Source organism: Hippocampus bargibanti, linkage group LG14 (assembly GCF_051943395.1).
Source record: "Hippocampus bargibanti isolate YZ-2025 linkage group LG14, ASM5194339v1, whole genome shotgun sequence".
Classification (NCBI taxonomy): Eukaryota; Metazoa; Chordata; class Actinopteri; order Syngnathiformes; family Syngnathidae; genus Hippocampus; species Hippocampus bargibanti.
In genome coordinates, this window is record NC_142747.1 from 5,427,887 (window position 1) to 5,499,975 (window position 72,089).

The following is a 72,089-nucleotide window of genomic DNA, read 5'->3' on the forward strand; positions in this document are numbered from 1 at the left end:
GTTTTGTAATCAAATGCCGGACATGGACCTGGGTTCAATTGAGGCTGGAAGTAATACAGATGTGACGAAAGGCTTTTGAAGAGTTTTCGACCGCAAATGTTGCCTTTGAAATATGTAAACATGACAGGAATTCATTGTTGGGAACAACCTTTGGATGCCCTTTCATGTTTACGAGGCCAAAGAATGAAAACAGGTCCTCTTTTCCTTTTTTTGTGTTTGGTCCCTCCCCGTGAAAAGCCCCTGGATGTCATTGATTGGTTCCTCGAGGCCGTCAATCAATCGAATGGGCGTGACCATGAGCTAAACGCCACTTCCAGTAAAAGTGCTCACATGCTGCACAGCGCGCAGTCAACTTTCTGCTACGTACATTGACGCGTCAAAACGCTGCGAAGTTTCACACTGGTCCCTTTTTTAATGCCTCCACGCTCTTTGGACGCTCTTTTTTACCGCCTTTGAATTTGTTCAACTGTCATGGGATGTAACTTCTAGAGTTGAGTGACTTTCCGTGGAGCTCCCGCGTCTCCCGGACGTTTATCTCGCATTTATATTTTTGTTTAACTTTCTTCAATTTTGCCACTGACATCGCCATCGAGGGGGTTACACCCCATCCCACCACCCTTTCGACCACCATGGCGGAAGCGGCCCATCAGCAACAACAGCCACACCTGGTGGACATAGACCCGGACTTCGAGCCCCTGGCCAGACCCCGCTCATGTACTTGGCCCTTGCCCCGGCCGGAGTTCGACACCCCGGGCGACTCCAACACCTCGTCGCCGGTGCCGTCCATCAAGCAGGAGCCCGCCGGCAACGAGTACATCAGCAACCTCAGCCTACTGGAAGAGAACGAGGACCTGTGCTCCGACTTCCAGTGTCAGGAGACGTGCGTCCACCAACATCCCACCCCCAGGCCGCAACATCAGCATCACCCCAGCCCCGCGCTCCAGCAGCATCCCCATCAGCAGCAGCCGCAGCAGCAGGTGCCCCTCCTTTCTTCCCCGGTGACCAACTCGCCGGCATCGGCCGCCGCAGCCGCCGCTGCCCAGAGGAAGAGTAGCTCGTCCCGGCGCAACGCCTGGGGGAATATGTCGTATGCGGACCTCATCACCAAAGCCATCGAGAGCTCCCCGGAGAACAGACTCACCCTGTCTCAGATTTACGACTGGATGGTGAAGAGTGTGCCTTATTTCAAAGATAAGGGAGACAGCAACAGCTCTGCCGGGTGGAAGGTACGTTGTCACTGCCGTTGTTGTTTGAGTGTGATGAACATGTGGAAAAGTGGTTTCACTCTGGTTCTCCAAGTTTAATCAACGGTGTGAACACGCAGCAGTAAAAAGTAGATCTATAGTGACTCATTAGAATGTATCTTATTTTCCTTTCGGCTTTTCCCCTCAAGGGTCGCCACAGCGAATCAATGTCCTCCATCTATCCCGGTTTTGTGCATCCTCTTCTCTCACACCAGCTACCTTCATATCCTCTTTGACCACATCCATAAACCTCCTCTTCGGTCTTCCTCTCGGTCTCCTGCCTGGCAGTTCAAGGCTCAGCATCCTTCTCCCGATATAGTCACTGTCTCTCCTGTGGACATGTCCAAACCATCTCAGTCTGGCCTCTCTGACTTTCTCTCCAAAGCCTCTAATATGAGTTGTCCCTCTAATGTACTCATTCCTGATCCTATCCAACCTGGTCACTCCCAAAGAAAACCTCAACATCTTGAGCTCTGCTACCTACAGCTCTGCTTCCTGTCTTTTCTTCAGTGGCACTGTCTCCAGTCCAAACATCATGGCTGGTCTGACCACGGTTTTATACACTTTTCCTTTCATCCTAGCTGAAACCCTTCTATCACACATCACACCTGACATTTTTCTCCAGCCGCTCCAGCCTGCCTGGACACGCTTCTTCACCTCTTTTCCACACTCTCACTTTCACACTCTCCATTGCTCTGGACAGTTGACCCCAAGTACTTAAAATCCTCCACTTTCTTTATCTCTTCTCCCTGTAGCATCACTCTTGCACTTGGATCCCTCTCATTCACACACATATATTCCGTCTTGCTGCGACTGATCTTCATTCCTCTCCTTTCCAGGGCATATCTCCACATCTCTAGTTTCTTCGCCACCTGTTCCCAGTTCTCGTTAACTCATTATAATTTGAACAATTCACAGCGGAAACCGAAACATTAAATCCATTAAAATTAATCAATCTTGTACCTAAATAATGATTTTTTAAAAGTTTGGAAAGGTTACTTGTGAATGGATTTCCCCCAAAAGTGAAATACAACTAAACTGTGTTCAACAAATACCCTCAATTAAAAGAAAAAGGTTAGTCCACTATAACATGATGTGCAATTTCCACATTTCATTTCAAGATTCTTTCTAAGTATTGCTAGTTTGTTGAGCTTCATATTGTCCAAATTCTCGCAGTCAGCCCTCTCAGATTTTTTTGTCTTCCATAAAAGCAGACTGTTTATTTTTGTTTTTTTTTTAAATCATCAATTTGTAACCATTTCCAACCTCGCTTTCACTTTGAAAAACTCGAATCCACTGTTTGTGTGTTTTGTGTTTCTGCACTGCCAATTCAAAACAATATCCTGTTTTTAAAAAATGGTGTCAATGTTTTTAGAGCTTTTCATGGATTAATCTGTGTAGTAATCGACATCAATTAATTCAACAAAGAATCGTTAGTCGCAGCTCTTGTACCCGCAACTCTACTGAACCATTTTTACATAGCCATTCTTAGGTGTCCTTCTCATTTTGGGTCATTTTTACTCTTTGTATCAAATATTTAAACGTGCTGGGTCACAATCCAGAAGTCACTGCTGGGTCTCGATAACCCATTATTAGCCTGATCCCGTTTGGACCCAATGCTGGGTTAGCTATTCCATCCAATTTGCGTGATTTTTAAGCCATCAGTTTTAGGAGTGGCCAAAAAAATAAGTCAAATAAAGGCAAAGAAAAGCAAAATATACGTCCTTGGGTTGCGTTTAACTTTTTAATCTGTTTTGTCATTGCCCTCCTTCATCCATGACAGTCATGTGACTTGTCACGGCTCCCTTTAATTTATAAAGTCCGCTGACTCCACTGGGGCCCTGCGTCGCAGTGTCGCGCAACAGTAACACGTGATTCTCGTCTCGACTAATTCACGCAAAGTGAAAGAAGGCGGATGAAAATGAACCCGTGAGTTCAGACTTCATGGGATGCTGAGGACGTCCCAGGGGGTAGGTGGCGAGGTCTTGGCCGGGGCTCTTTTCCATGTGGCGTGACCGGCATCTGCCTTTGGAGCGGCTTGAATGGTGTCTGGCAATAAATTGATGGCAAGAGATTTGTTTGCGATTCATCCCGCCCCAACCCCCCACTCCCCTGACCCTGGCAGATTTTGAAACGCGCCGAGGTGACCCCGGCGCGTCATTAATGAGGCGGAATTCAGCAGCGTGCACACACACATGCTGTTCGCCATTCATCCGTTTGACCCGGCTGTTTACTAAAGCTCCCGACTAATGAAGGGCTGTCGGATTGCGTCCCGTCAATCAGACTACACACCAAAAAAAAGCTCTATGTGGCCCAAACATAAAAAGGAGATTTTCCACGTACACTCGAAAGCAACAATCACCATTTTATTAAAATTGGTGATTGTCCAAATAGCATAATGTCTTGGCCACGAAGATGCATTTCAAAATATATTATAATCATAATAAGAAAACTAAAACGTTCACCTGCACCGCAACTTATCCCTACTTTCAGGGTGTGGACTAGCAAAAAGCCACCATCCGCAAAAACTCCCTGCGTGGTGTATCGTGCGATATCTACGTAAATAGAGCCCCATGAGCAGGGTATAAAGAAAATGTCGGTTTTGGTCTATCTGGTTTGTGTGAGAATTCAGTCTGTGAACCCACCTCTGCAATCATCCAATGGGCAAGCAGAAAAAGTTGCAATATTTTGTTTTTGTTATGTTACCCCATGATAGGGTTGTTGTTGGAAGTCCAGTCTTCATTTACTCCTCCGTTCCCACCGCATTGCCTCACACCTGCCGAGTGTGCAGAGTGAGTCATCGAGCCGCGCACATCGACATGAACTTTGACATCCCAGCAGCAGCTCCAACATCTTGAATTGAATTTGTCATAGGAGGGTAATCAATCGTGTGATGTAATCTGATCACATCATAAGTGACTAAAAGGAAGAAAGCTAAGCGTTAAGAATTGTATCGACAATGCTCTTTAAAGATCAACCAGAATTTTTACTTTGTGACACCAAGACTGGCCAACCTTTCCCATGGCCACTTTCTTTTGTGAATGAGGTTTCGTGTATGTGTGTCAGCTGATTGTGTGAGGCCATGACCCACTGAAAAAGGGACGCGACTTCGTCTGGACAGCACATCCCTTCATTTGACCCACAAAAATATACTTAAAGACCCTGGTCGCTGGAATATAGACCACTGTTAACACAGGGCATTTTTGCAACAAGCAACTAGTTAGATTGCGAGCTAACTGTTTTTCAGCGTTTCACTCAACCAAAAGACGAACCGCGGGTTTGTCTGTGGTATCATTTCCTCACTGTTGAGGATTAAAATAATGGACTCTGTTAAAATGAAGAAAGGATTGTTGAATATGCTCTTGTGACGGGTAGAGAGTTGAAAAGAAATGTCGTGGTCATTTGGTGTTAGCTACCTCGGCCATTTTGTGTCATAGATTCTATAAATCGGTCATTTGAGGGTTTGTGCTGTTGTTAATGTTAATATTTTATTAGCACACCATATGACCACTTTGACATGTGAGAAGAGTGGCTGTGAAATTGCGGGAATTCAGAAAATGTGAGGTCGGCTTTTAATAGGGAACTTAGATATAGGTGAAAAAAACATCATCATTTACCTGAAACATTTATTACAAAATGTTTCAGGTAAGTTATGATGATTAGTCTTCTTACAAATGACAGTGTCTGAAACTCGTGAGAAAAAGTTAGCGGACACAAGGGCAGACAACTCTGAAAAGTTGCCTGCCCGGCCATAAAGTTGCCTGTCTCATTTTTCACAACTTCAAACATAATAAGACTAATCGCAAAAAAAAAAAAAAAAACGTTGTTGCTAAGTATTAAGGATGGTTTTTATTAAGGATGTACCTACCACAAATGCTCGCCTAATTGATGGTAAATATTCCTTGCTGATGATTTTGCTCCAGTTGGTCGTTTGTCCATACATTCTTCGTCCTTTTCCACAATGCAATGTTTGCGTTGCGTCGTCTGCTACAAGCCACCTGAATTCTTCTTTCTACGATGCTTTTAATATGCGTTCAATTTCTAAGCTCCTTTCAAAACTCACAAGTACACTTTAATAATGATAATCCATTTCATTTGTAAGCACCTTTCAAAACTCTCAAGGTCACTTTACAGTCACGGGATAATGTACGTTTATGTTTTGTAGCGTCATAAATTTTGTTAGCTTCCTTTGAATCTTTCTTCTGGGGCTGAGGTTCTGTACATCTACTTTGGAAAATGATACGCAAATGTACGCCATTATAACGCTTGGGAAAGTCCGGAAGCCCGAAGCAGGCTTTTGACTGGCTGCCGTGCCGAGTATGCAAATTGCAAAACGAACCCGAAATTCAGACATTTCCAAACCAAATGTTCATACGTTTGCTTTATTGAAAAGCATTTGCTTTATTGAAAAAAGCAAACGTTTGATTTGTTTTTTTTTTTTTTTTTTTTCCCAAAAAGTTGTCAGCCACCCGGGCCGAGACGTTTTGTAAGTTGTACGCCCGACATAAAAGTTGCACGCCCCGGGCATCCGTGCAGACGTTATTTCAGACACTGCAAATGATCCAACATACAAACTTTATGAGCTCCTGAGTTTTTTCCAAATACCCAATGATTACCACCCAATGGAAATTTCCCACTGGCAGATGCACCTGATTTTTCTCAAAATAGAACTCCTTTCAGACTGACACCACGCAAAAAAGTCTAGTCTCTATGTATGGCCCGTTACGAAAAGGCCCAGGTACTGACGCTGGTCCGGTGGTTTGGAAAGGTTGATTCACAGTTGGTCTCAGCATCGCGACGACAGCCACCTCCTTTGCGCCTCTTTATTTTCATGGGCATTCCTCCATTCAGGGAAGCGTCATTGTGGCGGCTCGACGAGGGGGCGCTCGACCTCCGCCAAGGGGCTCTCCGTAGACGGTATGATAGTGTGGGAAAAGCAGCGTGCCATTCACAGCGGCGGCGAGGTTGACGGCGGGGCCTCCCGCGCCTCCACACAGGGGGGCTATTCCACATTGTTTACTTGCGGAGTGAACGGCGCGATTGCTTCTGGCGTAAAATGACACCGCACTTTTGATTCAGGTTGCTGCTTTTTGTCATGTGAAGTATGTGACAGGGTGGTGGAACAATGATTGGCACCTCCACCTAACGTTTCTTCATTGAAGGCTGAGATCTATGTCATTCAAAGTGTGAGCGTGGATGGTTGTTTGTCTATGTGTGGGTTGCGATTGACTGGCAACCAGTTCAGGGTGTCCCCAAGACAGCTGGGATAGGCTCCAGCACCCCTGAGGATAAGCGTTTCCTAAAACGGATGGATAGGAAGATTAATGGATGTTTTTTAACTACAGTAAAGTCTCGTTATATTGCTATCGGTTATATAGATAATACTGCTTATTACGATACTATTTTCATTTACCGTGCACTTTTCTAGTCTTTTTATGTATAATTAGTTCCGTTTAGTACGATTCATGGTTTTTGAAAGGCGCTTATAAATTAAATGTATTATTATTATTATTATTATTATTATTATGATAATCCGGTTACTCCGGTGCTCTTTTTCATCTCCCGTCGGCCATTTTGCTATGTTTATATTGATACAAAAGATACCTAAGGTGAATCGATTTTTGCTTAGGGGATTCTATACAGTACCACCATTATCGAAATCTGTATCGGTTGCGCCGTTGGTCACGTGGCTTGGTCACGTGACACCGGTGATCTAAAGACTTGAATATTGTTGACGTGAATGTGAGTTGTTTAATGTCATGGGTTTTTGATTTTCCATTCGCTCAATTGTTTCAACCAGAGACAAATTCTTTTTGTCTTTTGCCAAATCAGAATCAGAATCGGAATCATCTTTATTGCCAAGTATGTAGAACACACAAGGAATTTGTTTCCGGTAGAACACGCTGCACTAGTATCGCTGTCAAAAAAAACTGCTAAGTTGCACTATACAGTTCCATTTTGGCTACTGTTGAAAGAGTTCAAAGAGTTAATGGCTTGGGGGAAGAAGCTGTTTAAATGTCTGCTGGATTTGGTGTGTATGGATCGGTAGCGCCTGCCTGAGGGGAGTAGCTGGAAAAGGTGGTGGGCAGGGTGCGGAGGGTCCAGTAGGATTTTCAGCGCCCTAGTTTGGATTCTTGCAGTGTACAAGTCCTCGAGAGTGGGTAGGGCGGTGCCAATGATTTTTTCCGCCGTCCTAACTGTCCGTTGAAGTCGGATTTTGTCCATGTTTGTGGCGGCCCCGAACCAAACGGTGATGGAAGAACACAGGATGGATTCGATGACAGCCGTGTAGAAATGTTGCAGCACCTCCTGTGGCAGGCCATGCTTCTTTAGCAGCCTCAGGAAGTACATTCTCTGTTGGGCCTTTTTCAGGATAGAGTTGGTGTTGACCTCCCACTTCATGTCCTGGGAGACTGTGATTCCCAGGAACTTGAAGGTCTCAACGGTTGACACCATGCAGTTGGATAGTGTGAGGGGTAGCTGTGGTGATGGATGTTTCCTGAAGTCCACCATCATCTCAACTGTCTTGAGCGTGTTCAGCTCCAGGTTGTGACGGCTGCACCAGAGCTCCAGCTGCTCCACTTGTTGTCGGTACGCAGACTCGTCGCCGTCTTTGATGAGACCGATGACCGTGGTGTCGTCTGCGAACTTTATGAATTTGACAGCTGGGTGCGTTGAGGTGCAGTCGTTTGTGTAGAGAGAGAAGAGCAATGGAGAGAGGACGCATCCCTGCGGGGCTCCAGTGCTCGTGGTTCGTGTTGTGGATGATATATTTCCCAGTCTGACCTGTTGTGTCCGTCCTGTCAGGAAGCTGAGGGTCCACTGGCAGATCGTGGGGGACACACCAAGCTGGAGAAGTTTGGGGATGAGGAGTTCTGGGATGATGGTATTGAACGCAGAGCTGTAGTCCACAAACAGGATCCTTGCGTAGGTTCCTGTGTTGTCAAGGTGGTCGAGGGTGTGGTGCAGTCCGATGTTGACTGCATCCTCCACAGACCTGTTTGCCCGGTAGGCAAACTGAAGAGGATCTAGCAGAGGTCCGGTGATGTTCTTTAGGTGGTTCAGCACGAGGCGTTCAAAGGACTTCATGACCACAGACGTCAGAGCAACAGGTCTATAGTCGTTCAATCCCGAGGGTGCTGGTTTCTTTGGAACTGGGACGATAGTAGACTGTTTGAAGCAGGATGGGACTTCACACTGCTCCAGGGATCTGTTGAAGATTTGTGTGAAGAAATAAAGATGATTTGGATTGAATGGACTCTCAGCTGGGATCACCTGTTGCGTCACACGCGTGTATGATTTTGAAGTGCGCCTTTTAACCCTTTCATGTCTTTCAATTCCTTGATCTCCTTGATGTGCGTCTCACCCTGATGCATAGCACACGCTTGAAAATTGTATAAAAGGAGCTGTCACGGGACAGAGAGATTGGGCGAACCACGGGGCAGAATCATCTCAGACTCATCTCGGACTCACGCCCGGCTCACGCCGGGCGTCGGACGGACATCACGGCACGACTTGCTCGACTCCACGCCGCGATCAAGCTCTGCGCGTCACCTGCCTGGGAGATCTGACAACGAACCTACTTACAAATAAAGAGAACCATCAAACTCTTTATTGGCGAGCCAGCCAGGAGAATTTTTTTCCGTCCTCCTCAGCCCAATCAACTCTCCAAATGGAAAGAACCAGATTTCCCAGCCGCCCGTGAACAACGGCATCTTCACAGCAAGACCCTCGAGCCGAGCTCCCGATGGGCCGCCACCACCCGTGGGCGCCCCGACCCCACCGTGAAACCTGCCGCACCGTGATGGCCAACATCGTTCAATTCGCCTGGCGACTCTGCAACTAGCTGCATCGTATATGTCCACGATCGCACATCGTCGGACATCGCTTATGTCCACGATCGGACATCGTATATGTCCACGATCGGACATCACTTATGTCCACGATCGGACTTCGGGAAGACGCTTCATGGCCAACACGGCCGCCGACGTCAGCGTGCTTCCTCAGCGTCCTGCAGAGCGCCATGGCAGCGCGATCATCGCCACCGTCGCCGATGACCGGCCTGTCCATGCCCGGCAGCATGGCCAACCCCACGCACCTTCGTCCTCACAATCCCTCATCGATTCTCCGACTTGACCGATCCCAGCCGAACAACTCACAGTAAGAAGACCTTCCGGCATCGACTCGACGGCCGCGAGGAAAGTTTCCATCGATCGACTCAAACTGGCAGTCGTAGAGCACTCTTTGCCGTGCTCCCGTACAACGACTTCAGGCACCACGAAACTTCCTCGGCAACCACCCCACCGACGCCTGCCATGCCCGGTGACCGTCATCTTGCCTGGCTTCACCATGTCGCAGAATGACTTTTGTTTTTATTTCTTTTTCCTTCATCGCTTTCACCGACTTTGGATTCAGGAGGGGAGCCCTGTTGCGTCACACGCGTGTATGATTTTGAAGTACGCCTTTCAACCCTTTCATGTCTTTCAATTCCTTGATCTCCTTGATGTGCGTCTCACCCTGACGCATAGCACACGCTTGAAAATTGTATAAAAGGAGATGTTGCGGGACAGAGAGATTGGGCGAACCACGGGGCAGAATCATCTCAGACTCATCTCGGACTCCCGCCGGGCGTCGGACGGACATCACGGGACGACTTGCTCGACTCCACGCCGCGATCAAGCTCTGCACGTCACCTGCCTGGGAGATCTGACAACCTACTTACAAATAAAGAGAACCATCAAACTCTTTACACCCAAAATTCTTGTGAGCAAAGTACTTTATTTTAAATCATCCGTGGTGGTTGTTGAGCATTTTGGAGTCCCTTTTGTTTGAGGTTTTAGACCAGAAGGAGCACTGGATGCAGAGCGTGACTGCCTTAAGCGAGTGTTTGAAATAACGTCTGCTCGGAGGCCCGGGGCGTAAAACTTTTACATCGGGCGTATAACTTTCAAAATGTCTCGACCCAGGTGGCCGAGAACTTCTTCAAGGAATATTTTTTTTTCAAATCAAACATTTCTTTTGTAAATAAAGTAATAAAGTAAAAGCTTCAAGCAAACCGCTACAAGCCACGTGGACTCCTCTTTCTAAGCGCCTTTCAAAAGTTTCAAGTACACTTTACAGTCACGGTATAGTCCAAAGCACGAAACAGGCTTCTGATTGGCTGCCGTGCAGAGTATGCAAATTGCCAAACGAACGTTCGAACAGTAAAACTTGAGAGTTTTGAAAGGCGCTTCGAAAGAGCAGTCCACGCGGGTTTTAACAGACAACGCAACAACATTGCATTGTGCACCAACAACATTGCATTGTGCACCATGACGACAAACGACAACTGGAGCAAAATCTTCAGCCAGGGATATTTACCAAAATTAAGCAAGGGAGCATTTGTGGTAGGTACTTCCTTAATTAAAAAAATAATTTATACTACGCAACAATGTTTTTTTTTGTGATTAGTCGTCTTATTGTGTTTCAAGTTGTGAAAAATGGTGCAGGCAACTTTATGGCCGGCCCGGCAACTTTTCAGAGTTGGCTGCCCGGGTGTCCGCTAAGTTTTTGTCATGAGTTTCAGACACTACTTATGCTCAGTGTTTATTAGCGATCACAAGGAAGAGCGTCAACTTTTTGTGAGCAACGCAACTTCATGTGGATCTTCTGTGACTGTTGTTGAGTTCCTCGGTTTGTGTTGTTCGACACAAATGATCACTGAGTGAAGACTTTGGTGATGTTTGGTGCTAGAGTTAGCTTACGACTGGCTTAGCATCATTATGCTTGTTACTCGTTATAAAAAGGTAGCATGTGTTTATGTCTGTTACGTAGTGACAGCCCCTGATGCTTTGTAGTCAGTAAAGGTGCTTTATTAATATCATCACGTGTTGATGAGTTCTTACTTTGTATTTTGAAATCCAAGTTGTCAACAAATCAGAATCACTGCTTCCTCTCTCCCACCCGCCCCCCAACGCCAGCACGCCAAATGCTTCCTCGCCGGCGCCGCTTTTGGCGGCCGAGCTTGAGTGAGACAAAATCGCCCGCCAACTGAGTCACAACGACGGACAGTTGTGCCAGGTGGGACCCGCTCACAGGAGCTCTTTTGGCTGGACGTTGGCCCGGACAGGAACTGGAATGAACGCATGTAGCGGGAAAAAAAGCACAACCCTGTGCAGGTCTGTTTTCTTTCTCGTGTCCTATGTTGGTTTCAGAGGTGACGAATGTAATCACACTTTGTATTTTAGAAGAAGGTTAGGCACTTGAGTAAAAATAAAGACTCGTTAAGGGAGATTTCACTAAGGAGTAAAAGTCAAAATGTTTTTTAGAGTGTGTTATATAATTGACAATACTCACTTAGATGAATTGACAGAACCAAAATGCAACACACAAATGTTTTCCTTTTTTATCAAGTGCTCAAACTGTGAAGAATGAAAACCATATCACACCTTACGTCTGTGCAAGCTCTCAGTCGTACAGGAGTGGTCCATCGATGAGAAGGTTTCTTCAGCCGTCATCTGTACTTTTTTGAAGGTGTCGGACGTTTTTGTCAGACAGATCTCTCAGAGATAGAAAAGGCTGTACTAACCAAAGGTTTACATTTCTCAGTAACTCCTAAAACAATACCTACAATAGATTACATCACAGCGACGGAATCGGCTATTAAAAATAACAAACTTTCGTATGCAGAGGCAGATGATCTACGCATTAAAATATCAGCCCTTCTCAGTAGTGCCAAACTACCTCCGTCCAACATAACATTAGAAGAGAGAAAGGCGTTAACTACTCTACAAAAAGACAAAAATATTACTATTTTGCCAGCAGACAAGGGCAGATGCACAGTGCTTCTCAACACATTGGATTATGAAGACAAAATAAATTGGTTAATCAGTGATTCTAACACTTATGAGCAACTAAAAAGGGACCATTCCAATATATACAAGAAAGAAATGATAGACTGTCTCCAAAAGTTAGAAAAAGGAAAACATATAGACAAACAGACCTACCCGGGAGAGGCCACGGCATGTATCTATGGCCTGCCAAAAATACATAAAGAAGGGTTCCCCCTCAGACCCATTGTTTGTAGCATTGACTCCTCTACATACAATGTAGCTAAATATTTAAAAACTATGTTAGCTCCGTTGGTTGGTAACACAGAATATCACATAGAGAACACCACAGGGTTTGTAGAGAGGATCAAAGACCTTATATTGGAACCTGAGGAAACTTTGGCATCTTACGATGTGACTTCTCTCTTTACATCTGTCCCAACCCCAGCAGCAGTCTCAGTGGTGAGGACGAGACTGTTGGCGGACGTTTCTCTGCATGAAAGAACCAAACTTAAACCGGATCACTTCTGCAAATTATTGGAAATTTGCCTTAATACTACGTATTTTCAATTTAGGGCGAATTTTTACAAATTCATGGTTGTGCTATGTGGCTAATCTGTACATGGAAGAGATGGAGAAACAGGCCCTCACATCCTTCCCGGGGACAAAACCTAGACAGTGGTTTAGATATGTGGACGATACTTTTGTCATAATTAAAAAACAAGAAATTCAATCCTTCACAGATCACCTCAACTCGGTAGACATCAACATTAAATTTACTCGTGAGGACATTAAAGAGAACCAACTAGCCTTTTTGGATTGTAAAGTAATTATGAAAGAGGACAGAGCGCTAAAAACAGAAGTCTTTAGGAAGGCTACGCACACAGACCAATACTTACTTTTCGATTCTAACCACCTTTTACAACACAAACTAGGAGTTATCAGAACCATTCAGCATAGGGCTAAACTAATACCAACAAGCGTCGAAGGCAGAGAAAAGGAGTCAAAACATATCAGGAGAGCACTCACTAACTGTGGGTACCCTCAGTGGTCATTCAACAAATGTCAGAAAGAAAGAATAGGGAATGAAACCAAAAATTGTCAAGATACAAAAAGGAGAGGAGTAGCAGTACCTTACATTGCAGGAGTTTCTGAAAAACTACAAAGAGTCGTTTGGCAACACAAAATTCCTACTAATTTCAAACCAATAAACACGTTAAGGCAAAAATTAGTGCATCCAAAAGATAGGCTGCCAAATAAAAAACAAAGTAATGTAGTTTATTCAATACATTGTAAGAATGAAAATTGTAAAGAGCAGTACATTGGCGATTCTCATAAAACAACTAAATCCTTCATTAAACCGGTGGGGTGAGGTTCAATTTGGATCGTTCATACAATAGCCTGCTTAGGCAAAACAGGTTAGGCAACATTCGTAATGCTGATTAGGTGATACCGGAGGGAGTGGGGCAAACAGGCCAGTCGTTAGTCAGGAATGTAGGAACAATCAGTGGGGCCACAGGGAGTGGTCCTCTGCTCCCCCCATCCTGAGAGTAGGGACCTATCATAGCTGTGTCCAGCGCCGCCATGTCTGGACATTAGGGATATATAAATAGGGCAGATACGACCAGTAAAACTTTAGTTCGCTGACGAAGCCTCTTGGATAGGAGGCGAAACGTCTGACACCTTCAAAAAAAGCACAGATGACGGCTGAAGAAACCTTCTCATCCATGTCACACCATGTCATTTTTTTATACCCAGGGTTATCGAGAATTGGCTTCATTTTGAGGCTATCAAAACTTGCTCCCATTGCTTTGTCAATCGTGCCAGCTGGCGAACAAAAATACTTCATTATGCAGTAATAACTGACCCCAAAAACAACAATAATATAAATAATCACAACGCCTTACCTATTTGTATTTTCCTGGATGAGATGGAGAATTTCTGTATCAGGGTTTTTTGTGGTTTTTTTAGGTGGAAGAAGACATACATTCTCCATGAACAATTTTGTAAGCGGCATCAAACACCTCTCCCAATGTCTTTTTTCTATTGTGTGTCGACTAAGTTTGGAAAAATAAGACATCATTCTTTCTAATATGTCATACAAAGTAAAAGTTATCAGAAAACAGAATTAAGATCATACGTACCTGCAAATTGTGCTTGGGTACAGAATCAAGATTTTGGTTCTTTCTGCCATTGGTTGTTTTCACACAATTCGCTTGTAAGTTTTATGCATACGCACGCATGCACGCAACTTGACTGTTCTTTCAGTATTGCCGCATCGCCTGTGTCACTGCGCAAATATTTACCGCGCTTTGATGTCCGTGCGTAGATCGATACGTCCGCGGCGTTCCCTCTGTACACGACACGGCATTCCTCGCTCCACTTGCAGTAAACACTCCCTCCCACGCCTCAAAACAAACTCGAGACAAACATGGCGGTCGGAGCTGGTTCACGGCCCGCCGGTCGTTAGTGCGCACCCGGTGACTTTACTCGGTCATGCATTGGTACGGCGAGCAAGTATTGGAATCGCACATTAAAGAAAAAAATGAGGTCAGTTATGTTTGTCACAAGTGTTAAATTTGATTTAGTTTAGCTTATATGAATCAAGGTTCTGTTCATGTTTGGTACAGTGTTGGAAGCAAATGCAAACATTAAACATCTACTTAGTGTTTGTGTCAATAGGAACAGATTTAATCACATTTACAATGGAACCACTACGTTCTCAAGCTAGGTGCTGAATTAGCTGCTCTGTCTGTTTAGCGCGTGACTAAAGACACTCAGGCCGAGCCCACACCGAACCCAAATGAACTCTATGACGAGAGAATAACAATAATAACAACAATCGACCATATGTGCCGCCTCAAAGCCTGTGGAGGCTTCTCTTGAAGCCAAAACAGCTTTCACAGGCCACGTAAAATTACAGAGGACTTGATCCAAGATCATGACTTTGACACCCATACATTACCTAGTCAGGAAGTTGTTTTCCCCCACCTCCATCCAGATTTCAGCCATTTTGGACAGTGTCACAAAGTTAACTTTTGCCCGCCACCCGGTTCAGGTTATACGTGCTATATATCAGGTCATCACTCGGGTGGCATTGATAATAGTTCTTTGCCACTTTTATGAGATCAAAAGCAAAATAAAATGTATGTCAGGGTACCATTTTGGGATTCAACGTTTTCTAAATGTAGAAAAATAAAACAGTCACAGGAATCATGAAATGAATGGATTCACTGAGAACCGTGTTTCGATGTATACATTTTGAGTGTCTTAAATCGTGAAACTAGCGATTGCAAAGCTGACTACACCGCCATCCTGCTCAACCAGCGAATCCAACATTTCTCTGCCTACTTTTGTCCACCTAGTGTACAATTCCCACCAATACCAGCTTTAACCTAAGAATGAAGGCATTCTAGTCTCTGGCGCAAAGCTGATTTGGTCATCGGCAATCCGAAACAAGCTCATAGTCTGAATGTGTATTAGTGGGACGCTGGGAAGGGGGGTGAGAGGGGTAGGAGGGATCAGATGGAACAGCAGCGCTCCTGTTTCTCCCGCTCCAGCACACACATGCATTCACACACACTCACATAGACTCACGTCACCCCTGAAAGCGGTGGAGTCCAAGCTTGGCACGGCCCCAGGACAGAAGGGGCAGCTGTGTTTCTCAGGCGAGGATCTGGAGGAGCACAGCCCATTTGCCTCCCCGGCCGCCTGCCTTTGCCATGCCTTGTCCATTCCATACCAATGGTGGACCACACTTTGTGCCCTGACATCCCCCACCGACTCTCCCAGACCCACCACCACCACCTTTGTCCCCCAATATTTAGAGAAGGAGAAAACGACGCGGTAGCAGTTGTGACTGTTTGCCACTTGTTCTGAGTTGCATAAGAAGACGTTTACTGGAATCAAGGAGCCGCAGGCCAAAGTCTGGTGCCACTGGTTAGTCAGCGGAACTATGAGGCACTGTGTTAGAGGTGGAGCATGTGCACGGGTGTGTTTGCGTGCCCGCGTGCATGAGAGTGCATAACCTGGGCCTCATAATTAAAGCCCCGCTGCTGGCAGATGCACAGACACGATGGCAGACAGACAACCGGCCGACAAGGGGAGCATTCCAACACATCTTTCTTTCCTCATTCAAACCCCTCCCCCTTTTTCCACTTCTTTGTGGCTTCATATACTTGCCTTTGCTTTGTGACTGCCTCCTCACCTTTGAAATCGCTCTGCTCACAAGCAGCAGCTTGGAGAAGACCTCAAATGCTAGCTTGGTAGCATCTGTCTAGCTAGCTAGCTCGATAACTGGCTTGATAACTAGCTCGATAACTGGATAGATGGATGGATGGATAGACAGGCAGGCAGACAGAAAGTCAGACAGAACGTTGTTTTGTGAATTGTAGTCTTGGATCCAGTAAATTTCAACTATAAGAATGCTAGTTGATAGCAAAATGCCTTTTTTTCAGTAAAAAAATCTGCTTTTATTCAAAGATCAGAAAAGTCTGTCTGTCATGGCAGTATGATGACAGCCGAGGAGTCCATTCATTCTCATAATGCGTATGGAACGCAACACAGCTGACTGACAAACACCATTGTTGTATTTGCCGTGATGTCAACACAACCATAGTTTGGGATTGAGCAACAAAATGAGAATTATTCCTGCCTGCGATTTCACAACCTTCCCGCTGGAGTTCCCTCTCACAAACACTCTTGTCAGGAAGCAAAGTTCAGATAGAGAATGAAGAAGGCAGGAAATCAGCCGAAGATTTCTGAAGTGGGAGTCTTCGTCATTTGGCTAAAACATAAACAAATGTGAATACATACGCATTAGCTGTTTATCCAGCTGACATTATATTAGAATTGGTTGATTGGAGATGAGCTGAAGGATGAAGTACTGTCATTCCCCTGATTCATATTACAAGAAGACACGGGGTGCTTGGTTTATCGTGAACGTTGCTTCCTCTATGTTGGCTCAGTCTTAATGTGTCGTAGTCTATGACTGACCTATCCATCCAGTGGTCTTCATCCTAGTAATGGGCAAGCCTGAGCGTATCCCAGGGGACTTTGGCCTTGTTTGGTTGTGAGCCAAATGCAGGGCAGACTAAGAGTAAAGTGTCCCAACCTTTGTTGACCAAAAACAATTCTTCCATAGCGATGCCATGTGCTTGCTATGAGCTATTTGAGTTTATTACCACTCCCAGTTGAAGTTTGTGTAAAACTAATCACGATACGCTTTGTGTATTCAACCAAACGACATTGACTTTGTGAAGTGTGTTAGTGTAATGTTAAAACACTCTGTGAAATGCCATTCAATGGGTTCGCGACTATGGGTGGTTTTCACAACAAAAGTTCCTCAATCCGAAGCATGCGATGGCCACTGATGGTATTTTTGTTACCCTTTTAAAAAAGAATTTTACGGCCCAGAGTGGAGTCCGGGGCTTGTTAAATCTGTTTACAAACGCTAGCCGCTAGCTCCGGGTGCGTGACGCTTTTATTCACGTGGAAAGGGTCCAGGAAACTTCCCTGCAAAATCGGCCAACGTGCGTTTTCCATCCGGCTGATGACCTGCCAAACGTGAGCTTGTAAAATCATTCCGCCATCGCAGGTCCATTACAAAATAGTGCCCGTACTCAGGTAAACATCTATTTGGAAATGAGTCACATTGTTTTTCCCCGAGTGAATCTTTGGTCGCGAAGCACGTGAGTGACTGTTTTGGTGCCGACTGTGGTCAGAGTTGTGGCATAATACAAATCTGCTGGAATCTCGACCTGTCGAGAAGCAGAGACCTCGCGTGGTTACTCAGGTCACGTTTGTTCACGCGCGGGAAATGCTCCCTCCCGTCAGCGCCCGCTCGGATGTGGACGTGCGTGTGGTGGCAAACACACACGGAGCAGAGTTCCATTTTAACAGGACCGCCAAACTTCCAAGGGCCTCAAAACCACAGGCATTAGCCAGACTCGCATTGTTGTTCAACTCCTGCCCTGAAGCGATTATACTTGGAGCCTGTCAGACTGGGCTAGCGTTTAGCGCACACGCAATCCCTACGCGCTTACCGGCGATTGATTGGAGGCGTGTGTTGCGTCGTCACGAGCCAAACAGCGGAGCCTCTGCCAAGGAATAATTCAGCTCTCAACGACCCAGTTTGTAGCGAGCAGTAAATCATGATCTAGCTTGTTTCGGGATGCCTCTTTGTAAATAGTTTGACATGATGGCGGCCCGACACAGTAACCTGTTGGGGAATTCAATCAAGATGAAAAAGAAAGCTGCATTGTAAACAAATCTTGTAGTTGATGTCCTTTTTGACATGTGTGTATTCTTTGTCCCAAATTCCATCCTCGTTGGTTTTAAATGTTTAGGAATGCCGCATCTTCAACACAGCCTAGCTCGCGCGTCATAATAACAGAAGTTCAGCGTAAACTGGGCACATATTCAGAAATTGGATTTGTGGTGTCATTTCACTCTTGATGGATGAACGGGACACTCCGCAGATGTCGTACACTAACAAGTTCAAAGTCACTCTCACCCAATATGTCCTCTTTCATGTCAACTTTTCCGACCAAGACCCTTTGATAGTGTCTGAGGAGTTTATGTCCCAATTTTCTGCTCGCATGCCCGAGCAGAGATGAAGTACGTGCGCCCGGTGTTGCCGTGATGTCACCACAACTCTGGAAGCAACGTGTGACAACAGATTCTTCTTCCTTTTCGCTGATTTTCTTTTTAATTGCGCTCTTCCGCTTGACTATTATTGTCCCATGAAGTCATCATGACCAAGGTGTTTTTTTACTCATTGCAGGAGTATTTGCTGAGAATGTTTCACAAGTTGTGCGGATCTGTGGAGCAAATTCACTGCTTTTGGTAGTGACGGTCGCACAAAAAGATACACTGGTCATATATTTTAATTCAGTCACTGCTATTCCCGAATTTGATTGGGATTTGTTTTTTATTGCAGAGGGGGTGCTGACCTCTGGCAATGTTTTTCCCTTCCACGAGGGGGCATCATTTGCCTTTTGTCCATGTTTAGCTCAAAGCGCTATATAAATCAATGTGTATGTATAGTATTGTATTTTGCACAGCCGCCTCAGATAACTCCATACCAATATAACTTAGGAATTAACTCATTTTGTCTGATAAAAGAAGAGAGTCTAAGGTTCCATACGCTGAATTGAATGTTTATGTAGTCCGAAAACACAATATTCTGTTTTTCAACAATGTATAATTTAGATGTCATCGATGTTTGGTGATCTCACGATCTGGTTTGCGACCAACGGGTGGCGCTGTCGGCCCCGCTTGCACCTGCACAGTTTTTGGTTGTTCCAATCAGTGGCAGTTAAAAGGACTCCCGGCACGCCCATTCGTTCTCGGGTGTTTGGATGTGTTTGCTTCACCCTGTCAGATTTTGTTCCTGCTGACTTTATTTAATACAATTTGTCAATTACACCCTGCTGCTTTGCTCCCTCCTGCCTGCTTTTTTGGGATCCACCACCATCACCACCTTGCAGACCGTGACAGATGAAGGCAGATCAATTTTAAAAATTAGGAGGTCATAGGTAATTACTTTGCTATCCCGTCAATGAAAACTCCCCATTGTATGCTAGCAAACAGCGACTGATGTTTTGAAAACAAAATCTATGTGGTGTATGAATATTGATTCTTTTTTTCCTCTCTATTTATAATAATAATAATAATACATTTGATTTATAAGCAGCTTTCAAAACTAGATTGACAGTAAATTCCAACCGCTGTCTTGAAATCCCAATTTGACGAGGGACTACTGAATATGATTGTAATGTCGACCGAAGTTACAGTCAGCGCTAATGTATCCCACCGGTTTCATTACCGGACCCCCGGGGAAAATGTTTGTACTTTTTCCGATGCCAAGAAGCAACAGGTCTGTTCCCAAGCAATAAAAGTGTCAAGGGTCCATAAGCGCAACAGCCTTTGGGATGCGACCTCGCAATCCTGATCCCGTTTTTTTTGGGGTGGGGGTGGGGGTGGGGGGGGGATTGTGCCTTATTGAAGAGATGCGTGATTTCAAAGCTTCCCCGTCGTTTGTTTTATATTTGATTCAGTTAAGTCCGCCCACGTCGGCTCTGTTTGTTTTCTGATGTGTCACCATCATTTCCATCTCATAATGAGTCTTTAAGAGGAAAAGCTGGACTGCTGTTTAAAAAAAAGTGGAGGCTGTGGGGTGAGTAATGGCTTTGCTCGATCTTATTCACGCTTAGTAATTTTAGAGGCGGCAAACAACTAAGTGCTTTACATTGAAGACTGCATGTGTTGCACTTTCCCCTCAAGCTTTCATTGAATATTCGCTGTGAAATCGCAGTATATTTCCAACCCATGAGCCACTTTTCAAAGGGCCACCGCGTTTTCTGAGCAGCATTTTAATCGAAAACAGCTCGCGCGATGTGGGCGGCCATTTTTTCCTTTTGATTTTTCTGTCAAATTTTTGGTGGTCTTGAACCACACTGCTGGATCTCATGGAAGGGGCGATTGGCCGAAATTTTGGAAATGCTGTCACAGAAAACCCAAAATGATTTTTACTTCATCGGAGCACATTTGTCCGCTCCACCTCAGATGGATTGACGTTAATAATTCATTTTTCATGTGTTTTTCACAATCCATTCTGATGAAAATGTGCCTTTAGCTTTCCTGGACGATTTTTGGCGCCATCTTGTGGTGTCTGAGGGTGTTACTAAACAACAACAAAAACAGCAAACAGATGAGGAGCTTTGACCGTATTGGAACTGAAAACCCCCGACAGCCCGTTTTGACCACCGCAGGGATGTCCCCACCTCTGTGTAATGACCCTCCCATCCCTCCCCATTTCTCCAAAGCATGGGTCTGGCCGATGGACGCGGGTCGCCACACAGGCATCCTGCAGCGGCCCGCACACTGCATCTTTATCCGGGCGAGGGCAGCAGCCCAGCCCAGTCGGGCAAGCCATCGCAGGCGAAAAATAACCCGGCTCCACAGATGCTGCTCTGTGCATTGACAGACTCGCAATTGTGTCGCTTATAGCGGCACATGCACATATTTCAGCACGGCTAGCACAACACGGTCCCTGTCTGTGCGCGCATGAGCCACACGCCGTGTGCGACTGAGTCAGGAAATCACTTTGCCGCTGACGCCAAGGGCGAAAAACGTGAAAACGGCAGCTCGGGAAAGAGTGGAATTGGGAATACGTCAGTGTGACATGTTAACGTGCAAGAGTACAAATAGCGTACTGACCAGCGATTGCATCAGCTTATACATGCTCCTATTTAACCAAATTCAACTGTTTAACCAAAGTTTTTCGTCACTGTCTAGTTTGAGAAACAAAAATTCCGGCATTAGCTAGTGTATGACGTGTGATTTGCGTGGACAAAAACTCTTCAAAATACAGCTCTGGCTTACGCTCATCTTGCTGGATGGTCTGTGATTTTTGGCGCAGCCGCGTTTTAGCTGGTGTTGCCCCTTTGTCCCCGCCATTTTTGTTTTCGGATTCAAAATGTCGGAGATTACCAGAAATGAAAATCAGGATCACTATAAAGTCCAACAACAAAAGGCGCAATAACTCCAAAATAATTTGAAACCTTCACCCACAATGTTGAATTTTGGTGAAGGGAAGCCATTTTAAACTAAAAGGCTAAATCTTCCCTTTGACCACAGGTGTCCAAGTCAAGGCCCGAGGTCCAAATCTGGCCCAGCACATCATTTTCTTCGGTCCGCAAAAACAGATCAAGCATGTCAAGAGACATGATGCTTGCTAAAGTCCAAACCAAAATTTCAAATTGTCATATGTAAACCACAATAACAGTCATTATTCTTGACTTTCGATTTAAAAACTAGTTATTCATTAATTTGTCGTGCGTTCTGTGTGGGGAGATAAAATATTCTAATGGCTTCCCCAAATTCAGAACCGTAACTACAGTTGGAGGAAACCGTAACTACAATGTGGCCCGTGGTAAAAAGTGAGTTTGACACCCCTGCTTTAGAGTGACTTTTATTGTAAAATATAAAGAACAAAAGAAAATAAATAAACTGCAGTCGCATGCCACTATTCCCCGCCGGCAGTGATCTGGATCATATCTTTTCTGAATTAACGATTGTTGATTAGTCTTGTAAATTTGCGTGTCCGTCTATCCTTCACAGTTAATGTGGCAACGCAATTTGTCGTCCTCAAATGGGAAGCGTCCCGCAAATTTGGCGGCCATCCTGACAAACGTCTCGCGGAATGAATCAAGCAGCGAGGAAAAAGCTCTTTGGGACCATTGGACAGACAGAATGCTCCTTCAAAATCCAACAGCTGTGCTATCCATTTGGCCATGTATTCCGAGACGGACAAATGGGAGGAAATGGCGGGAGATGAGTCATTCTCACGCTTCGTTTATGGGAAACTCTTGGTACGCTGCTGACAAAAAATTCGGCATATTCTGGCTTGGTGTGACATTTTGGGATGAACTTCAAATGCAACGCCGCACATAGTCGTGCAAGGATATGTGAATAAATGCCGATAAACTACGTGTCAAGGCATCGTCTATGATTCAAGGGCGCCATATTTTTAAGTGTGAACAGGTTACTCGCATCTTTTATATCTAAACTGATTTTCCGATTCATCTCACTTTTCGCATTTTGGATGAATCTCGAAACTTTACCCAAAAGCCAATTTTTTTTTCCCCCCCGAACTTGGCGCGAGCGATCTCAATGTACTGTACAGCTTCCGCCGCACGCCGCGATCCCACCTGACGGGCTGAAACGAACCCCGTAGCCTCTCTCCTCTTTCAACGCTTTCCTCTTTGCTCTTGTTTGGCCCGTCAAGCACAAAGTTTGGCTTCGGAAGTCGCTGCCTGACCCCTGCTTTCAATCCGCCGCTACACTCGGACTGCTTCGCATACAAGCCCGTTGATCGGTATCAGGAGCGGCCAGCTCTTCCTGTGCGGATGCAACGTGGCAGGAAGCACGCTAAAAGACTTTTTGCGCTCCGGGCCGTCGCTCGTCTTGCAACGTCGTCGGGCGATGAAAGATGTCGAGGTATCTGTTCCTCCCACAGGACCTTTTTTCTATCACCTCACGACTCCGGTTCATCGCAGAGGATGGAGGAGACGGAGATCCGGGTCAAGAGGTCCTTGGTAAATACGTTTGCAGAAACTTTTGCGGCTCCTGCAATTTTTTTATTTATTATGTATTTATTTTTATTGGAAGCAGCTGTTTGCAAGCAGTTCCACCCCAAACGTCACAGCCCAGCCGCTTGGCCTAATGGGGATTTAAGGATCTCCACACTAAGCGCTCAGTGTCCAGACCTCCAAATTGCATTATGGCACGAAAAGAGAGCACTTTTTTTAATCCACCGGAGTGCATGATCAGGTCTGCTTGTGTGTGTGCATGTGTGTGTGAGAGAGCAAGAGAGAGAGGGAGGGAGAGAGAGGGAGAAAGTTAGAGAGAGAGAGAGAGAGAGAGAGAGAAAGACGACGCAATTACCTCGCTAACTAGCTAGCGAGAGACATTGGCAGGAAAGAGAGAGAGAAAGAGAGAGAGAGACGACGCAACTAGCTCGCTAACTAGCTAGCGAGAGACATGGGCAGGAAAGAGAGAGGGGGGAGAGAGAGTTAGAGAAAGTTAGAGAGAGAGAGAGAGACGACGCAACTAGCTTGCTAACTAGCTAGCGAGAGACAATGTCTCTCAGAGACATGGACAGGAAAGAGAGAGGGAGAAAGACAGAGAGACGACGCAACTAGTTTGCTAACTAGCTAGCGAGAGACAATGTCTCTCAGAGACATGAACGAGAGAGAGAGAGAGAAAGAGAGAGCGGAACGAGGGTGGGGTGTAACGTGGGCGTAGTGGTGGAAGGGTGGCGCACAGACAACCCGGTTCTGGATCGTCTCTTTATCCTGGGGTGTTTCTTGGCCTGGCCGATCCTATTTTTAAAAAGTCAGACTTTTGCTCAATCTTTTTATAACACAGTGACACGCTTGTGTGCAGCCTAACCTGAGGCCATTTGTTGTGCTCCATAAACAGCAGCAGGTTTTTTTTTTATCTCCACCCCGCTCCACCGATTTAATGAAGCAAATTAGGACGACCAAAGCGCTTGTTATTTCCTTGACGTTTCCCCTTTTCAAATTTCCACCACCTTTTATGGTCTATTGACTTCAGTTAATAGGCCAGTGATTGTGGCCGTGCAGTAGCTTCTGATTGGCGCTGATAACGTATCAAACTGCAAACACGTGCAGTCGCCGTGCTGTGTCTGGATTGAAAGTGCTCGTGTGAAAGTGTGTTAGTTAATATTCAATGTATTGGTTGTTCTTTTTCACAATACAGTGAGACCTCAACTTACAAACACCTCAACTTACAAACTGTTTGTCTTACAAACGTCAAATTTATGAAAATTAAACCTTATAATAAGCACTATTTTCATAATACACACCCACCTCGGCTGGCGGAGTGATCTTCGGCGGAAGCATACGACCGAACAGCACCAGGTTAAGTTACCAACAGTCCTTATGGAAGGTGACTCTCCTTCCATAAGCCATCAACGACCATCAAAAAGTAAATAAGACTATCTTACAGCACAGTTTATTTCTTTAATTACGGTCCTCATGTAATGCACCTCTCTTTCCAAACAGCAATTCCCTTTGACCTTCGACCTCCAACGGCACTCCATTAAGCCATAAATGACCATCACAAATGTAAATAAAGTGACTTTATGATACAATTCAGTGTATTTCTCTCATTACAATACAATAGCACATTTATTATACATAGAAGTAGGTATGTTGTGTGTAGTTTTAAGGCTTATTTAGTTGAAAAGTATATTTTATAGAAACCCGGGAACGGATTATTCCCATTTTAATGGTTTCCTATGGGAATTTTTTTTTTGATACACACTTTTCGCCTTACACACTGTCTGGGAACCAATTAAGTTCGTAAGTTGAGGTCTCACTGTACACCAAAATTCACTGGGCTCACCACCAGAATTATTGTGAACTAACTAACAAAAAAAGGCGAGCTCGAGCCTCTCCCAGGTGACGTGGACCAAAAAGCAAAATTACACCTTGGACTGGTCACTGGGCAATCCTAGGCAGGGCACATCGAGCAATAGATGAGCATTTGAAGGACAACCGAAACAATTTTTTTTGTTTCCTAACTGACATCAGAAAAACGTTTTATAGCATCTAAAATACCCAAAACACCCATGCTGATATTTTTAGTCAAATGCAAAACACCAATAAAAATGACTTGGAGTGTCCCAAAACTGCAAAAAATTGAGCTGCGAATTGGGTATTTACAGATAGTCCCGCTCCCGTTCATGACGTCACGCCAAGACGTCTTGCCTTGCTCGAGAATCAAAACAATGGCTTCAGATTCAGAGAAGGTGCTTTCTTGTTACTCATCCAGTTATGAATATGATTCAAATAGTTCTGAAGAGGACAGCATAAATGTTTGTAATCGATTAAAGAAGTTCTTCCGGGTCATTTTGAGGCATCAGGACTGATGTGTAGCGTTCCAGAAAATGCAGAAGATGGCGCCCAAGCTCCGTTGGAAATGGGCTGATTTGTCCTGGGAATTTGTGCCAGAGAATATCAAATAGTTGTCTTGGTGCAACACACAACGATTCACCATCGCGTTCTTTATGTGTTTTCCTTCTAATTTCGCCATCAACACGGATCAACATGAAGTTTTCAGACCAAAGTACCGCAAAATGCATTGTGTGTCGCTTTCTCGGTCAGTGACGATATCTACCGTGACATCACGGTAGGTATCGACACCAACTCAAAAACAAGACTTCCTGAATATTCAGCGCGAGTCCTAAAACGTAAAATATAGCTGTATGCCGTGGAATCTTTGTAAAATACGCTCAGTAGAAGTCATTTGAAGTGATTTTACAAATTATGGACACAACTTGTCCAGAGGCGTTGGTTGTCCTTTAAGATTTCACTGAAAGCCCACCCCCTGCCAAATGTCAACGTGCCACCATCGGTGCCTCTTGTGACCGTTCAATAAACAACAAATGTAGTTCATAGATCAAGATAGAGTATTTAGATAGAAAGTCAGAACACAAAACCCTGGCAGCAAAGGATAAAATCCATATCAAATGTTTTTCAAGGAACATCTCAGTTCATATAATAATAATAATAATAATAATAATAATAATAATAATAATAATAATAATAATAATAATAATAATATTAAATTGCATTTCTGAGCGCCTTTCAAAACTCCACAGCCAGCCAAGTAGACAGCTAACAGCTAGCTGGCTAGCCAATGGATCGCTAATACAACAGTTCATGTTCTCTATATTGGTGTGATACTCAAAAAAAAACAGTGTTGATCTGATGTCCATCAATGATAAAAAGGGCAGAATATGGTTGCCTTTTTTCTCACTGTCGCCGCTCTGAATAAGTAGCTGAGGATTGGCACAAATGTTCACCATGAGTTGCTACCGCCCACTCGGTAACTGTGGCGTGGCAGTTTTCCAAATATGGACACCAGCTGTCACGCACCGAGAAAAAAAAATCATACTATTTGTCGGAGAACTTCCCTAACCTCCGCCTGTGCGTAGTTTGTCTGATTTGTCTGTTTGTCTCTGAGCAGAATTCTGCAACTGCTTCCGAACAAAATTTAATGTTCACGTGAGCTGTGGACAAAAACTGCAAAAATATATTTGACAAACGCAAATTACAACCGTTGAGTGAGGTGAGAGCTGGCGTAGAAATTTGAACGAGACCACACTCGTGATGCTCACAGCATCAGACTGTACCTTTCTTAGAAAACCGATCGGTCTTCTGGAGCAAGATCACCAATCATCCGATCTGCCTCAGTGGATCTCCAAGTCCAAGATGGCACCCAAGAAGGCAGCCATCAGCAAATGGTCTCAATAGCCTTACTTTTTTGTTGTTTTTGTATTTTCTTTTGGCACTTTGTGATGCTGTGCGTCGTGTGGAACGTATATGGATTGTTTTTTAGCATTTTTGGCCACGACATTCATCAAAGAGGAGACTGTGCTGAGTAGTTCCCAGCACTGTTTTTGATTGTGGACAAATGTCGGTGCCTGTAATGGGCAGCATTTTCACAGAAAGGTCGGTGCTGTTGGACAGTCTGCGGCTGGATGGAACCCGCAATCAGAAGAAAGGAGAGTCAGCGTAGAGCGGCAATGCGTATGTGTAACTGTCACAGCTTGGAATTGAAGCGGATTTACGTGGGACAGGAATTGTGAGACAATCTCTTTTCGTCAATGGATGCTACAGCTTCGTGTTTGCTTTCAACATTTAGCTTGTAGCAGACGTGCACTTTTCACCATGTCGTCCCTGATCCACTGGTGAAAAGGACACTTTGATCATCTTCTCTTCATCTCGGACTGCTTCATACAACAATGAGGGTGCAGAAAGTGCTTAAGATTGAATGACTGTCTTTGTGTTGTCATATCCATCCATTTTCGTAACACTTATTCCTCATTGGGGTCGCGGGGGGTGCTGGAGCCTATCTCAATTATCTTCGGGCACTAGACGGGGGACACACTAAATTGGTTGCCAGCCAATAGCAGGTCACACAGAGACAAACAACCATCACACCGTCACACCTCCGGACAATTTTTGAGTGTTCAATCAGCCTGCCATGCATGTTTTTGGAATGTGGGAAGAAACCGGACGACCCTTAGTTAACCCACAGGGAGTACATGCAAACTCCACACATGGAGGCCGGACCGGGTCTTGAACTCACGACCTCTGCACTGTGAAGCCAGCGTGCTGACCACTCGACTACCGGGCCGCGTGTTGTCATATTATTTTGTTGTTTTATTTTTTTTGTTCTTTTGACTTCAAGATGGCGCCACGAGAGTGGCTGCCTTTCTAGCAGCTCTTGTACGGTGATACCTTGGCTTATGAACTTAATTGGTTACCAGACAGAGTGTGTAAGGCGAAAAGTGTGTATCCCAAACATTAATTTCCCATAGGAAACCATTAAAATGAGAATAATCAGTTCCCAGGTGACCATAAAGCCTTAAAACTACACAAAATATACCTTATTTTGCATTCGTAAGCCGGAAGGTTCGTAAGCCAAGGCGTTCGTAAGCCAAGGTATTACTGTATTTTCTACTTCTTCATTTCCTTCCCTTTTCTTTCCATAACTTTGCTGCTGTGAAATGTAAATTTCTCCCCTGTGAGACTAATAAAGGCTTATCCAATCCAATCCAATCTTTTTCTTTCTTTAGACATGAAAGCAATCATCAAAACAGATCTGTTATGTGACGAAGGAGTCATGGAGGATCCCTGAGCGGCCCTGGAATTTTTTGAACACACAAACTGTGCTCCAACCACTTTTCGGACAACGTCATCAAGCCGTCGATTCGCCGGTCCACCGGGCGTCTTTTCAACGAGCAACTGCGTCCTCTGCTCCGTGGTGCCCTTTCGCGGGCAAACCATCCTAAATGACAGTTTTATACATTTTCAACAGTGACCACAATGTTTCTACTCTGCATGTTTACCCCAGACATGACTGGGCCTCGGCTTGCACATTCAGTATTTAGGCGGTCAGACGTGACAGACGATGGTGAGCCTACTAGAACATGGTCAGCTGCTCCAAGCGATTAAAGATGGGGCAGAAAAATTGCAAGCAAAATGACTTTTTTTCCTCGGTTCGCGTCTGTTATGAGAAGCGGCGCTCAGAGGGGCAGCCGGCGTGTTCGCACCTGTCGCGCACTTTGCCAAACCGCTTGAGCTCTCCGCGGCCGAGCTTTCGCTTGTGGCTTTCTTCTGACTCAGTCCTGCGTGTTAGAGGAGGTGTCACACCCTGGTGGGGATTTCCTTTCACCGAACGAGCTGACATTTGAGGTGCTGTCGAAAGTGCAAGCAATTCAGAGGAAGCCGCCCCCGCCCCAACCCCCCTTTCAATGTCTGCAAACCGCTGCTCCACCAGGCCCTGATCTGACTCCATATTTCACTTTTTGGCAATAATGTTGCTTTGTCATTTTGAGAAAGCTACATTTTGCCATTGACCACGGAACCACCAGAAAATGTCACCCGGGGTTTTGTTGTGCTGATTGACAGGAAGCGAGGCTGTTTTACAGTATACGCCAGGGCTCGGGAACCTTTTTGACTAAGGGAGCCATAAAAGTAAAATATTTAGAAATGTTTTTTTCAGTTAGAGCCACACACACACGCACACACACGCACACACACACACACACACACACACACACACACACACACACACACACACACACACACACACACACACACACACACACACGTGCGGCCACTTTTCAACAAAATGTCAGAATGTATTATTTAAAATAACTTTATTATTATTATTATTATGTATTATTTAAAATAACAAACAGGAAATGAACAGCAAAAAAGCGAGAACATGTATTAAGTTTTATTGGCGAGCCAGATGCAATCATCAAAAGAGCTATGTATGGCTCGCGAGCCATAGGTTCCCGACACCTGATAGGCGCGGTCTCAACAAAAGTGTGTTGCAGTCAACGCAAAGACAAGTGGGGTTGTTCGCGTCCTCATGTGGCCTCTCGGCTGTCTTACGTCTTATGAGGTTGTCCTCGGTGATGATCGAGACAGAAGGTTCCATTTGCGAATGGCCGTACCATGAATACGTTCAGAGGTACGTGCGAATACTACGGTCTTTCAGTGCAACTGGCACATTGCACTCTTGCCACACACTGCTCCCTCTTTCTTAAATGGTGCGCAAAAATGGCCGCCACTCGCTCGAGTTAGGGTCCTTCCAGTCCCACGACAAAGTCGTTGTTGGGGGGGGCTCGTGACGCTACGGATGATGGATGAGGGCAAAAGCTAAATTGCCGCAGTCAGCCTCGCATTCCTTTGACCCCCCCCCCCCATCTCCCATCACCCGCCTCACGACCACGACGTTTCCTGTGAGGCAGGAAGTTAACCCCGCTTCCCGTCCCGTTGCGCTTTCATGTGGTCACTTCCTCGTGTTTTGCCAGCTCTGTCGCTGCAGCGTGTTTATTGAGAGTGCGGCGCTCCTGGTGGCCGAATCACACAAACCCCGCCACACATTTTTTTGCTATCTCAAAGTACAGAGAATGTTTTTTTTTTTTTTAATATCAGCCGGTCAGTCCCGAGTGACTGTCAGATGACAGTGTGGCTGAAATGAGTTTTTTTTCTTTGCTTTTCGCAATCTGCTTTCCGCCGCGCTGCGGAACCTTGGGTTTTGTAACCGCACTGAGGAATGTTGATTGTGATGACTGGCTGGCTGGGAATCCTGTCTCCACAGTTTCCTAAGAGATAGTAACACGTTGGCTGTGATTACGATTGAACTTTGCACACAGTGATTAGCTGGAATGTTGAGATTCCTCGTGCGCCGCAAGGTGAGTCGGAAACCGGAGCAGGAGGTCACAAGAGCCTCGGCTGTGTCACACTTGAGGTCATCAAAACTAAAACGTAAACTTGAAAGTCCCCAAACAACAAAAGGACCATACACTTGCGTATTACTTCAAATTCAACTTCAACGGCTCGCGCAATGTTCGTCTTTGTGTCACATATGCCAAAATGAATTTGTAAATTGCAAACCCCAAACGTCGTGGATGACAAAACTGGTCAAATTAGCCAAATTGCTTACTTCCATCTTGCTTAGAAAATGATGGCTTTTCCGTTTATGACAGGCTTCCATTTTGGTTTTGGTGAGCACACTTTGTAGGTGCAAGAAATACCGATTCAAAAAGTTAAAAAAAAGAACTTCTAGATCCTATTTTGACAATAATCCGCCAAATCGCGACAGAAACAGAAAGAGAGAGAAAGCGAAAGAAAAAGAGAGAGAGAAGGACCTAGCTAGCTACCTAGTGAGCTAGCTGCTTCTCTCTCCCTCTCTCTCTCTCTCTCTCTCTCTCTCTCTCTCCCTCTCTCTTTCTTTCTGTCTTTCTCTCTCCCCCATATGCTCGCTCTGAGGTTCTTGTCAGCAGACCTTTGGCCAATATGCCCCTTCATTTGTTTGCAGTGCTTTAGTTACGCCCCACTTGTCCCTGGCACAAAAATACTTGTCACCTGGCAACAACCGGGTGCTGAATGAAGTTAAGAGAAGGGGGACAAAAAACAGGATTTTGTTTCCTCCGATATAGAGGAGACAGAAGTGGAATGTGCGTTATCAGTGTTTTGTGCATGTTACGAGATAAGACATTCAGCGTATCGACCGTGTTGCTAAAATATGGCCCGCGGGCCACTTTCGGGTCTTCCATTCAGCCCAACGGGTGTTTACGTTACGTTACAGCAGCATTTTGGCTCCACTGGAGACCGGAATTGGAGGATCAACTTATTCCAATGTCTACCATAAGATAGCCGAGATATGACAAAGGCATTAATGAATGCTTCAAAACACTGTTGAGAAAGTGAGCTCCCTTCGATGAAGGAACGACAGCACCAATTAGCCGGTCCACTTTCGAATCACTGTCCGGTTGTCAGAGATGTTCGATCGGACACTGTGGACAAAGCCTCGGACACAGGAAGATTGTCTTTTACTGCCGGCAGGGGACGCCGCCATTCAGGACAGAGGGCCAAATTCTGCAGCCCTCTTTCAAGCTATTTATAGGGAGTAAATGCAAATTTAAGTAATACATAAGTAAAACATAGTTTTCTTGATTTGAATACCATACCCCTTGGCGTCCCAAGCACCAACAGCTATAAAAAAAATAGAGCATAGACATTTTAGTTGGTTGTCTTTCCCTGAACCAATAGATTTGTGACCCGGCTAATGAGCTCTTCCTGTGAGGGAGTTTCAAGTCTTAAATTATTCCTTTGAAGGAGTTTCTCAAGTCCTAAATTCTGTTCAAAGCCAGATCTCCTAGATCACAGGTGTCAAAGTCAAGGCCCGCGGGCCAAATCCGGCCCGCCACATCATTTTTTTCGCCCCGCGAAAGCAAATCAAACTTGTTAAATTCCATGATGATTGCTAAAATCTGAGCCAAAATTTCATATTTTAGGATGTCAACCACAATAAAAGTCATTATTCTTGACAGATTTGAAAACAAGTTATTCATTAATTTGATGTGTGCTCTATATGTAATATTTGAAGGGATTTAAACATTGTAATGGGTTCCCCAAATTCATAACGGGCCTCGAGAGGAAACCATAACTACAATGTGGCCCGCGGCAAAAAATGACTTTGACACCCCCGTCCTCGATGAAGATGACAGGTTAACAGGTTGTGTCTGTTCATCTCATATTGACCCCAGTTTTCTCTGTACTTCAATTGTGTATTCTAATCACACATGTTCACTAAGTATATAACAGGATGAAACTTTTAAATATGATAACTTCTATTCTGTCTAATCTCTATCACCGGTTTAAGACCCAAATTGGAAACTGTTGACTTAAGATCAGGAGCCAGGGGACCCAGGTCAACAGGATGGGACCAAACAGCATCGTTTCATTTCAGTTGTTTGCCCGCTCCAGCCATAGACACCAAGTGACATTTGAATCCCCCCCCCCCCGCCCAGTCGATTAATCTGTCCATCGGTCGCACTTGTTTTTATGCGCAGCTCTACAACGGATTTGCACTTGTACACCAAGCCAAATGTGTTGTGCGTTTCTTTGAAAGGGCAAAGCTCTCACTCTGATGTGCCCCCACTTCCATCTCCAGAACTCCATCAGGCACAACCTGTCACTGCACAGCCGCTTTGTTCGCGTCCAGAACGAAGGCACAGGCAAGAGTTCGTGGTGGATGCTGAACCCTGAGGGCGGAAAGAGCGGCAAGTCGCCCCGGCGTCGGGCTGCCTCCATGGACAACAACAGCAAATTCACCAAGAGTCGAGGGCGGGCCGCCAAGAAAAAGGTGAATATTTTAATTTTATGGAATGGGACAAAATATTCTGTGAGAAATTGAGGCATGCTGTAACCTCTCGAATAAAAAAAGTGACGTTTGCCTATTGTTTTCATAATAATGCATAGAACACCAGCTTTCAATGGCACATTTAGTCATGGGAAAAAAAATACTAAAAACAGAAGAGGAAACGCGATGGCAAAAATATTTTTGGGCAGCCATAGCTGCAAAAAAATGGGGTTACGAATCAAGAAAAGCCTTCAAAATGGTTCCTTGATTAACTCCTTCACTGCCAGATGATGTGCAAAAATGTGTCCACTCCATGCCAGGGTGTTTGTCATTTTCACTCAAATTCCAGGACCCACAGAATATTGAGTTTTAGGACAACAAAAACATTCAAGCAGCTTAAGAAACCTCAGACTGTCTTCTTTCATCAGAAAAAAAAGAATTAATTCCTAAATTATATTGGTGTGGAAAAATATTAGGTGCAAATGGGGGCAGCTGTACAAAAGGCAAATGCTGCCACCTCATGGAAGGGAAAAAACATTGCCAGGGGTCTGACCAGTGCTCCCCCCGCCCCAATGAAAAAAAAATGTGGGAATTGTGCTCCACGTCATATTATTGCGATATTAGTATTGCAATTTAATATAGAGTCAAAACGGTGTTTTCAAACGTTCTCAACCAATTTGGTTTTTGACCAAAAATGTCAGGGTTTTTTATGCCTCGGTTTAAAACTGAAAATGGGTTTGCGACCAAACTTGACTCCCCTCGCTTCCCGCTTCCTTATATGTCACTTCCTCAGTGTGACCAACACATTAGTATAGTTTTTTTTTTTCGTTAAAAAGCTTTTTTTCGCTAAAAAGCAGACATGTTTGGCCTACATTGCCTCAAAACGGACATTATCCTTGTGTAGCCTTCCATTGTGAGTTTGACTGTACGATTAGTTTTTCTTACCGTGTATGGCTCACACAGTGACGTGCGGTGAGGTTCATGGCTGGTGAGGCACTGACGTCATCAGAGTCGTATTTACAAACATATGAACTCTACAGAGTAGCCATTTGATTGGCAACAGTTAACGTGTTTTGTTTAAAATGTCATGTCCACATTCTTTATATAAACTGTAGCATAGGAAAAAAAAAGAATTAAAAAAAATGTTATTATCGTGTTACCTTTACTTATAAATGAAATCCATGCGCCGCTCCTTCTGAAGAAAGGCAGCTATACCTTCTTTGAAGAAGCCTTCCTTATCTTCAAGTCTCTCTATTTCTTTCAATTTAGATATGTAATCCTCCATTCTGAAAATAAGGCCAAGCAACACGAAAAAATGACTGGATGGTTGCACCTAACTTGCGAACTGTTTACTGTAGCTTGCTCTCACTAATTCTATTCTGCAGCCGAAGGAGGTGCAAGAAGAATCTGTAATCACCAGCGCCCCCTGGAGAACTGTGTGCCTCACCTATGCACACAGTTTTGATAAAAATAAAATAAACACTGTCGTACAGTGTTTATAATGTAAAGTGACTCTGCATTGTAAACACCAGCTAAACTGCAGACATTTAGTTAATATACTAAAAGTGTTTGAACACTTTAATAACGATATGCAGACGGACAGCAAAGCGGTCTCACTGCAGAGCAAGCCATCACAGTTCGCATAGTCATTGCGCAATCCATGGTGAGGCTCCGCCGGCTGCTGCCTCACCGCTCGTCTCCACTTAGTATTGGATTGGATTGGATTGGATTTGCCTTTATTAGTCTCGCAGTGGAGAAATTTACATTTCACAGCAGCTAAGTTATGAAAGAAATGAAAGTAGAAAAGGAAAACACAGGAGCTGCTGGAAAGGAAGCCACACTCGCCGCGCCGTCTTGAAGTCAAAAGAACAAAAATAAACAAAAAACGAACGGTAAATGTGAAAATTAAGCGATTTTGAAAAGAAAATCCAAAAATGGTGAAGTTAAATGGAAAAGAACTTTAAAGTACAAATCACTAAATAAATATAACTGTTTAATTTACTTTTTCATTTGATATTTCCATGATGACAGGTGAGGCATGGCCTCACCTGCCTCCCCTGACTGCACGTCACTGGGCTCACAGACAAAAACAATCGATTCAGAAGCTTTTCAAATTTTTGCTGTCTCCGTGATCTGAAAACTCGCATCATAGCGCGCTGTGAAGTGTCTGGATTGGCTCGATCATTGAGCATCTCTTCTCCGCCTGGCCCACAGTTGTCCCTCCAGAGTGGCCCAGACGGCGGCGGTGGCGGCAGTGACAGCCCGGGATCCTACAACAAGTGGCCCGGGAGCCCCAACTCCCACAGCAACGACGACTTTGACGCCTGGAGCAGCTTCAGGCCCCGTACCAGCTCCAACGCCAGCACGGTCAGCGGCCGCCTCTCGCCTTTCATGCCTGAGGACGACTTGGGCGAGGCCGAAGCCCACCTGGGCTACCCTGGTGCGCCGGGGGCCAAGATGACTGCCACCCTGCCCAGCCTGAGCGAAATGACGGGCTCTTTGGGGCACGGCTCCGAGAACATCATGGAAAACCTCCTGGACAATCTCAACTTGCTGTCGCCGAACAACCCCCAGGTTGGCGGAGGGGCGGCGACCCCCGGGTCCTCCCAGTCTTCGCCGTCTCCGATGATGCAATCCAGCCCCGGGTACCCCCCTTACAATTCCCCCAGCATGGCGTCGCAGCCTCAGCAGGATTACCGCGAGTGCGCGTACGGCCAAGCGGCCATGAACACTCTGTCGCCCGTGCCCATGCAAACACTGCCAGAGAGTGAGGCCCCCTTTGGGCCCGGCGTGGGTACATACGGCCGCGGGTCGGTACAACTGCCCGGACTCCTCAAGGAGCTGCTGACGTCAGACACGGACCGACACGGGGACCTCTTGCCCTCGCTGGATTCGGCCGTCTCACAATCCGGCGGGAGCTGCATGCTGCCTCCGTACGCCAGCGGGCAGCGCACGACTAAACACCTGGCGGCGGGCAACGGTCACCTACACGGCCCGTCCCGCGCCCACCCGCACGCCTCGGCGGCCCCGAACAGCCGCCTGCTCATGTCCCTCCACCATGGCGGGACCATGGCGCGGCTGCCTTTGGCCAAGAACTCCATGCAGATGGCGTACGGGCTCTCGGGCCACCTGGGCGGCGGGGGAGGGCCTGGTGGATTCTGCCCCCTCAACGGCAACGGCTATGGACGGCTGGGGCTGGCCCCACCCCCCCACCTGGAGAAGCTGCCGAGCGACCTGGATGACATGTCCATCGAGAAGTTTGAGATCGACATGGAGACCGTCCTCCATGAAACTCTGATGGATGGTGACTCGCTGGACTTCAACTTTGAGCCAATGGCAACCCAGCAGGGCTTCCCTCACGGGGTGAAGACCACCACGCACAGCTGGGTGTCTGGCTAAGCGACGGGCTTACGCTAATGTTAAGTAAAAATCGACCTGGTTTTTTTTGCTCTTTGATAAAAACTTTCTTCGTAAACATTCCAAAAAATATATACTTTGAAGATAAAAGTGCCAGATTTTGATCCACTGGAATTGTGCCAAATTTGCCTTAACGAAGGAACGTTTACGCCGTACCCTCGGTTGGGGTCGGACGAATTATCCGGGAAGGTCGAATTAAGAGCAACTTGACTCTGCGGTTTTTGAAAAAGGTTTCTTTGTATGTACGTGTCCAGTAGGCATCTTCAAACTGCCCGGAGTGAAGTCGAGCCGTCTTTGGTTCCAGAACTGCTCTGGCGGAGGTACAAGTGACCTCCAACCAGGTTTGTTTCCTGACGAATCTGGTCTGCTGAACACTTGTGTTCTTAGTGTCAACCCTCTGGTCATGCCTCGACCTTTTAAGTCCTCTGTTCCAAAACGTGCCTTGTGGCGCTCTGCTGAAATTTTAATTTCAAAGATGGACTTTGAACTACTTTGTTTTTTTTTTGCTCCGACTTCACTTCAAAGTCTCTCAACATTGAAAACTTTCCTGTTCCAAAACGCATCTGGTTTTTCTCCCCTTGTCTTTACGAGTGGTTTTACAAACCGGTGTCCCCTACTCTTGTCTTGGGGTGGTCCTAAAAGGCTTGATGACTCTCTCAAAAACGTCAGAAGAAAGCCCTCTTATTCTTGAGACACCAGACAAAATGTCCGATCGTCTTTGTCCACTTGAGTCTTGAACTGTTTTGTCCCCAGTTGCCTTCCATCTCACCTTCCTCGGACTGTAATTTTTTTTTAACCATGAATGCCTGACAGCCAACACAACCCGATGATCATCAGCGTAAAAGAAGTTGCCTTTTCACAATTTTGCCATCAACTGGCAAAGATTGTCGGGATCCTCCGCTTTGCGTTTCCTGAAGACGCATCGTACAATCAGGTCTTATGTGTGCGTGTGTGTGTGTCTGTGTGTGTGCGTTTGCATGTGCGTGTATGTTTTTTGACTATGTCACGTTTACACAACAGAAGCAAAAATTTGGTTCCAAGAGAAAACTGGATGCTTTTTTTGTAAAAACAAAAAACAACAACACACACACATATATATATATATATATATATATATATATATATATATATATATATATATATATATATATATATATATATATATATATATATATATAGAGAGAGAGAGAGAGAGAGAGAGAGAGAGAGAGAGAGAGAGAGAGAGAGAGAGAGAGAGAGAGAGAGAGAGAGAGAGAGAGAGAGAGAGAGAGAGAATTTTACCTTCGCATACGAACTATTTTTCGGGATACACACGGAGCTGCCACAATGAGTGCTGTGTCGTTCGTGAATGAGCCCGTTCTCCAAACAAGGAAATGGCAGCGGACTTTTTTTTGTCCTCTATTCCCCGCCCTCAGTCGTTGGTTAAAGCCACGTGCTTGGTCAAGAACGCAGCCGTGGGGGATGGGGTGACAGACAGAGAGAGAGTGAGGCCGAATGGCGTCTTCGGTTAAATCCATGTGATTGGTCAAGAACCCAGCAGTGTGTGTGTGTGGGGGGGGGGGTGTTAAACAATAAAGAGACAGGCAGACAGAGAGAGAGCGAAAACACACACACACGAAAGGGAGAGGACAGCGCTTGAAACAAAAAAAGAAAAGGGGAAAAAAAACAAGTAAAATGGTGAGAAAATGGCTAGAAAACAGTGAAATTTGGACCCATTTCAACTTTGATAGTTCAAAAGAAGAGTGTAGACTGGAAGGTTAAAATATCCCATCAATCAGGTTCCACAAATAACCCGCACAAGCCATCTGTACATTTGATGCAAAAAGCTATCAACCCAGCTAAACAGATCACGATTGATGAAGAACTAGATACAATTATCACAGAGAAAGCACCTACAAGGGACCATTCCTCAAGATGGTGAAAGAAGGCTATGTTCCTCATCAAGTGTTTAATGCTGAGGGAACCGGACATTCCCTTCCATCAAGCCATTAACGACCATCACAAAGGTAAATAAAATGACTTTATTCGATTCGATTTGCCTTTATTAGTCTCGCAGTGGAGAAATTTACAATTTGTAATTTGTATAGTACAATTTATTGTACAGTACAATTTTATATAGTACATAATACTGTAGCACATTTATTATACATAAAATGAGGTATATTTTGTGTAGTTTTACGGAATAGAAAATTATGTTTTATGGGGACCTGGGAACGGATTATTATTTTAATGGTTTCCTTTGGGAAATTATTTTTTGGGATACACACTTTTCGCCTTACACTCTCTGTCTGGGAACCAATTAAGTTCGTAAACCAAGGTCCCACTGTATAATAAATGTTGATATGAACTTGTTGAGCCGCCACATGCCCCTGACCATCTCTTGATCCGACCTTCTGCCTGTGGATAGCTTATATTGACATGACATTGTACTTCTTTTACTAGATATTTGTTTATGTGTGTTTACATGTATCTCAGACATAAATTATTGTGTTTAATAGAAGATTTAATCTCAGTGCAAGACCTGCACTAGGAACCAAGATCGTAATTCCGTGTGGAAACTCGCCTCTGCATTGTACAGACATTTTTTTGTTTGAACCGTAGTGAATGCATATGATCCGTATCGTTTTAACATAGTTTGTTGATACCAATTCATCTTTGGATAGAAACAAAAATTATTTTGTGAGGTGAACTGTACTGTCCATGTCATTTTGTTTGCGTTCCAACTCGAATGGTAACATTTTGCTCGGCTCAAACAAAACCATACCGTTTAGTGGACGAACCCGGCTCGATTTTGTTGCATATTAACACTGCACATGAAGGAAGAAGATGTTTGCACCAAGATGAGTACATCCAAGTTGATCTTACGCAGCATGTCCATCTTCGCTTCTTCTGCTGAGATTTGAAATGGAGGCAAACTAGAAGGGAGGTTTGGCACCTTTGTTTTGGCTGGTTTTGCGGCAGATGAAATCTGAACATTACAAAATGTTTATCTCACGTTTTTGATATAGACTCCCTCAACAACAAAGCTGCTCTTTGGCTTTGGTGCCACATGTCGCCTTTCAAACTTGCCTTTATTGACGTGAAAAAATATACGTACATATATATATCTATATATGTGTGTGTATATATCTATATATGTGTGTGTGTGAATATATATATATATATATATATATATATATATATATATATATATATATATATATATATATATATATATATATATATATATATGTTATTTCTGTATATATTTGTGCGGGTCACTCAAATGAATTGTAAATGAATCAATGGAGTTCACATTAAAAGGTTTAAAAATAAAAAGATGTAAATGCTATTTGGACATGGACGATGATTCAATCTATGCATTGTATTCTTTAATTTTATGTCGCTTTCTCTTTTTTTTGGAATTCTTATGACAGACAATTTATTGTAATATACATCGCGCTGTCTTGTTTGTGTTGTTCCTGTCGACATCGTTCTATTTGGGGGCGGTGGTTGGAGGGGTTTATTTAGATTTTAGAGAGTAGATGATGCAGTGATTTCGATGCTCAGCTTTTGTAAACTGACATTGTCGTTCTTGTATTTAGCGCCTGTTTTCACAACCCGCAGCATTTCTATATTCAGCCTTTTTTGTCTTCTGTAATTTTATGCATTGCAAAGAAACAGCTGTACTTTGAAATTGACTTTTTTCATATGGCAAGAAAAGTCACCAGATATGTTCCAATAAAACACCTGTTACATTTTAACTTGTATACCACAGACGTACACGGGCTGTGTCATTTGCAATCCATACAATTACAACTACAGTATGTTACTTGTTCAATATAAATGTATTCAATCATAAATAAATGTACGTATGCGTTGAAGTTCCGCGTTTGCTTTGCATACTTTACAACAACATAAAGGAACCACTGCCGGTTTGCAAAAATGTATATTTTACAAAGCAACACAGAACTAAAATTATCTATTCACTCTGCAGAGAAATAAGATTATTTAAAGGACAACCGACATCACATTTTTGTTTCCTAACTGACATCAGAAAAACATTTTATAGCATCTAAAATACGCAAAACATGCAGTATGATATTTTTATTCAAATGCAAAACACCAATAAAAATGACAGTGTCCAAAATCTGCAAAAAATTGAGCTGCGAATTGTGCATTTTCAGAAAGTCCCGCCCCCAGTTCGTGACCTCACACCAAGGCATTTGCACCACATTGCTGGAAAATCAAAACAATGGCTTCAGATTCGGAGAATATGCTTACTTGTTACACATCCAGTTATGAATATAATTCAAATAGTTCTGAAGAGGAAAGCATACATGTTTGCAATCGATTAAAGAATTTATTCCGTGCCATTTTGAGGCAACATTGGGGGGAAATGCATCACCAAAAAAGAGGCAGAAAATGGCAACCAACCTCCTGTGTGGAATTAATCAGCCCGTTTCCACAGGCTAATAAATTCCTTATATGGAGCTTTTTTCTTTTTTTTAACGTTTTCAGACCAAACAAGCACAGCAAAAAGCATTGGCGTTATGGAAGGACTGCTACAATGGGTCCTTTTTTTCGCTCAGGGGCGTTCCTTCAGTGACGTTACATACAAACTCGTCACCAACTCAAAAACAAGACTTCCGGAATATTCAGTGTGAGTCTTAAAACGTAAAATATAGCTATATGCGGTGGAATCTTTGTAAAATACGCTCAGTATAAGTCATTCGAAGTCATTTGAAGCCATTTTACAAATTATGGACACAACTTGGATACGTCGGTTGTCCTTTAATGTAACATTTGTCAAAGGTAATAGGGAAAAAAATCCCACAAAACCAAAGTTTCTAGGTGCAAATTTTCAGTTGTCAACTATCATCATCATCGTCATCTGGAGCCACCGGTTTGAAAATCCAAAAGGGATATTCGAGAGCTTGTCGTATTCGTGTTGCTGGACACTGAGAGAACGGAAGAGAGTAGACAAGAGTACAAGGAGATGCAGCGCACGGTCAAAGTAAAGGTGGAAAAGTCAAAACAAGAGGCCTACGATGACTTGTATGCTAAGCTGGACATCAAGGAAGAAGAGACTGATCTTTACAGGTTGGCAAGACAGAGAGACAAAGATGGGTAGGACCTTCAGCAGGTTAGGGTGATTAAGGATAGAGATGGTAATATATTAACAGGTACCAGTAGTGTGATGGCAAGATGGAAAGAGTACTTTGAAGAATTGATGAATGAGAAAAATGAGAACGAACAAAGAGTAAAAAAAGTGACTGTTGTGGACCAAGACGTAGTAAAGATTAGCAAGGATGAAGTGAGGAGGGCGCTGAAGAGGATGAAAGGGGGAAAGGCACTCGGGCCTGATGATTTACCAATCGAGGTATGGAAGTTTCTAGGAGAGGTGGCAGTGGTGTTTCTGACTGCGTTGTTGAACAAGATCTTAGTTGGTGAGAAGATGCCTGACGAATGGAGGCGAAGTGTTCAGGTGCCCATTTTTAAGAACAAGGAAGATGTGTAGATTGTAGTATAGTTTAAGCGTGACTAAGAGCAGGAGTGAGCATTTGTGAACAACAGGATGGTTTCATCCCAAAAAGGAGTACGACCGATGCAGTGTTTGTAATGTTTGTAACGATGCTGATAGAGAAGTACAGAAAAGGCCAAAAAGAATTGCATTGTGTCTTTGTAGATATAGAGAAAGCATATGACTGGATGCCCAGAGAAGAACTGTGGAAGTCTGGAGTGAGCTGTTGGTGGTACGAAGGATTTCAAGGTGGAGGTGGGTCAACTTTCCCCATTGTGGGACGATTAAAGGCTTTCTGATTCTGATAAGAGGTCCGCAGAGTCCCTTCTTATTCACTGTGGTGATGGACATTGTGACAAATGATGTTAGACCGGAATCTCTTTGGACAAATACATTTTTAGATGACATTGTGATCTGTAGCGAGAGCAGGGAACAGGTGGAGGAGAAACTAGAAAGGTGGAGGTTTGCCCTGGAAAGGAGAGGAATGAAGGTCAGTTGCAGCAAGACAGAATATATGTGTGGATCAATGAGAGGAACCCAAGTACAAGAGTGAGGTTACAGGGAGAAGAAGGTGGAGAATGTAAGTACTTGGGGTCAACTGTCTGTCGATTGATAGTGTGGAAAAGTTGTGACGGTGTATAAAACTGTGTAAAAGCTGTATAAAACTGTGGTGAGATCAGCCATGATGTTTCGACTGGAGACAGTGCCACTGAGGAAAAAGACAGTCAGCAGAGCTGGAGGTAGCAGAAATGAAGATGTTGAAGTTTTCTTTGGGAATGACCAGGTTAGATAGGTTTATGAATGAGTACATTAGAGGCTTTGGAGAGAAAGTCAGAGAGGCCAGACTGAGATGGTTTGAACATGTCCAGAGGAAAGAAAGTGATTCTATCGTGAGAAGGATGCTGAGGCTTGAACTGCCAGGCAGGAGCCTGAGAGGAAGACCAAAGAGGGAGTTTATGGATGTTGTCAAAGAGGACATGAAGGTAGCTGGTGTGAGAGAAGAGGATGCACAAACAGGGTAAGATTGAGGACACTGATTCACTTTTGCAACCGCTGAAAGGAAAAGCCAAAATGAAAATAAGTCGTATTGGTTTTGCTACACAGTCGTCAGTGATGTGGGCCAAGGTATTTAAAAAGAACATTTTTTTCCAGGGAGGGGGCGGGGTGAGCGGGTGAGCAGGCAGTCGGTAGAGTGAGACTCGTCACACGGGAGGAATGTGGGTGTGGAAGCATGCCAGAGCCATATGCGATCCTTATGTTCCCTCTCCGCCCTGAGTGCGAGCGAGGCCGAGTCAGGACACAAGTGTCAAAACGTGCCATGTCAATGAGTTTGTGTGCGTGTGTGTTTGGACGTTCGTGTGCCTCGACATAAAAGCTGTTTGCCTTTTCATTCCCTTGAGTCAATATTTGTAACGCAAGGTTTTTATTCACTCATTCAAAGTGCCAAACATCTTGCAGTATGCAAGTAGTTGGAGACGAGAGGCAAACATGTCCAATGTAGACTCAATAAAATAATAAGACTCAAGAAAATTGTAAAAACAAAATAAAGACATGCATACCTACCTACCTACCCACCTACCTACCTACCTACCTACCTACCTACCTACCTACATACATACATACATACATACATACATACATACATACATACATACATACATACATACATACAGTACCTACAGACAGACAGGCAGACATACATATTTTTACTGAGGAGCAATGACACTGCGGCATAATGTTTTTAATGTATACCAATATTATCAGAATGTAATGAACACGGTTCAAACGGTCGCGATAGCAGACCGTTACAGCGTTACAAAAACAGAACACCAAACACTCAGTAAAACATTGAAAATGAAATGAAAGTGCCATTATACAAACACCAATCAAGAGTTTGCATGTGTGTGTGCGTGTGTGCGTGTGTGCGTGAGCGTGTGTGTGTGTGTGTGTGTGCGCGCGCGCGCTGTGTCTCGTGGGTGGTGCAACTCTGACACAAATAAGTCTCAGAGAGACTTGGCACCCCAAAGACAGGATTCATGTCACCACTGTTTACCAGCCTTCACGTGTAATGTTGATATTGTTAATTGTTATTGGTTTAGACACTGGTCTGGTTTGCCATGGACATGACCTTATTGTTATGAATGATATCTATTAGTAACTAATGATAATGTTTGCACAAGAACAAACAAACAAAAAAAGTAAGTTCACAGTGTAAACTATTCCACAAAAGGTTGTGGGACTACGGTGGAACCTTGAGGCATACCAAGAGGCACTTTATTTCCTTACCTTTCCGTTTTGATATGTTACGATACTGTGCTTCTTTTTTTTCTCCTACTCGAGCTAAAACTACACTACACTTTCCCAGAGTCTCTCTTCTTTTTGTTGTCGCAAACACAAGTATCTGTACTTATCCTCAAGCACGGAACATGAGTACTTTTGCCAATCTCGACTCCAAGAACAATGTGCAGAACTGAGGAGGGAGCGAGTGAGCGAGCTAAAGAGAAACAGATGGGACTTCCAGCAATGTTGTGTAAGTTGGGAGGAGACGAATGGGTAAGCCGAGCGAACGTTTGATTTGTGTCCTGACGTGACCTCCAATAAATGCACATTAACGTCACAATCTGGCTATTATTCCGCCAGGCGTGCTGTGTATCAGTCTATAAGAGGGTCAGTGTTGTGTGTGTGTGTGTGTGTGTGTGTGTGTGTGTGTGTGTGTGTGTGTGTGTGTGTGTGTGTGTGTGTGTGTGTGTGTGTGTGTGTGTGTGTGTGTGTGTGTGTGTGCGTGCGTGTGTGTGCGTGTGTGTGTGTGTGTGTGTGTATGTGTGTGCGCGCGTGTGCGGCGCTTGATGAAAATGCAGTATTGTGTGTGTGTTCACACAAATATTTTTTTGACTGTTAGAAAAGTTGAAAAAATTACACAAAACCACAATAAATGTATGCATGGCATGTATGATTTCTTTTTCCCACATTACCAGTAAAACAAAAGTGGGTGAAAAGTCATAAAATGCATCAAATAATCGCTTATTAAAAAATAAACATTAATCTAATATTACAAGTGTTCCTGAAACTTCCGGGTTGAGTGAAGGCTGGCGCGTGTGGCTGCCGCTGCTCACCCACAGGAAAACTTATCCTGTGACCGTAAAGTGACCTTGAGAGTTTTGAAAGGCGCTTATAAATGAAATGTATTATTATTATTATTATTATTATTTATTATTATTATTATTATTATTATTATTATTATCATAAAAGGCTACCTAGCTGGCTCCCCAGCTAGCTATCTGTTTGCTGTCTATTTGTTATCTGGCTGGCTATCTTGCTGGCAATCTAGCTGGCTATCTAGCTGGCTATTAGTTGGCTACCCAGATTGCTGTCTATTTGCTATCTATTTGCTGTCTATTAGCTATCTGGCTGGCTAGCTAACTATCTATTAGCTATCTATCTAGCTATCTATCTATTGGCTAGCTATTAGCTAACTAGTTAGCTTTCTATCTAGTTGAGTTATTCTGTCTATTTGAGTGAACACTGGTGCGTGTGGCTGCCGCTGATCACCCACTGAAAATAATATCCTGTGACTGTCAAGTGACCTTGAGAGTTTTGAAAGGCGCTTATAAATGAAATATATTATTATTATTAATGTATGTATGTATGTATGTATGTATGTATGTATGTATGTATGTATGTATGTATAAAGACGCGATTTTCATAAAACAACTAAATTAAACCGGTCTGGTGGGGTGAGGTTCAATTTGGATCGTTCATACACATCGTTCTACTTTCATTTCTTTCATAACTTTGCTGCTGTGAAATGTAAATTTCTCCATTGCGAGACTAATAAAGGCAAATCCAATCCAATCCAATCCATACAATAGCCTGCTTAGGCAAAACAGGTTAGGCAACATTTGTAATGCTGATGAGGTGATACCGGAGGGAGGGGGGCAAACAGGGCAGTCGTTAGTCAGGAATGTAGGAACAATCAGTGGGGCCACAGGGAGTGGTCCTCTGCTCCCCCCAACCTGAGAGTAGGGACCTATAATAGCTATATAAATAGGGCCAATACGACCAGTCAGACGTTAGTTCGCTGACGAAGCCTCTTGGATAGGAGGCGAAATGTCCGACACCTTCAAAAAAAGTACAGATGACGGCTGAAGAAACCTTCTCATCGATATTATTATTATTATTATTATAAAAGTCAGCCAAAAATAGTGGGAAAAAAACTAATATTAGCTTAATTCAATGAAATTAAAACAAGCTCACGTCAACAGTCAAAATGTAATTTCAAATATTAACTCATTCACATGCCATTCCCGATTCGCTAATTGAAAAGCATGATGTGGACTGCCATTCCCAAATTTGTTTGGGTTTTGTTTTTTCTTGCGGTGGTGCGTTTAAAGCTTCGTCAGACCTCGGACAATGTTTTTCGCTCCCACGAGGGGCCTCCCTGTGTGGAGCTTGCATGTTCTCCCCGGGCCCGCGTGGGTTTTCTCCGGGTCCTCCGGTTTCCTCCCACACTCAAAAAACATGCATGGCAGGCAGATTGATCACTCCAAATTTTCTCGAAGTGTGAGTGTGAGAGTAACTGTTGTACGTCTTTGTGTGCCCTGCGATTGGCTGGCAACCAATTCATGGTGTCCCCCGCCTCGTGCCCGAAGACAGCTGAGATAGGCTCCAGCACTCCCCGCGACCCTAATGAGGAATAGGTGGTACGGCAAATGGATGGATGGAATGTTTATGTCGTCCTAAAACTCAATATTCCGTGGGTCCTGCAATTTGAGTGAAAATGAAAAAAATCCTGGCACCGGAGTAAACACATATTTGCTCATCGTTTGGCAGTGAATGAGTTAAGGAAAAAAAATCGAATGATAACCCACAAAATAAATCAATGCCAGTGAAAAGTATTGGGCATCTAAAAAAAAATAAAAAATACAATAATATAAAGTATGTAATGTTGGATAAATTAAAATTGAAATCAACAGATATCAAAAGCAACCATGTCCAATTCATACTACAAACTTAACATCTCACATCCAAGCGTGGATATCATCATCTCAAATTCAATGCCTGGCCACATCTGCAGTGAAGTAAACAAACAGCCCTTGTCACAATTTGCAAAGACGACATTAAAAAAGGAGACAAATTAACAACGTGGAGCCGTTTTCCTTCTCGTCATGGTCCCCGTTCAAACATCGGAGCGGAAAAGCCAAGCCAGGCGGATGCCTGAGCCCTGACGCTCCGAGCCGTGAACTTGACAACCTGCTCTCGTGTCATGACTGGGCTGCACGCACACACAGCACAAGGCCTTTGAGCGCCAGCAGCAGTAGCAAAAAAATAAAAATAAAAATAAAACAAATCTTTAAATTCAGACACACAAGCCACAGGCCCGCCTTTGTGTTGCTCAAAGCTGTTACGACACGCAACGGCCTTCTATTTATGGCAGCCGGCCTGCGTGATTTACACCCAAAATGCCCCGGCGAGGCTTTGCGGTGAGATTTGACTGGCACGCGACTCTTGCTACACAAATCCGCCGCGATAGTCGGGGAAAACGTAGGTGGGGAGCGGCTAGAAGCGAGGAGTGGCACATCGGAGGACAAACAAGGTGAAAGGCCCACAGCATGTAAACACGGCCGCGAGGAAGGAGGCAAAGAGCCAGTGCAACGCAGCGGAGGAGGAAGAATGCAAACACGGCGTCACCTTATGTTGACACTGGGTTAAAAACGGCTGACTATATACCACGGTGTCCAAGTCAAGTCCCGAGGGCCAAATCTGGCCCGCCGCATCATTTTATTCGCCCCATGAAAGCAAATCAAGCATGTAAAGTGCCATGATGCTTGCTAAAATCCGAAACAACATTTCTAAATGTCGTAAGTAAAGTACAATAACAGTCATTATTCTTGACTTCAGATTTGAAAAATAGTTATTTATTAATTTGTTGTGCATTCTGTATGTCATATGTGGAGGAGATGAAGAAACATTCTCATGGTTTCCCCAAATTCATAACGGCGCTCGAGAGGAAACTGTAACTACAATGAGGTCCGCAGCAAAAAATGAGTTTGACACCCTTGCTATACATTGTCGTGTTTTTCATGTTAAACATGCCCTGAGACATGTGCAAACTACGGTCCGTGGGCCACATACGGCCGTTAGGCTTTTTAATCCGGCCCGCCAAACTTGTCCAAATTATAGTAAAAACAGTGTCTGAAACTCGTGACAAAAAATTAGCGGACACCAGGGCAGACAACTCTGAAATATTGCCTGCCTGGCCATAAAGGTGCCTGCCCCATATTCCACGTATCCGCGAAATAGTCTGTAAATGCCATATCTTGCATATTCCTTGAGACAATTTATGAACTGATAAGGGCTATTTTTCATATTTGACAGTTGGTTTGAAATGGGGTTGTAGTGTTCTTACTGTGCTATGAGGTTTGCACAAACTACATTTAATGCTTTAGTATAGCCGGCCCAAACACTCCCTCCGAATGCTCCTGGCCCAGCCCCTCTGTTAAATTTTAGAACCCATTGTGGCCCGCGAGTCCAAAAAATTGCCCACCCCTGCTATACATGGTCATTTATTTTGTGCTAAAAATGGCTTACTAGGTTGTCTTTTTTTCCTGCATGACTATCCATGGTCTTTTTTCTGTGTGCTAACAACGCTTTACTATATATGTTAGTGTTTTTTAGGCTAAAAACGCCTTACTATATACATGGTCGTGTTTTTCATGTTGAAAATGCCTTACTATACTTTTTCATGTTAAAAATGCCTTGGTCATTTATTTTGTGGTAAAAATGCCCGACTATCATTGGTCTTTTTTTGTTGTTTTTTGTTCTCACAACGCCTAACTCTACATGTTCATGTTTTGTGGGTTAAAAATGCCTTACTATAAATACATGGTCATGTTTTTCAGGGTCAAAATACTTTGACAGTTGGTCGTTTTTTTTGTGCTCGAAGATGCCTTATTATACATGGTTGTTTTTTTGGGGCCTTACTATACAGGTAACATGCGACTTACGACCGGCGTGACTTACGACCACCTACACTTACAACCGCGACCGCCAAACCCTATTTTTTCATTTTAATTCTAGCAGCCCGGCACAGAGTATGGCAATTTTGGCGAGCAGCAATCGACCGTGTGATGGCACCGGAGGGGAGAGTGTCCACTGATGCCGGCCGCGGCCCGGCCAGGACCAGAGCCGAGGCGGGTCGGGCGGCCGCGCTCAGGTGTGCAGAATCGCGTTCTCTCTTGTACTTATTTTTTTTTTTTTTTTTTCGTTTTAAAAACGCTTTGCTATACATGGTTGTTTCATGTCAAAAAAGCCTTCTAGGTAACATTCGACTCGGGGGGGGCAAAATGCCTTACTATCAATGTTTTTTTTTTTACTCCTTTCAGGGACGATAATACCTCGCTGTTCGTTGAGTGGTTCATGTGTTGCTGTGCAGGTTATCTGTTTGAATCCTGTGCAAGCCATCCTGTATTGTGTGGCTATACATTTTATGAAAGACTTCATGCTCACACTCACCCTTTGGAAAATATTGGATTGCTCATTATCTACCTGGTGGTCAAATCTTTGTTGCATTGCAGTTTCACTGCGGCATTGATGGGTTCTCATCCACCTCCATGGAGCCATCTTGTATGTCATCAAAAATGTGTGTGGCCATCAAGTTTTGATGCTCTGTGATACGTGGCTGTTTTTTTTTTTTTTTGTTAGGGCAGGGCGGGGGGAACAGCTTTTCATGGCTTGGGCAGTCAGGGTGGTACAAGCGAGTCAAGCTGAATTGGATTTGTACAGCGACATGTCACTGCAAAAGTCATCTCAGAGCACCCGATGCCTTGAGGAGCTCAACAACCACAACTCTCTCTCACACACATAATACATACACACACGACACACACATTTCCTCCCTCAAACTTGAATGTTTTCTGGGTGAATCTTGGGTCCATGCGGGTTCCAACAGGTCTTCTGCAGTATTTGTGGCGATTGGGATGCAGTTCAATGGACGATTCATCAGAAAAAATCATGGTTTGGGGTTACATCCGACTTCAACGGACAGTTAGGACGGTGGAAAAAATCATTGGCACCGCCGAACCCACTCTCGAGGACTTGCACACTGCAAGAATCCAAACTAGGGCGCGGAAAATCCTACTGGACCCTCCGCACCCTGCCCACCACCTTTTCCAGCTACTCCCCTCAGGCAGGCGCTACCGATCCATGCGCACCAAATCCAGCAGACATTTAAACAGCTTCTTTCCCCAAGCCATTAACTCTTTGAACTCTTTCAACAGTAGCCAAAATGGAACTGTATAGTGCCACTTAGCAGTTTTTTTGACGACGATACTAGTGCAGCGTGTTCTACCGGAAACAAATTCCTTGTGTGTTCTACATACTTGGCAATAAAGATTATTCTGATTCTGACATCCAGTATGCGGGTGTGCGAGAGATCTACAGAGTGGATGGCAACATCAACAGCCTGAAGTATCAAGAAATTCTTGCTGCCCATTACATCCCAAACAGCAAGAGAGGGCAAATTCTCGCAGCAGAATGGTGCACCTTCTCATACTTCAGCATCCACATCAAAATTCCTGAAAGCAAAGAAGGTCAAGGTGCTCGAGGATTGGACAGCCCAGTCACCAGACGTGAACGTTATTGAACATGTCTGGGGAAAGATGAAGGAGGCTTGGAAGATGGAACCGAAGAATCTTGATGAACTCCTGCAAGAGTCCTTTCTTTGCCATTTCAAATGACTTCATCAATAAGTTAATTGAGTCATTGTAGAGACGTATGGATGCAGTCCTCCAAGCTCACGGGAGCAATACACGATATTAATTCTTTTTCTAAGGCATCATGACTTTATGTTCTGACATTATTGGAGCATATTTGTGTATTCAAAATGACAAATATGTGTAATTTCTACAGTATTTTTGTATGCGACAAGACTTTTGTCCAAGCAAAATCTGACCTTTCTATCTTAATGAAATAATAAAACTCAATGAATGATACAAAACTTTATTTTGGTATAATAAGCAAAAATCTAGAGGGCTTTGCCTTTCATATAAGCCATTTCTGATTCAAATAGATCAACTACAAGTCATTATTTGATGTTCCTACAACTTGGATAAGCGACAAGACTTTTGTCAAAATGTATATATATAAATTCCTCGTATCACCCCCCATGGGTGGTATCTGTCCCCCATTTTAGCTCGGGTCCTGTACCAGAGAACAGGAAGCTTGAGGGTTCTGTGCAGTATCCGTGCTGTTCCCAGCACTGCACTTTTCTGGACCGAGATATCCGATGTTGTTCCCGGGATCTGTTGCAACCACTCGTCGAGTTTGGAGGTCACTGCCCCGAGTGCTCCGACCACCACAGGCACGACTGTCACCTTTACCTTCCCTCTCTCCAGCTCCTCTCCGAGCCCTTGGTATTTCTCGATTTTATCATGTTCCTTCTTTCTGATGTATCCATCACTCGGAACCGCTACATCCACGACAACGGCTTTCTTTTGCACTTTATCTATGACCACGATATCTGGTTGGTTGGCCATTACCATCTTGTCGGTCTGTATCTGGAAGTCCCACAGGATCTTTCCTCGGTCATTCTCTACTACCTTGGGAGATTTTTCCCATTTTGACCTTGGGGTTTCCAGTCCATACTCCGCGCAGATGTTTCGGTAGATTATGCCAGCCACCTGGTTATGGCGGTCCATGAAGGCTTTCCCTGCCAGCATCTTACACCCTGCAGTTATGTGTTGGATTGTCTCTGGTGCCTCTTTGCACAATTAACACCTTGGGTTTGGCCTGGTGGGGTATATCCGTGCCTCTATGGCTCTTGTGTTCAAGGCCTGCTCTTGAGCAGCCAGGATGAGTGCCTCTGTCGTGTCCTTTAGGCCAGCCCTCTCTAGCCACTAGGAACTGCTTGAGATCAGCCACTTCAATTATGGTTTGGTGGTACAACCAGTGTAGGGGCTTTTCCTCCCATGATTGTCCCTCTTCCAGCACCTCATCCTCTGTTCCCCATTGTCTGAGACATTCTCTAAGTATATCATCCGTTGGAGCATTTTCTTTGATGTATTCATTGAGCTAGGATGTTTCATCCTGGACAGTGGCTCTCACTCTTACTAGTCCTCCTTCTCTCCTTCCTTACGACTTGTTTACAGTCTCAGGGTGCTGGACTTGGGATGGAACCCTCCGTGCATTGTGAAGAGTTTTCAGGTCTTAAGATCCATGGTCTGAATCTCTTCCTTTGGCCACCTTATTATTCCTGCAGGGTATCTTATCACTGGCAAGGCATAGCTGTTTATGGCCCGGGTCTTGTTCTTGCCATTGAGCTGGCTTCTTAGGACTTGCCTCACCTGCTGGAGGTATTTGGTCATAGCCGCTTTCCTTGTTGCTAATTCGAGGTTGCCATTGGCCTATGGTATACATGTATATATGTGGTACTTGTAGCTGTTTTCAATGTCTGCTATTGTTTCTTCAGGGAGTGAGACCCCTTCAGTGTGGACTACCTTGACCCTCTTCGTCACCATCCAGCTACATTTCTCCAGCCCGAATGACATCCCGATGTCACTGCTGTAGATCCTGGTTGTGTGGATCAGGGAGTCTATGTCCCTTTTGCTCTGAGCATACAGCTTTATGTCATCCATGTAGAGGAGATGACTGATTGTAGCTCCATTTCGGAGGCGGAATCCATAGCCTGTCTTGGTGATTATTTGGCTGAGGGGGTTCAGTCCTATGCAGAACAGCAGTGGGGAGAGTGCATCACCTTGGTATATGCTACATTTGATGGACACTTGCGTTAGCGGCTTGCCATTGGCTTCAAGTGTGGTTTCCCACATCCTCATCGAGTTTGCAACGAAGGCTCTCAGGGTCCTGTTGACCTTATACAACTCCAAGCATTCAGTGATGCATGTGTGTAGCATCGAGTCATATGTTTTCTTGTAATCAATCCAGGCTGTGCACAGGTTGGTATGTCGGGACCTGCAGTCTTGTGCGACTGTTCTGTCAACCAGCAGCTGATGTTTGGCACCTCTAGTATCTCTACCAATTCCTTTCTGTGCTGCCACTGAGCGTACACTTTCGCAGGTTGTGTTGTGAACAGCCTGTTTATTCTTCTGGCCTCATTCTCCTTCGTGTACCTCTTTAGGCGACTGGACAAGGCCTGGAGCCTTTGTTTGGCAGTTTCGAGTGCTCCAGGTATGGTTATCTGCATGTACCTTTTGGGTATTGGCCTTTTATTCACACCTCTCTGGGTCTCCGTCAATTGACTCACATATTTCCGAGCCGCCTTGATCTTAGCCTCCAACCGTCTTTTCCATGATGGGTAACGAATCTCGTGGCTCTCACGGTTGCTCATGTAGCCAAGCATCTCTCGGATCACTGATGCTGAAGCGTATATCAGCTCATTGGTTTCTCACTCTCAGTGCTGCATTCACAGTTTCCATGAGACTTTCAGGTGGTACTTCACATAGCCATTGTAATCGGTTTCTTGGTTGCCCAGTTTTCATTCTTGCCATGATCTTATCTCTCAGGTCAGTTGCTGCTTCGCTCAGTATTTCATTCATTGGGGCTGGCTACCCAATCTCATCATTCATTGGGGCTTGCCTCCCAATCCCTGGTCTAACCTTCCTCTGATGTGGCAGCCTGGGGCCCTTCACCTGGGAATTTGTGTTGTACCTCATCAATCTCAAGATGTGATAGCAATTGCCATTTGTGGATATTGGAACACTGAGCTACTAGTTGTTTCGTGGTCAACCGTGACGGTGGGTTTCAAAGTAACCATTCAGCCCCCATTGTCCGCATGTAACCCCTGTGACTAGGGTTGCTTGAGTAGTAGCATTCCAACAGAGCCATGTTATCGCATCTCGTCCATTTCCGCTTTGTTCCAGTAGCCCATTTTTCATCAAGGTACTCTGGTTCCCCAGCACCTGATGCAGACCTTGTTTGGCCGGGCGACGTCTGAGCCGGCATGTCATTTAATTTATTGTCTCTCATCATTGTATGAGGTCGGCATTAGCGTGAAGGGTCTTGCCCAAGGAACCACACTGGATGATGTTTTGTGCTCATTTTTTCTCTGCCCCAAGCGGGATTCCAACCATCATGTCCCGTATGCCAAACCGATGCCAACTGAGCTATCTACCCGTTATATATATATATATATATATATATATATATATATATATATATATATATATATATATACAGTACATATACTGTACAGTAGGTGGACGATTAGGTAGGTAGTATAGATATACACGTGCACAAACACACACACACACACACACACACACACACACACACACACACACACACACACACACACACACACACACGCACACACACAGATGAATATTCATCAGTTCCTCGTGTTGCAACAAGTCATCAGCATTGCGTCTCAATGGGATGAGGAAAAAGGTACAAAGTCTCCTGCGCCAGCCGTGTGGCCCTCTCATGTGCTTATTCAAAAGCTCGTTTAGATGTCATAACGTTCTTGTTTACGTTTTTTTAAGCATGCAGGGAGGGGGACACATGGGTTACATGAGCCTGGCTCGAGTCATCTGCATCTAGCCCGCTTATGCGTGTCGACAGGACATTTGAAACCAATACCTACAACAACAACATCCTCATCAACGCCCCCGACAAACATCAACAAAGCCACACGTGCTTATTTTGTCCTGACCACATTGCTGTCGTGTCCCAAATTTGGCATTTGCTCGTCCGGATCGAAAAACACACACCTCTGCTTTGTTTGTCAGGATTTGGGATTTCCCTGCCTTTGGGACTAAAGGCAGGCGCTGATATGTAACCGAGCGATGGATGAAAGTGTTTTTAGTAGCCACCATTTGCTACATTTTTAATTCTTCTTTTGTCTTTGTCCTCTTTGAAGAATGACAAATATGACTGCCGCACTGAGAAGCTAAGAGCATTTGTTGATGAACTACCTTGTCTTTGAGGTGTATTCAATTTGAAAAATGTAGGGAAAGGATTTACAAATCACCGTATTCTGTTTGGATTGACATTTTCTACCGTCTTGCGTCCATTAGAATGGAGGCTTACGTGTTCCATTCAAATGACGGCGCAGATCGAGTTCAATGGGTGCAAGAGTGACTTGGCTGCGCGAGTCATATCGTGCATTCTAGTGAATGAAGAAGATTGTTTACTACGACTTTGATCCCCTCCTCCCACGCTCCACTCACATTTATTTCGTTGATGCGCGGGAGAATGAGAATGCTGGGTGGGGGCGCCTTTGACTCACTTCAAGTCTAGACTGCGAGCGGGAGATACTTTTTAATTCATTCCATTCGTGTGTGGTTTATGTCTACGTTTATTTATTTTATTTTTTTGGTTCACCCGCCTTAAAAGATGACAGGTTTATAGTTCTCTATTCTTCTGCCACAATTGCAATTCTTTCAAAACATTATTTATGATGACCGCCATGGGTGTAAGCTCACGCGAACAAACGAAAGCGCAGTGGGATGAACGCTGCAAGCTATTACGGCCAAGTCTCTGCGAGTGGCGTTGAAAGTATGTGAAACTAAGGGAGGTCGCCATGGCAACCGCAATGGTGACACAACACCTATGTAGTGATTGATCAATACAGTACTATTGGATCTTTTTTTGGGGTGCCCATCTGAATTCCAAATACAGCGATTCTTCAGCTCACGAACTTAAAGTGCGTGTGAGGCGAAAAGTTCATCTAATATAATAATAATAATAATCCGTTCCCAGGTCCCCATAAAACATAATTGTCTACTAAATAAGCCTTAAAACTACACAAAATAAATGTTATTTTATGTATAATAAATACAATAAATGCAATTGTATTGTAATAAAACAAATAAACTGTAATGTATAATAAAGTCAGTTTATTTACCTTTGTGATGGTCATTGATGAAGTTGCCTCTTGATGATATCCGAGTGAAGTTGCCGCGCTTTCTCAGCGATAATACCCTCACTCACACTGTCCTGCTAGCTGCTTTTCGCTAATCCCAATTAACAAAAGTTTTTCAACCTCTTCTATTGCCTGAGACCGTTGCTTAGACAACACAGAAATACCATTAGCTACACACGTACCCTTAAACGACAACCGACGTCTGCGGACAAGTTGTGTCCATAATTTGTAAAATCGCTTCAAATGACTTCTACTGAGCGTATTTTACAAAGATTCCACCGCATATAGCTATACTTTACGTTTTAAGACTCGCGCTGAATATTCCGGAAGCCTTGTTTTTGAGTTGGTGACGAGTCCTCACCCTACGTCACTGAAGGAACGCTCCTAACTGAGAAAGGACATACCTTACATCACCTCAATGCATTTTGCGGTACTTTGTTTGGTCTGAAAAATTCGTGTTGATCCGTGTTGATTGCAAAATTAGAAGGAAAACACAAATAACGAGATGGTGAATCGTTGTGTTTTGCGCCAAGACTTCTACAGTGTATTTTATGTTCGCTTACAAAATGTCCCAGGAGACAATTTCCACGGAGCTTTGTCGCCATCTTCTGCCTTTTTTGGGCACTGTGAGTACTAAAGAGTTTGTCACTGTTGCATCCGCACAAAGAGTGGCGACAGAACTCGACGGACAAAAAAAGAAAGTGGTTGGATCCAAAATACTCGATGGAGACAGTATAGTTCAAAAAGGGTTTTTACTGAGACACGCAGGGCAAAACAAAAGGTAAGGCAACCGAACGGGAAGGCACGACAACTGAGCGGGACCGACCTGCGTACTGTGGGTGACAGGAACATGGAATAGTAGAATACACCGGCGAGGACCGAGTGGAAACGGGTGTCGTTTATAGCCAGAAGGCACAATCAATGGGATTGGAATCAGGTGAGTGAGCCCAGAGAGCAGGGAGGGGAGGGGCGCGCACCTGACGCCAATTAGGATGTTACAGTCACTACATTCTGTCCAGATGCATCAAAATGACCAGAATAAATTCTTTAATCGATTGCAAACATGTATGATGTCCTCTTCAGAACTATTTGAATCATATTCATAACTGGATGAGTAACAAGAAAGCATCTTTTCCGAATCTGAAGCCATTGTTTTGATTCTCGAGCAAGGCAAGACGTCTTGGCGTTACACCACGAATAAGGGGGCGGGACCTTCTGAAACTGGCCACTTCCGGTTTCAAATAGAAGTACTTTTTAGACACTTTAAGTCATTTTTATTGGTGTTTTTCATTTGACTAAAAATATCATACTGCGTGTTTTGGGTATTTTAGATGCTATAAAACGTTTTTCTGATGTCAGTTAGGAAACAAAAAAGTGATGTCGGTGGGGATCAGGGGCAGCAACTGCCTTTTGTATAACCAACCCCATTTCAAGTTCAGACAACTCCAGACCCATATAACTTGGGAGTTAACTACTTTTTTTCTTTCTTTTTCTTTTTTATGATGACAGAGAGTCTAAAGTTTTTCACGCTGCATTGAATGTTTATGTAGTCCTAAAACTCAATATTCTGTGGGTCCTGCAATTTGAGTCTGGCAGTGAATTAGTTAAAATTAAGTAATATAAAGTTGGCCATAAAAACATTGCCGATAATCACGTCGTCTACTACAAAAAAAAAGTCCCGCTGAAGGTAGGCAGATGATTATTTTTTTTCCCAAAAAATTAAAGGCACCGTGCTAGAGTATGATAACCAACTATGGAACGACATGCAACCCCCACTCCCACACACACACGCACACACACTAAAGATCCCAAATTAAAAACTGTTTCCCACGTCATGTGGGCATTGTATGATCACACAAATAGCAAGAGAATGGCAAAAATCCAGAATATAATTTGGATGTGATTTGCTCCTTCCAACTCTGGAAGGCAAGATATTTTAGAGGACAAATAGCAACACTGGGACAATGTCACTCAATCCTACCTCATAAACCGCGGCTGTCTTTTAGCTTGATGCAGAACGTTCACGTGCTAACGGGAATTAGCATAGTTCTTCTTAGTTAACAACCTCTAGATTAAAATCCAGCTCATTTTTGAGGTCCTTTGTAAATCCCAATTGAAATCTCAGATGCTCAAAAATATGTTGAGTTTTCAAACGTGTTTAATTGCAACATTGTGTGTGTGTGTGAAGTGACATTTTGGAATGGCATCACATCGGGGCTTGAGCCCCATCACAAATCCATCCTCTCCATATTTTATTTTGTACAGTGCTACCTCGGATTACAAATGCTTTAGCTAACAAACTTTTCGCCTTACGTATGTTAAATTTGCAAGAATATAATCTCGGCATACCAACTATTTTTTGGGAAACACACGGAGCGCCACAATGAGTGATATGTCGTTCGCGAATGAGCTGGTTCTTGGGTGTCCAAACAAGGAGCTGCAAAAGGCAGCCGCGTTTTTTTCCCTCTATTCCCCGCCCCCAGTCTTCGGTTAAAGCCGCACGTGATTGGTCAAGATCCGTGGTAGAGGAGGGAGGGGACACACGCAGCAGTGAGCGGGGGGAGGGTTAACAGAAACACAGAGCTGTACATGAACAGAAAAGGCAGACGACATAGCTTGATGCAAAAAAAGTGAAAAAAAAAACAAGTGAAAAGGTGAGAACATGGATAGAAAACACAGTGAAATTTGGACTCGTTTCAACTTTAGTGATACAGTAAAGTCTCGTTATATCGATATTCAAGGGAGTCCGAAAAAATATTGATATAACCGGGACTATCGATATATCCGACCCTGTTTGCATGTAATTTTCTCAGTGCGTGCATAGAAATAGTATCGATATAACCGGGACTATCGATATATCCGATATCGATATAACGAGACTTTACTGTAGTTTAAAGGCACAGTGTAGACTGCAGAGAAAAGACAAGCAAGGGAACCAGATATTAATGAAGTTTCTAGTGTGTCTGCCTGCATCTGCTGCTGTTGCAATATCACAACTTCCAAGATGTACAACCCAGAGTTCCTTGAGAACACTTTATGCAAAAAGATATCCATTCCATCAAGCCATTAACGACCATCACAAAGGTAAATAAAACGACTTTATTATACAGTAAAGTTAATTTCTTTAATTACAATACCATAGCACATTTATTATACATAAAATAAGGCATATTGTCTGTAGTTTTAAGGCTTTTTTAGTTGAAATTTGTGTTTTATGGGGACCTGGTAACAGATTATTCTCATGTTAATGGTTTCCTATGGAAAATTAATGTTTGGAATACACACTTTTCCCCTTACACACACTTTCTGGAAACCAATTAAGTTCGTAAGCCAAGATATCACTGAACTCTAAAAATATATCAATGACATTTATAATATAAATATATCAATGACACCCCCTCATGAAACTAAATGCTAACTTGATCAAACTCCTAAAATTGGCCCCTCCCATAAGACTTGTGTGCTTTCTCGTGTTGTAATTGAATTTGCCCGTTTCTCTTGTGTGTCCCGTTATTGACTTAGAGAGGAACATGAGGGGCTGTTGGCAGGAGGGAGGGGCGCAGGGGTGGCAATGGGGAGGCGGGGTGGATAGGTGGGGAGCCGAAAGGAGGAGGCATGCTGGTAATTTGGGGACAGGCTAGGGGCACGGTGCCAGCGAATTAGAGAGGCGGCCCGCAGGACACGTTTTAATTTGTGCTGCCATGTGCACAGGCATGCGCCTCGGCTGGTCTCATTAGACCTAACGTCGTCTTCTGAGAAACGCGGAGGAGTCCAGGCACCAGTCAAACGCTTACTCCAGACATTAGGCGCTTGCTTTATTTACTTGCTGGTATTTCGTATGAACTTCAGGTGTGTTTTAGACTGGATTGGTCGTCGCAAAAAAACAAAACATAAACAAAAATCAAATCAATGCTTTCTTGGTAGCTTTGTGAAGGTCCTGGGTGAGGTCAAAAAGAGGATCCATTAAATTCCGGTGCAGGTTTGGTGACAGGAACTGTTTTTGTTCAGTTGTCTGTTATTAAAAAAATAATAATAGATTATCTGTCCATCCATCACCACATTCATTTTCTGATTTGCTTTATCCTCACAAGGCTCGCAGGGATTTATCCATGCCGACTTTTTATTACCCCCATTAACTGATTCACATTTTTATTCACGCAGAGCGCCATTGCCAAATTAGTTCGGGTTTTCTTTTATTCTTGCTTTGGTGCCGATAAAGCGCTGGCCAGACCTCTGGCATCGTTTTCCCCCTTCCACAAGGGGGCAGCATTTCTCTTTTTTCTATGTTAGCGCTTCGTTCCAGCTTCAACTGTTGTTAAAGCGCTATATAAACAAATATGTATGGATTGCATTGTATTTTGGACTACCACTCTCATTTCAAGCTCATATAACTCCAGACGCATATAATTTAGGAAATAACTCTTTTTTCTGATGAAAGAAGAGAGTCTAAGGTTTCTTACGCTGCATTGAATGTTTATGTAGACCTAAAACACAATATTCTGTGGGTCCTGAAATTTGAGTGAAAATGACAAAAACCCTGGCACTGGAATGGACACATCGTCTGGCAGTGAATGAGTTGAGTAATTTATTTATTTATTTACTTATTTATTTATTATTACTTTTTTATTTGTTTGGTTGTCAATTTATTTATTTATTTGGTTATCAATATATTTATTTACTTCGTTATTTATTGATTTATTTTATGTAGTTTTGCATCATAATTTTCAGCGTTGAACAAAATAAAGGCACATCTTGATAAAGTTGTTTGATATCATGAGATCCAAAAGTAGTTTAGATAAAAAAAATTCAACTGTATTAGCGTGGCTGGAAGCAGGTTAGCGCCATCATCTGTCAACTAATGGGGCTACATTAACTTCTCCGTCTTCAATGATCAGCTAATCGCCGCGGAGATGACGGAGAGGATGCCGCGGGCGGCTCTGGTCCGACGGGAAACGCCACCACGGAGACAACAATGCGTTCTCCCGAGTCAGTGGAGACTCGGCAGCCGATATGTGTGACAAATCCACAACCCAGAAGATTTATGTATTTGGGAATGGTGGGGGATTACGGGGTTTGACCAATTTTGCGTCAGAGTCTACACTTTTTTTGTGAAGGCGACTGAAAAGTATATCACGCATAATAAAGACAATAAGTCACACGCTATACAGTGACAGTGATTATTAAAGATAGTCGTGAGTATCGTGTTGAGGGAATGAGCTGCTTCGCCTGCGCGCGAGGGATGCTAATTAGCATTCACGGCTCCCGCGGGAAGATAAAATCAAGCGCAAAAGGGACGTGTTCACTGGGTCTTTCTTCGTGTAGGAGAGAAGTGACTACAGGAATACATTTGACATAAAATACAGTAAAGTCTCGTTATATCGATATTCAAGAGAGTCCGAAAAAATATGGATATAACCGGGACTATCGATATATCCGACCCTGTTTGTATGTAATTTTCTCCGTGCGTGCATAGAAATAGTATCGATATAACCGGGACTATCGATATATCCGATATCGTTATAACGAGACTTTACTGTAGATACAAATAAAATCAACACAGAAAAAGATGGAAATGGGTATGCATTAAGGAAATAAAACAAAGCAAAAATGATTGGGAGAAAAAGGAGACTATTATGAGAACCAATGGGGTCAGAGATAGTTCAAAGGAAACAGGAAGCGAGAGGTCACAAATGTCAAATATTGATAAAACACAGCTTCTCTCCACTGGAGTATCTCCAATGATGCACTCTGTTCAGAAGCGAGTGATAATAAGTGCAAAATTTCCAAAAATATCTTTCAGGACGAAGCAGCTAGCAGGCATGGATTCGGAAAACCACGGAAGTCTGTCTCAAAAGCTTTCACAATAACTCTTTGTCAATAGTTTGACTTCAGGGCTGAGAGAAAATTGCACTTAGCAATAGGAACGGGATCGCTAATGTTGAGGGGTTCAGGATTTGCTATTAGAGGGAAGTCAGTTCAGGCTTTAAGTCCGGCAGGGTACGGGGGTTTAGGTTAGGGTTTGTGTTGGAGATAAGTTTAAGATTCCATATCTTAAACTTATCTCCTTGAGCCTAAAATAATTGCATTCATTATATAGCGGTGTCCCTTTAGCTTCATGCTAGCAAACGAAACAAAAATTACATAGACAACCTAATGATCCGTATTTTAAGTGTTCAAAATTTTTCAGCGACACAAATTTGAATACAGAGCATGTAGACCAGGGGTCGGGAACCTTTTTGACTAAAAGAGCCATAAAAGTAAAATATTTAAAAATGCTTCTCAGTGAGAGCCACACGCACTCGTGCACGAGCGGCCACTTTCCAACGAAATGTCCGAATGTATTATTTAAAATAACTGTGATAGCACGCACCATTAAGATGAGTGGTTTTCCGTTCCTCATAATTGGTAAAAATACAGCCAAACGATCGGAATGAAGGTCAACTTGCTGGGTCCATATGCGAAGTTACTGCTAGCTAGCCTGCATACGGCTCATTAGCTTCCACACTTGCATTCTGCTGTCTCTCGCAGAAATATATTGATGCTAACGTTAGCATGGGGATTGTCAAAGTGCCACTGGCATTTGACTCTTTCATCCATGGTATTGTTTCATTCATTTTCTCTCCACAAAGGCAAATCTTTCGGTCAATTCCAACCTGAAGTGTACGATATTTGTCACTTATTTTTTTATTCGTCTGGCTTATTTAAAAGGGGCGTTTACCTGTTTCAATGTGAACGGCCAGTATCATCCAATCAATATTGCGCTGTCAGCCAAACTAGGTCAGCATCATCCAATCAAAATTGCGCTTCCCGCCAACTGCCGCCCAAACAGGAAATGACCAACCAAAAAGTGAGAATATGTATTTAGTTTTATCGACGGGCCAGATGCAATCATCAAATGAGTCATATAGGGCTCACGAGCCAAAGGTTCCTGACCCCTGATGTAGACTGATGTCAGGTGGGGGGAAAAGTTATGTCATATTCCTTTATAACAATCAAAGTGTGGTCAAAGTGCCGCCTTAGACCAGTTTCAGTCCCGAGGGACACTTGGTGCGGGTGGCTTTCCTTCATACCAGAGTCTAACGGGCCTCATTCTTGTTAAATGCGGACTGTGAGCTTCATCCGAGATGTCTGCTGCGGAGTCAGCGTTGACCACCTGCCCGTCCCCCGCCCACCACCCTCCGGGAGCTCCTCCAGCTCCGCCCGTCAATCACCGGCCTGACACAACACAGCCTGCCGAGCAGCCTGCTGCGAGGCAGGCTCGGCGGGAGGTCTGTGGACACCTGCGTCCCGTGATGGGAAACAGACCGGCTTCAAGGCGGCGAGATGTTTTGCTTTCCACCTGCTCATGACACCAGATCCGCATAAAAGCCTCAAGCCTCAACCTCGGGCTCGACTCCCACGCTAGCAGCTTTGCTCTGGCTCCTGCCATTCCCCTCACACGCTGTGCTGTGACAGCCTGCGGTTGGCGGTGATGCCCAGACGTCGGCTTGCATGCCCGTTGGAACCTTTTTTTGACATTTGGGGGAGTTACTCGCTTCAAGACTGAATGAATTCAAATAAAAGGGGTAAAAAAATGTGCCGCAAAAAAAAAAGAAAACAAATCCAACAAGCGTCATGTAGACAAAAACGGGGCCGGCGATTTATATTAACTTCGAACTCACAGATGCCTGCTTTTGCGTCTTTCGTCGAGACTCAGGTGTAAGAGGCTTAGCTTGTTCACACCCAAAGATGTACTTTGACTGGTACTCGCAAGAGGTTCTCATAATAGTCTCTGGCATACATTCACTGGCTCCTTATACGTTTTCGAGTTCCTTTCAAGATCGTATTACAGTGAGACCTCAACTTACGAACGCCTTATATTACGAACTTTTCATCTTACGAACGTCAAATTTATGAACATTAAAACTTATAATAAGAACTATTTTCATATTACACACCCACCACGGCTGGTCAATCAAGCACACGACCTTCGGATCTCATTGAATGCACACATCGATCGCCTACTTGGAGCTTCTTGCTGATAATTTTACAATGATGGGACCGAAAAAAAAACACCACAGGCTCGTGTTCAGCCCAAGAAGACACAAAGTCGCTGAGAAGGAGATTGAAAAACACGAACGAGGTGTGCGTTTGTGTGATTTAGGGGCAGAGCACGGGCACTATGCTAAGTCAACCATTGCTACCATTCTCCGGAACAGAAAAGCCATCAAAGGTGCGTCTGTTGCAAAAGGTGTTTCCATGCTCTTAAAGCAACGGTCTCGGGCAATTGAAGAAGTTGAAAAACTTCTGTTAATTTGGATTAACGAAAAGCAGCTATCCAGCGACAGCGTGTGGAAAACTATTTTATGCGAGAAAGCACGGCTAATTCACGCCGATATCGCCATGCGCCAACCTGGAAGTTCAGCGCTTACTGAGGATTTTAAAGCCAGTAACAGAACATCTGAGGAGGAGATGGCTGCAGCATCAAGTGAACTCATAAAGGCAATGTTGGCAAAGTGGAACGATGTGCAGGCTTTTATCGAACAGTTCCATTCAGAAAAGACTGGCTATGACAATCATCAACCTGATGAACAATATTGTGATGCCTCAGCTTCGTAAGACCTTACAAGTCAGAAAGCAACAGGTGTCAATTAAGAGGTTGTTAATCAGCAAAAATGATGAGGAGAGTCTCCAAAGAAAAAAGAAGGGAAGCCACACCAGAGGTTAAGTTACCAACAGTCCTTATGGAAGGCGACTCTCCTTCCATAAGCCATCAACAACCATCAAAAAGGTAAATAAAACTTTATTTTACAGCACAGTTTATTTCTTTAATTACAGTCCTCATGTAATGTGCATCTCTTTCCAAACAGCAATTCCCTTTGACCTTCGACCTCCAACGGCACTCCATTAAGCCATAAATGACCATCACAAATGTAAATAAAGTGACTTTATGATAAAGTGCAGTGTATTTCTTTCATTACAATACAATAGCACATTTATTATACATAGAATAAGGTATGTTGTGCATAGTGTTAAGGCTTATTTACTTGAAAAGTATATTTTATGGAAACCCGGGAACGGATTATTCCCATTTTAATGGTTTCTTATGGGAAGTTTTTTTTTTGAGATACACACTTTTCGCCTTACACACTCTGTCTGGGAACCAATTAAGTTCGTAAGTTGAGGTCTCACTGTATTTGTCTTCAAATCTTTAATTGGCCTTGCTCCCCCTTAGCTCTCCGAGCTCATCCACCCCTACACACCTTCCCGACACCTCAGGTCTGCTGACCAGACATTATGAGATGTGCTAAAACTACAGAGGGGCTCAGAAGGGATCAAGCCTTTTCCGTTGCTGGTCCGACTCACTGGAATGACCTGCCACTGAACATTCGGCAAGCCCCCTCACTGCCCATCTTTTAAACCTCTTTAGACGTCTCAAAACTCACTTGTACTATTTGGCATTCAACTCAGCATGATTCCGACTTGATCTTGGTTTCACTCCCTGGTGCTTTCTACTATCTTTGTGCTTTATTTTCTGGATATGATAGCTGTCCATGTTAAGTGATTTGTTTCAGCTTCAGCTGTTCTTCAAGCGCTATATAAATCAATATGTATTGAATTGTATTGAGATGTCTTTTCAAACTACACAGAAATAAAAAGGTCGAAAAATGTCCGGTCCTGAATGAGCAAAGCAGACCTCCACACGGGGGCAGGGACATGACAGGAGTTGGGAGTTGTTTTAATTGGGAGTCGGATTTACTTGACTGTGGTCTTGGATCTTTTCTGCAGGTGTGGGATGGAATGAGGAAGAAAATCCACGTCTATGGTTGGACAACTCCGTTGTCATGGTTTTGGGTGAGGTGATGTCAAGGTAAGGATTCAGATGTCTGATTTAGGGAATTTAATCAATTTCGGATAGGGAAAAGGGGTTCACGTTGTCCATCTTTATTGATCTTAAATAGTTATCCCAAATCATTCTCAATATTATTTTGTTTATTGTGCTACTTCTTAAGCCCCTATCTTTCAAGTTTCTAGGTCAGATGGACTTGAGGGCCTACAACACACACTTGGCTGGTGGTGTCTCAGGTGTTACAGTTAATCTTGGTGTCATCCCAGGCGAGGCTGCAGGCACAAGAAAACAGGCCTGATCTGTAACGGTGGGACCGACATTGGACAAGTCCAGACAAGACCCCTTCTGAAGCCTCGACGTTCTCGCGGGGGCGAAAATGCAATGAGGCTCCCTTGGGTACTCCAGTCTGGGAGCAGGTGCAAGATTGAGAAGACCGTAGGGACTCACATAGCTCATCACGAGCCGGTCGGAGGGACGAGGAAGTCAAAAACTTCACGCGACTTATCTTTTATCGTTGGGTTCAACAAGTCACGACTGTTTGTCGTCATGGTAATTTTGTTCCTTCTTGGAGACATGATGAGAACTGGCAGACAGATGGGCGATGACATAACTGCTCTACTGAACAAGAGCACAAAAAATACAGTGGCCAAAAAATGACAAATGTGGTGGGCTGGGGAGGGGACATTTTGCTGAGCTTTGTTGTACATTTTTGCCTAGAAGACGAGAACATGAAAACGGCAATCAAGAAGTTAAATAAATTAAATAATTAACAGAACAGAGAAAGCAAATGCAGTCTTGAGTGGTTTGTTTCGCTGACTCATGGTTGGCCGCTGCCCACAACTAAAAGTCGGACTCTTGTTTCTACAGCAACCATCATTTAGACACTCCAAACTAGCAATTGGCCACTTGCCCTCACGGCGTGATCAACAAACATTTGGCTGGTTGCCATGAAGGCAACCTGTCAGAGCTGTCGTCGAAATTGCGTAGCTGCTCGTTGATGTGTTAGCATTTTAGCTAGTAATTGGATAGTGCACCGAACACCCAAGTAAATAGTGTATAAGAGTAGATACATTTTCAGTATTTTGTTTTTGTACATTTCCCTCAACATTATTCATGACAAGAAATCTGATCGGCATTTGTTTGAATAGGCCCACGTCTATTGTGGCGGACGTGAAACTAAAACAGTGGCGAGCGCGCGCAAAAATATGATCATCAATCACCTGACGTTAAAAACAAATCAAGTTTTTATGATGGTCATTTGGGGTTTTATCTGACTTCCTACTTGGTGGGCTTCCTGGTTCCTTAATCAACGCAGGGGCAACGGCGCACGACGGATGCTCCGGAGAAAGTCGCGACCTTTGGCACGCATGAATGGGAGGAAACGTCTGCGCGGCAGGACCGCTGTGCCAGTCGCCACATGAGAATGCAGCACAATGCAAGAGAGTCGATTGCACCGTTTGATATCTAAGCGCAGAAGCCCCCGCGAGGACCACCTGGGCGGCTCTCAAGTGCACCCTTCAGGCGGCCCAGCTTGTTGGGACAGATGCTGGCGCCTCTCTCCGCGGACTCCCTGATTCATTTTCTCAGTCAACAGCACAAACTTGCACGGCGGCCACAAACGCAGTCAGGCGTGACTCACGGGCCCATTTGGACATTTGGGCAATGACCGCACACACCCACGCGCACACACACGCACGAAGGCACAAACAAAGAGAGTGACCATGTTATCATCTGCCATCATTTTTCTTCGTCCCTTTTCTTTCAAAAAAAAGTTATGAAAAAATAAAGCGATCATTTGGTATATCGGTAAATATTTTGCAGTTGTTTGTCGCTAATCGTGGATCAGAGAGGTCATAGTGGAATGTGTCTGCTACAAGCTAAGTTTTGAAAGCAAACACGAAGCTGTACCATCCAATGACAAAATGAGATTGTGTCACATCTCCTGTCCCACATAAATCCGCTTCAATTCCGAGACGCGGTAGTTCTAGCAATTAGTTTTATCAAAACAATTTTAGCAGTCAATTTTATATCCTGTTGCCAGGCGGAATCATTGTCGATGTAAAAATTTGTATTATGGTTGTGGTAATTTCTGGGATTTCTGCCTGACAGTAACTGTAAAATCCTAATTTTTATTTTTGACAATACAATGGGAAAATCCTTATCAACCCACTTGAAGAGTTTACCAAACCCCCATGTGGGAATATTTGCTGCTGTGTAAAAATATGTCAACAGCAAATGAGCCCCGCAAAGCAATCGGCGGAAAATTGAGACAATTTGGTCCTATTTAACTGGTATAGTGTCATGGTCTGCAAGGTGGTGATGGTGGTGGATCCTAAAAAAGCAGGCAGGAGGAAGCAGCAGGGTGTAATTGACAAACTGGATTCAGCAGGAACAAAATCCGACAGTGTGAAGCAAACCATCAACATCCAATGACCCGACAACGAATGGTCGTGCCGGGAGTCCTTTTAACTGCAACTGATTGGAACCAACACCTGTGCAAGTGCAGGCGGGGCCGACAGCGCCACCCGTCTCGATCTAGTTGGCGACCAATGGCCAACCAGATGGAGACAGTATAGTAAGAATGGTGCATCAACTACAATTGCCACTTGCAACTTTCAAGTTTAATTTTTTCTGTGACCTTGTTCAAAATTCAAAAGATTCATATTAAATAATATTTCCCTTTTGAATGAAATTAAACAAACAAGATAAACTTTTACTTAGCATCTTCATCTTTATTAAATTCATAGAATTGCTTGTACTGTAACCATAAGGGGACATAAGCCAGTGTCTTCTTGTGCCAGTCCCAAGTCCGGATAAATACACGGATAAATACAGAGGGTGTTTTTTTTCCCATGCTAAAAATGCCTACTATACTGTACATAAAATAAGTTATATTGTGTGTAGTTTTAAGGCTTATTTAGTAGAAAATTATGTTATATGGGGACCTGGGAACGGATTATTGTCATTTTAATGGTTTCCTATGGGAAATATATATATATATATATATATATATATAAATAATCTCATTTTCCGTACCGCTTATTCCTCAATAGGGTCGCGGGGGTTGCTGGAGCCTATCTCAGCTATCTTCGGGCACGAGGCGGGGGACACCCTGAATTGGTTGCCAGCCAATCGCAGGGCACACAAAGACATACAACAGTCACTCTCACACTCACACCTAGGGACAATTTGGAGTGGTCAATCTGCCTGCCATGCATGTTTTTGGAGTGTGGGAGGAAACCGGAGGACCCGGAGAAAACCCACGCGGGTCCGGGGAGAACATGCAAACTCCACACAGGGAGGCCGGACTGGGACGCGAACCGGTGACCTCTGCACTGTGAAGCCGGTGTGCTAACCACTCGACTACCAGGCCACCCCTATATATATATATATATATATATATATATATATATATATATATATATATATATATATATATATATATATATATATATATATGCAATCGTGGATGACTTCATTTTAGCAATAGTTTAGTTCATATTTTAATACAGCTAACTTTTTCATTCATTCATTAATTAACTAATCATTAGTGATCAGATATTGAAGATTAGTAAGGAGTAAATGAGCCGAGTTAGCTATCTAGCAAACTATCGAATGCTACCAACGGACAAACAGTCGGTTAGTCATTATTTAGTTAGTTATTATTTTTGTTAGAGCGAGTCAATCAGGTACTTGTTTAATTGTAAAGTGGGCTAAAGAATTAGTTCCTGCTAATCAGTCAGTTAGTTTTCTGAGAGAAAGGTTGACCTTTAGTTGATTAGTTAGCCAAGGAATCAATCCGCTCGATAGTTGCTAGTTAGCTGGTTAGCGTGTTTGTCTTGCGGTTGTTGTTATTTTTTACCCTTCCAAAGAGCCGATTGTTTGTCGGTTAGTTAATAAGTAAGTGAGTTGGTAGTCAGTGGGTCAGTCAGTTTGTTATTACTGGGTTGGTTCGTACTTTTTTAAAATGAGCCAATTTGTTTGTTTGACCCAGAGTTGGTCATTAAGTTACAGTAGTTGGAGCTGGCGGGTCAATCAATGGATTAGTTTGATTTGTTGTTGCATGACTTTATCTTCAATTGGTTGGTTCGTCTTTTGCCATCGGTTCTTCATGTAGTTGATGACTTTTAAGGTAATTGAGTCGATTGGAGGGTGGGTGGCTAGTTCGGTAGGTTGGTTGAGAGTCACTCCAGAGTACAATGAAAAAAATGTTTTAGGGAACAAACATGTGTCCCCATGACATCGAGACGGCGGACATGTGACACACGTGTGCTGAGCATTAAAATAGAATGAAAGAAATCTTGATCTGCTGTGGGCGTCACCACATGACACAAGTGTTACGCAACCACGAAGAGAAGAAGAGAAGTGAAAGACTGCGACATGAATCACAGCGCCAGTGACCTACTTTTAATTGTAAACAGTCCCGCTGAAACTTTGTTACCGATTTTTTTTACAGGGATTCATGATTGGCACACATAATGTACCACCTATAAATAATACACAAATACTCGGATATCAACAATGCAGACAAACATTAAAAGTTTGGATCGGTCAGAATTTGATGATATAAGTGTACCGAAATTATTGGTCACCTCTCCTGACCCCCTCCTCACCATTGATTAACTGCAGTGACAATTAATTTTGGTGGTCCAAATTTAAACACATTATTGCCACTCCCATAAAAGAAAATTAAAAGAATAATAGTAAAACTCATAAACGACTAAGATGCTAATAATACAGGCTTGTTGATGACTCACACTTTCCTATTTGCATCAGTGATGATGACGACGACACTATGGGCGCGGGCGGAAGTGGCTACGTGCTGACTCAGAGCTACGCAAAGAGCTCAGCTCACCATAAAGCACTTTAAGCCTCTTTGGAAACCCAGCAACATTTTGAGGACCTCCTGACTTTGGAGACGTCACAGAATCTCATTCATCAATAATGCCGACTTTTGAATGACACGCCGCAACGTATTTCCCGAACAATGTCCTGATTGTTGTTCTGGGGGGTGATGACAAGAGAAAGCATGTTGCGGACTTGAAAAAAAAACAACATAACCAATTCTGGGATTATTCACGTTGTTGAAACATTAACCAGTGAGAAAAAAAACAGATTGAATTGTCATTATTGTTAGACACGATGAAAAGGTTTCTTCAGCCGTCATCTGTACTTCTTTGAAGGTGTCGGACGTTTCGCTTCTTATCCAAGAAGCTTTGTCAGCAAACTAAAGTCTTACTGGTAGTTTAGGCCCTATATATATATATATATATATATATATATATATATATATATATATATATATATATATATATATATATATATATATATATATATATATCCCTACTGTCCAGACATGGCTGTGCCGGACTCTGCTATGATAGGTCCCTGCTCTACGTATTTTCAATTTAGGGAGAAATTTCACAAACAAATTCATGGTTGTGCTATGGGCTCACCAGTTTCACCCATAGTGGCTAATCTGTACATGGAAGAGATGGAGAAACAGGCCCTCACAAAACCTAGAAACTGGTTTAGATATGTGGACAAATACTTTTGTCATAATTAAAAAACAAGAATCTCAATCCAGATCCAATCCAACTCGGTAGAAATCAACATTAAATTTACTCATGAGGACATTAAAGAGAACCAACTAGCCTTTTTGGATTGTAAAGTAATTATAAAAGAGGACATTGCGCTAAAAACAGAAGTCTTTAGGAAGGCTACGCACACTGACCAATACTTACTTTTCGATTCCAACCACCCTTTACAACACAAACTAGGAGTTATCAGAACGCTCCAGCATAGGGCTAAACTAATACCAACAAGCGTCGAAGGTAGAGAAAAGGAGTCAAAACACATCAGGAGAGCACTCACAAACTGTGGGTACCCTCAGTGGTCATTTAACAAATGTCAGAAAGAAAGAATAGGGAATGAAACCAAACATTCTGAAGATACAAAAAAGGAGAGGAGTAGCAGTACCTTACATTGAGTCCTATGGCAGCACAAAATTCCTACTTATTTCAAACCGATAAACACTTTAAGGCAAAAATTAGTGCATCCAAAAGATAGGCCAAATTAAAAACAAAGTAATGTAGTTTATTCAATGCATTGTAAGAATGACAATTGTAAAGAGCAGTACATTGGGGAGACTAAACAAATTCTCAAAAAAAGACTCTCAACATCGCAGGGATAATACTAGTGGGCCTCAATCGGCAGTACATATGCACCTAAAAGCTAGCACCCACTCATTTGACGACAATGAGGTTAAAATCTTAGCGAAAGAACATAGATAGTTTGAAAGGGGAGGAAAAGAAGCGATTTTCATAAAACAACTAAATCCTTCATTAAACCGGTTTGGTGGGGTGAGGTTCAATTTGGATCGTTCATACAATAGCCTGCTTACGCAACATAGGATTAGTAATACTGATGAGGTGATACCGGTCGAAGTGGGGCAATCAGGCCAGTCAGAACAATAGGAACTATCAGTGGAGCAGCTGCAGGGAGTAGTCCCCTGCTCCTCCCAACCTGAGAGCAGGGACCTATCATAGCAGAGTCCGGCACCGCCATGTCTGGAAAGTAGGGATATATATATAGGCCCTAAACTACCAGTAAGACTTTAGTTTGCTGACAAAGTTTCTTGGATAAGAAG

General features: G+C 43.8%; 1 protein-coding gene and 1 pseudogene across 1 annotated transcript; one reads left to right on the top strand and one right to left on the bottom strand.

Annotated features, from left to right (window-relative positions):
* Nucleotides 1-307: 307 nt before the first annotated feature.
* On the top strand, nucleotides 308-37,317 carry foxo1a (forkhead box O1 a). The gene is made up of 3 exons (XM_089013302.1): nucleotides 308-1,226; nucleotides 32,627-32,818; nucleotides 35,030-37,317. Exons 1-3 carry the CDS (start codon nucleotides 630-632, stop codon nucleotides 36,212-36,214), a joined length of 1,974 nt encoding a protein of 657 aa, XP_088869428.1. The 5' UTR covers nucleotides 308-629; the 3' UTR covers nucleotides 36,215-37,317.
* A 3,035-nt stretch (nucleotides 37,318-40,352) lies between these two features.
* LOC148888080 (uncharacterized) lies at nucleotides 40,353-41,707 on the bottom strand (annotated as a pseudogene).
* Between the last annotated feature and the right edge of the window lie 30,382 nt (nucleotides 41,708-72,089).

Excerpts from the sequence above, each read along its gene's own strand:
- foxo1a (XM_089013302.1), top strand. The coding sequence starts at position 630 with ATGGCGGAAGCGGCCCATCAGCAACAACAGCCACACCTGGTGGACATA. Across the intron at positions 1,227-32,626 it reads ACAGCTCTGCCGGGTGGAAG|AACTCCATCAGGCACAACCT; the intron begins GTACGTTGTCAC and ends TTCCATCTCCAG. Across the intron at positions 32,819-35,029 it reads GGCGGGCCGCCAAGAAAAAG|TTGTCCCTCCAGAGTGGCCC; the intron begins GTGAATATTTTA and ends CCTGGCCCACAG.